Here is a 60,618-nt window from a genome sequence, read left to right on the forward strand (position 1 = left end):
ATAATTTATGCTACTATGTAGCTGCACTTGTGTAACCTGAATCTGTTTAGTGTTAAGCTGACCTCAGACTGCAAAGGAAATTAGATCAAACTGTCCTCAGAGACAGACAGCCCAGATCCGCATGGAAGAAACCACACATAAATGTCCAACTTTGAAATTATTTGTGTAGCTTTCTGGTTGAAAGAATTCTGTATGAGTTGCAAGACTGAGAATATTAAAAAAAGATTTGTTTTTTCCTTTAAATTTATCAGTACTAACACCTTCCACAGAGGGCCTAAGATATAAAGCTATTACTGATAAATATTCACAGAGTCAGATCTGACCAGGGCCGATTCTAGGATCTGACCTTTAGGGGTGCTTAGCCCCTCGCAGGGCTAAGACCCATGAGAAGACATTCATTGGTGCGGTTTTCTAAATCTAACTGCTTATTTACATACATTCACAAACAAAATTAAGGGACATGTTGTTAGTAATTCATAGAATAAAAGAACAATGTTCATTTTACTCAAACATATAAAGAGTAAAATAAGAGAAACTTAAATTTTTTTCCAGAGCTGTATACCTCAGGTAATCTTTGCGTTCACACTGCAGCCTGAAGTGACTCAATTCCGATTTTTTTGACGTAATGCGACCTGTATCCAATCTTTTCATGGCAGTGTGAACAGCACAGGTCGGATTCTTTTTCGAATGTGACCCATATCCGATACGTATCCGATTCAAATGCGACCTAACATCCAGGTCGCATTCATCCGAACTGAACGTCACTGATACTCGACAAATCTCACTATTCTGCGTCCTGATAAGAGCAAGAGGGAAGAAAAACAACAACCATGATGGATTATATGAGGATTAAGTTGTTAATATCCTGCTCCAGCCGGACAACAACTTCAAATATGTAAGCTAAGCTCCATCGTTAGCCTCCATGTTTACTTCCGCAAACACTGAGCACTTCTTCTTTTTATGGCAGTTGACAGAACACTGGGAACGTTGACGCTATTGCGCCCTCTACTGCGCATGCGGGACACTTTCAGGTCGTTTGCCCGTTTACAATGCAGAACGCATACAGGTCGCATTTACTGGCAGTGTGAACGGCCCCGGCAGAAAAACCGGAATTGCTAAAAAATCGGAATTGAGTCACTTCAGGCTGCAGTGTGAACGCACCCTTTGGCAAGAGCAGAGACACCAAGATCCAAAGATTCAGAAGAGCTGAAGGTCGCTATTACAGAGATGCTGATGGGGTTCAGCATCAGCTGATCATGCCTTCATGCCTCATACTAATCAGAAAGTAAATATTTCTGCGACAAAACTGCTCTTTTACTGGTCTTATGTATTTTTTTTATTATTATTATTATCTGGGTTATTGGTTTTCAAGCTCTGTAAGTGAGTATAACTCTGAATAGTGCGTCTACTACACCATCTTCACTATTTAAACCTAATTGCCAAAATCAATTAATTTGCTCCAGTTGTTAAAAAACAGACTACATCGCTGCATGTCATCGCATCAACCTCGGTGTCACACAGCGACCCCTGCCGCAACTCTGTGGAATAGCCTTGGCTGAGGACGCCTCTCCCTCCTCAGTTCGCTGATTAGCAGCTGCTGAGGCGGCGTGCCCGTATGGTGGCTCGACGCCGTCCGCACGGCTCGGTGGTTCCCGTAATGGACGCGAGGACCCGGGGCGAAACAGCGCGCCGCATCCCCCCGGATGGCGGAGTGGAGTGAGTGAGGATGCGCTTCCCCAGCTCCATCTTTGTGTCGGTGTCTCTGTTCACGGCCGAGACCACGGCAGCGCTGTACCTCAGCACCACGTACCGGTCCGCCGGAGACCAGATCTGGCAGGGACTCACCCTCCTCTTCACGCTCGTCCCGTCCGTCCTGGTGCAGCTGACCCTCACCTTCATCCACCGGGACCTGAGCAGGGACAGACCCCTCATCCTGCTGCTGCACATCCTGCAGCTCGGTCCCATTGTCAGGTCAGAGCTGGCGTGTTTGTCTGTGGAGATGCAGTGGGTTCCTCCAGCTGTGCGCCGTGTCAGACGGGGACATGTCCCCGTCAGTGGTGTGTGTGTGTGTGTGTGTGTGTTTGAATCGTCTCTAACCTGCTTGTTGCTGAAAATGCTCTGCGCACATGTTGTTTGCATCCCCTCTCTGCTTTTGTCTGGTCGTCCTCATGTTGATGCAGTGTGATGCATGCGAGTGTCATTTAGATCGGAAGTAAACATCTGATCAATAGAGCCATCGATAAGTTCCACATTCCCCGTGACATTTGACAGCCAAGTCTTCACACCTTCATCAGAATCGCCCACTCAGTGTCTGATTCATGTCTGGAAATAGGTAAATTCAGCACCACGCAGCTCAGCAACGATGAAGGAGCCATTAAACAAAACCTGCATTTCTGCGGTCTGACTGGACCATCTGGTTACAGGAACATGAGACTAATCTTGCTTTTAGAAAAAAAAACCTCCCTGTTGTGCACACACACCCACACCAGCTCTGTGATCAATGTGCAAACAGCAGTAGATCTACTTTGGTGTAAAACCGACTCACCACTCTAATATCTAGGCTGCACTGTGACAGCTGACTTACTGGCTGATTTGCAAAGCCACTAAAAGTATTTTGCATCTGTTGTGGTTATCTGTGTTTAATCATCTTCAGTTGCTTTTAAAAGTAAGACCTTTTCACATCTTTAAACAAGATTGTAATTTTGTGGGATTTCATGTAGCATGCCGACACTAAACAGTCGTCAACTATAAAAGAAAAAGATATACAGCATGGCTTTTCATTTTGTTTTTACACTTAAAAATCGAAAAGTGTTGTATTTAGTCCCCAAATGAGTTCATACTGTGGAGAACCACCTTTTGTTCTACACACAACAAAAGTTTCACAGAACTTCACAGTGTTGAAAAGCTGCAATAAAACTATTATCAATTTGATAGATTGTGAAATGTTCAAATCTTGGGGGGGAAATATTACTAAAGCTACACAATACAGACCACAGGTTTGAGATCTTTATTTGCAAAACCATGCATAACTTTACTTCCCGATTGTGGGTTCCTTTATGTTGTCTACAGCTAGATAGTTGTAGATGTTTCACAGTCATGTTTTGTACAATAAACGTGTCTAGAACACCAATCATTCTTAAGGTACATGTTTGTTTTTGTTTTTAGTTTTTTATTTTTCAGTAATGGGGGGGGGGAAAGGCAGCTTTAGTGTAGAGGGTTGGTTATTGTGCCAACCCACTCTGACTTGTGATCTTTATCTATGTTGTGTTTCTTGCGGTGAACCATATGCAGCGAATGTGATGCAGTAAAGAAAACAACTTTGCAAAGTTATAAAACAGCAGGCTAAATGTAGCCATTGTTGCCACAAATTGTACACAAATGAAAATTGAATGTGCATAAAAATGTAACCTAAAAGAGGCGTACTTGATGGAGCAGAAGCTTTTTAAGTAAACGTTTAGTTTCTGCTTTTTTAATAAAAAAATATTCATTTTTGAAAAGAACATTCCGTAATAGAAAATCCTTTCCCATTTACCAGGAGTGCAGCCTCTTCTGAAAATGTTTGTTTTATGACATATCTGTGTTTGTACAGACGATGCCTTAAAGATTATAATGTTGGGCAGATATTGGAGAATGAGGAGAATTATTTGTTTTTCAGGTCTTCCTAATTATTGTGGTCTACTCTTAAAACTGCGTTATGAACATACGAGAGCTGCTGTAGAGCCCTAAATTACATTTCTACAGCAGCTCTGGAACGGACACTGTTTGCAGTCAAACCCCCTGAGCTATTTGTGGGGTTTATGACTCGACATATGGAGAAACTCTCCGTGTGATAACGCCTCAATCGAGACGGTTGCGTTGATGACTCGGTGACAACCTGCTTTGCTCTCTCGTTGTTTCCCTGTAGCAGTCTCTGTCCCCTCCAGAACTCATTGAATCATTACTCTTCAGACATTTACATCTTCCCTGCGTGAAGCACGGTTCTAAGAATAGCACGCGTCACTGCAGGCTGCTTATCACCGACAGCACAAGCAGAGAGGGGAATGTCTGTCTCTGCTGCAAACAGCCAAAGTTGCATTTGCTTGTCTTATCCAGACACAACAAGGCTGAAATTATCTTCACCATTTTAACTCCGTCACTGCAGCTGACACCGATAGTTGTTGGGCTGGACTCTTAAAACGGCCTTCTCTGCTCTGTGAATTATTTCTAACTAGTTTTCTTTCTTCACAAATGCCCATTTCCTCTTTTTAGATGCTTCATGCAAAAAATGAACTTAAGTTCCTCTTGATAGTGCAGAAGTCGGATAAAATCATTTCAGTGCAAGGTTCGCAGTATGTTTACAGTTTTTCCTCCTGGAGTTTTAATCTGTTTTTAAGCACAAAGTCCACATTTAAAGGAAGTTAGTAAGGAAAGTGAGCAGAGGGACAAAAGTTGCACCAGAAGATCACCTTCTCAACTATAGCTGTATTTATAGCATTTACAGCAAAGTGACTTTGAGTCGACTGTAATCTTGATCCTGACCAAAATACCTTTTTAAAGTCAGATACGGGTCATGAGAATATCTGAAGGACGGCGTCTATCTCCTCGTCGGTTCGGAGGCGTGACAGTGCAAGTTCCTCTTAGGCCGGTCAGAATAACAAGTTACGTGATAAATTGTCCCAGAAGTTATTGCGATAAACGATAATAATATTGTTGTTTTGAGACAGTTTTCAATAGAAAGGCAACGGCATGATAATGTACACATTCTTGAAGCTCAATAAGCTTTAATTCATTGGAACTGGAAGATATTTTAAATATCCAAAACAAATAAACAAAACAACAACAAAAAAAAACAATTAAAATGAATTATGAAGTCTCTGTAAACAAAACTGTTCCTTCAAAAAAAAAAAAGGGCTAGTTGAGACCAAAACACCAGACTGAAGAGTTTTGTCAGTCAGTTTTTGGTAGAAAGAGAAAAACAATAAATTATGAAAACGGCTTGCTTTAATTAATCATGCGATTAATTGATTTATTGTTTATTGTGGCATGCGTAGGTCCTTCCTTATTTCTCCCTCATGTACTTCCCTTTTTCTTTGTGTTCAATACCTTCCTGCTGTATAACTAACTTCCTTACAGTCTTGAGAAACTTGAACATTTTGTACTTCATAATGAATGTGAAGGACTTGGAGCTCCTTGTAATGTTGAATCTGAAAAAAATATAACATTTTTAAATGAATGTGTGGATCCCTTGTAGAACTACAACATGTTAAAAACCCCCTTCCACTCCGAATGCTTTAAGCACTCCAGTCGTGTGTCTGATTTTCACGGCGTGTTTTTGAGCAGATAAACATTTGGTCTCTCTGCAGACCTCTGGCTTCAATCCTGACGTCGTTTCTGTTTAACTGGCCGCTGATCAGCGCCACTCCACCCTCAGCTCGTTTGCTCTGCTCCTCAGAGTCTTTAGTATTGGATTGGAAAATTACTGACTCTCCCTGACAGTGATGGCTCTTTTGACCTCCATAATGACAAACTAGTAGAAGCTGATGTAAATGACCCTGGCGGTAAAGTTACCTCGGGCTTATCGAGCTTCTGCAGCATCTCAGTGCTGCAGCGTTTCACTGTATGTGGTGAAACACTAATCAACGCTGTCGGTGTACGATGGTAGTAGACGCTGCAATGTATATATTCGTCATAAAAAAAACGTAAATGACTGGATTATTAAATGTAAGTAAAAATATTATCATCTCTGGCCAATGTTACAATTTGTGATTGATTAAAAAAAGTATTGATTGATCTCAAAACAGCTCAAAGTGTTCTGTAAACTCCTAAAAATACATTGTCAATTTGAAACCACGTGTAAATCGTAGGTGAATAATTTGACACTGAAACGTAAGATAAGGCAGAACAAAATTCAACATCAGTTTAAACAGTTTACGAATTATTATTGTTCAAGCTGTCAATACTTTTTAAAGCATCAATAAGTAGTCATCATTTTCAAACATGTTTACTTGGTTGCAGGATCATTAATTGGTCACTTACAGCTTCTGTTTCACCTTTTAAATGCAAACGCTATGCAGAAATGCCCAGGTAAAGGTGAAAATCTGTAACCGGCTGCCAAAGACGTCCTTCCTTCACCTTTCTTGTGCACGAGATGCTGTAAATAATCTGAAACCAAGTCGGAGAAGAAAATGTTGTAGAAATAAGAATACACGTGAGCTGAAAATGAAATGTAATTGATCCAGGATAAATTCTCAGAAGTGAAAGTGAGGGGGAAAAAAATAATATCTAGCAGTTATGAAGCAGCCAACGTTTTCTCCAAAAACAAACCTTTACTATCTGAACTCAAACTTGCCTGAATATTTGGCTTCCGATGAATCACTGAACTAATATTTGGTCATATAACCACAGTTTCTCAAAACTGCTTCACATCTGTGCTGCAAAAAGTCAAATCGCTTCTGTTAGGGAGTGATTTCAACCCAGGACCTCACAGCTTTTCTAAGAGATTTGATGGACTGCTCTGTAACATAAATCTTACTGGTGTGAAACCAGGATGCTGCTTGCTGACTGGTGTGTTTAGGGATATTCTCATTGAAACACATATTTCAAGGGAATTTCCTCCTCAGCATAAGGAACATAATTCCAGTCTATTAATGGTTTATCAAGTGTTTACAGCTTCAATAACCGAACAATCTCCCTTCTCTTCATCTGAAGGGAAGCTACATACCTGAGGAACATCTTTTTTTTTTTTCTATAAAAGGTTTCACAGATGACAGTACATACAGCAGAAGCCAAGTAATTTTTATAGTCAGGAATGATATGCAACAGACTGAGTAATTCAGCATTAGTTTGTCGTTGCCTCTGCTCTCTGCTGCTCCAGGTGTCTGGAGGCGTTCTGCATCTACGGCAGCGTGGGCCAGGTGGAGGAGCCCTATGTCAGCATCACCAGGAAGAAGCAGATGCCCCGCGAGGGTCAGTCAGAGGAAGTGGAGCGGCAGGTGGGTCAGGCCGAGGGGAAGCTGTTCACACACCGAGCTGCGTTCTCCCGCACCTCTGTGATCCAGGCCTTCCTGGGATCGGCTCCGCAGCTCACCCTGCAGCTCTACATCTGCGTGCTGCAGCAGGAGGTGTCCATCGGAAGAGGTGAGGAAGAGGAGGAGGAGGAGGAGATGCGTGGGGGAGGGATTAGTGCAAGTCTGTCACAAGCGCGCTACAGTGTGGGCTGAGCTGGATGTTGAGTCCAAGTGGAGTTATGCAACAACCCCACTGGTACAGATGATGAAAATGCTGCTTTTCTCTCTTAAATCCCTCTCAGGTGAAGAGCTTAGAGAGTCGGACTGTAACTCACAGTGTTCAGACGAAAACTGTACATGGTGCTTTGTCCCTTGTGCTGTTGCATTTTATGTTTCTGACGTTGAGTCCTACACTTTTAACAGATTTTACCTCCTTCTTCTTTTTCTCCCGCTCTCCGTCAGGCACACTGATGGTGATTTCCCTTCTGTCCATCGTGTACGGAGCGCTGCGCTGCAACATCCTGGCCATCAAGCTCAAATACGATGACTACGAGGTGGACATCCGGCCCATGGCTTACCTCTGCATCTTCCTGTGGAGAGGCTTCGAGATCGCCACGCGCGTGGTGGTCCTGGTCCTGTTCAGCTCCGTCCTGCAGCTCTGGGTCCTGCCTGTGGTTTTCCTGAACTTCTCGGTGTTCTTCTTCTACCCCTGGATCCTCTTCTGGCATAGTCACTCACCGTTCCCCGAGAACATAGAGAAGACCCTCACCAGGGTGGGGACCACCATTGTGCTGTGCCTGCTGACGTTTCTCTACGCGGGCATCAACATGTTCTGCTGGTCGGCCGTGCAGGTGAAGCTGAACGACCCGGACCTCATCAACAAGTCCCAGAACTGGTATCGCATGGCCGTGTACTACATGGTGCGATTCGTGGAGAACGCCTCGCTGCTCCTGCTGTGGTACATGTACAAAACGGACTTCTACGAGTTCATCTTCGCGCCTCTGCTGGTGCTGCAGCTGCTGCTGGCCTACGCCATGGCCGTCTTCTTCATGCTGGTCTTCTACCAGTTCTGCCATCCGTGCCGGAGGCTCTTCTCCTCCAGCATGACGCAGGGCCTCTGGGATTGCTCGTCCTTCCTCTGCGTCTTGTGCACCTCTGCTTCCCCTCACAGCAGGCCGACGGGGAGGGCGGCACTGGAGACATCCGTCCACCAAGAACCGTCCAACCGTCCCAACACATCCAGCGACAGCGCAGACGACGTGCCAAACGACACCACGTACGATGTTCTCAATGACACGATCTACGACGTTCCTAATGTGGAAAACAGCGTCAGAGGTGGAGTCAACGGGGATGTAAGCCACAGTATGTCCTGCAACGTCTGAAGCATCACAGCAGTCCCAATGTGCCACTCAGCAGACTTTTCGTAACCTTTAAAGTGCCACACGTGTCCCTCTGTTGGTCTTACAGTCCTCTGATCTCATATTTCAATGTCTGCTTTTAACAAAAACAAGACAATTATAGATTCATTGTGGCTACAAACAGATATGATGATCACTCATATTTCCAGCCAGCACCTTCCTCCCTGCAGCCTTTAGGCCATGCTGTGTAGGGATAACCTAGAGCCAATGCATTTAATCTGATTGTATTAGTGTCCCGTTTTGGCATGGATGCATGCAGATGTCCGACCTCAGATGAGGTGCAACAGCTTTTAAGAAGAAAACTCGCCAGTTTTATGGCTGCAAGCAATCAGCTTTTTTTTTTACTCCTCCAATAATAGCTTTACGGTTACCACACTCTGCTTCTGTGATGCGCTCATGCTTGACGACGAGATGTTTGATCCACTTCACATACTACTGTAAAGCACAGGCATTTCCAAGAAGCATCAATATGTATTTTGCACGTTTACATAAGAAAATGTCTTTTTACTCAACAGTCGAGCAGCCATAGTGACGTGAAATGCTTTCTGTCTCATCACTTTGGATATTCAGAGTGCACAAAATAGATGTAACCGTGAAAAGAAAAACCACTAAAAAGTTGCTTGTTTTCAATCTTAAATGTAACTTTACATTTGAGAGAATCAGTGTCTTTGCACCGTGTCTGCAGAGGAATTGCCAGAATGCTTCTGTTTGTACAAATACGCAGCCTTTAATGCCAAAAAATAAAACATTCTGAGACACTTAAAGTGTTATAAAAGATAAATATCTAGTTAAAAATAAATCTAGATTTATATGTGAAGACTGCGCCCGTTTTGTTTTCATGTTGTGCTGTGTTGACATCTAGTGGCCAATTACTCAAACTGCAAATATATAATTTTTTTTTTTTTGCTTCAAGTAAAAGAAACGACGTACACACACTAGTAAAATATGGACAATCACATTTATTTACTGAACATCAATAGTTTTGAAGCTGCATTCAAGGAACTTAACCCAGAAAATGAGAAAAGACCTCTGAACTACATGCACAGAACAAATAACCTCAATATAAACTAATAGAAAACACTTTATAGTAAATTAACATTTACAAAAACGAGGCTTTTTTCTTCTACGCCTTTCTGCGTTGTGCAAAATCAGGAAATGTAGTCTAACCTTTTAATCTTCAATGAGGTATCATGACGTTTAGCATTTTCTAAATATAAATAAGAAAGTACAACTATTGCAAAGAGGATTGAGACCAATTAGCGTTGCAGACTGTCATTTATTTTTGACTGACGATAGGTTCTACCAGTCCGGTTTTCTGAAAATAACCTTCATCCACACGGACACCAGTTCACATACGCAGAGCTGCCCGAGGGGAGAAATCGAGTCCCGGGAGGACTTCGTCTCTGGACCTGGCGTCGCTTTGATCTCGGCTTCGGAGCTGACGGCGCTTGGAGGGAGAGCGTCTGCAGCTCGGCGCCGCTGTCACATCGCCACAGCAAACACACTGACCACACAGTAGATGGTGCGGTTCTCCCACCGGACCGTGCAGCTTCCTGGAAATGTAAGAAAACCAGCTGCTTCATGGAATATATTGCAATTTAACTCCAAAAATGTAGCCTTCAGACAGAATCAACAGCTTAGATGGCTACAGAAATTAGCAACATTATCCAAGCAGTCAAACTGCAATCAGCGCAAGAGGTTTGTGAAACAATGTGTTTCTTTGATGTAGCTTGTTTCAAATTATACAGTTTGAGATGAAATCATCAAAGAAAAGAGAGAAAAGAGCAGCTTGTTTGAACATGACTGGTTTACTTCCATCCTTAAGAACTTGTTACTGATCATGAACCGTACAAATTTAGCATTCTCTCTTAATTCTCATGGCACACCTTTCAATTGAAATAAATGTTGGCTTAATACTTTGGAATGACTTTCCAAAGCATTGGTTTTAGTCTGTGATTTTAAAGATATTCAAATAAAACCAATCAGCAGATGCTTTTAGCACTCAGTGCCACACAACCCAGCTCTACTGCCTCCTACCGTCTGTAGTGGTGTCCCAGTAGCAGGAGTTGGCTGTGTGGAGACCTGCACCGCTCTTCTGCATGATGGTACAATTCACTGAATCGCAACAAACAGCGTTACACATATGCAGATTACACTTTATGTGTTTCATCAAGTGCAAGCTTTCTACGTCATCACATGTGGATGATGCAAACGGCGGCTCACCGATGTATTTGAAGGGGCGACCCTGCTTCACCAGGTGAGTCAGCGAATGCTCAACGATGTTGGCGGTCCACTGGTTCACTTTGTTGTGGTTATAGTCCGTTCCGCCGATCACTCCTTCGATACACTGAGGCAAAGCGACAACCAGGGGGATTTTCACCTGCACTGCATTCGAATGAAGTTTGCTACTCATAATTTTAAGGTGTAAAATCTTACCTCCTTCACCAAGACGCTGGTCTCGTCAGTGTTGAAGTTGCCCTGCAGGATTGTTTTGAAAGAAATGCAATGGAAGGAAACATGAAGTTGGTTTTACAGAACAGCAAACCACTCTTTTTTATATATATATATTTAGTAGTATAGGTTGAATGTCATATCAACTATAATGACTACCACTGCAACAAAGTCAAAAAGCAGCAATATACAGAACAGTTAATTCAGTTTATATGGAATTTATTTTCTCTTTGCTACATTAACAGTTTTTAGACTTTGTAGAAGAGAAAGAGCAGACTGATGACAATCTTTAAATAACTTGACCCATAGAAATCATCTACAAGGTTTAGTAACAGCTTTACATGTTAAAATGATCTAAAATGAAACAAAAATTAATAAAAAAATATTTCCAGATTAATTCACTACTATGATTTTGACAACACAAAGGTTAATTTTGCTTTAAATTTGGCAAAACATTGGTCAGCTCAGTTTAAAAACCCATGTTGTAATCTGAATCTTATCCTACTAGTAAATGACTAGTAGGATAAGATAGTAAATCTTATCCTACTAGTAAATGATATTTAATGAGACATTTTAATTCATAACTTATTTTCTAATGATTCAAGCACAGATCAACCATAAACCCTGATTTGACAACGTTAAGAGGCCAAAAAGGCACAGAAATAACTGTCTTACATTTGTCTTGTTCTGAGTATAAGTGCAACATCAAGTGATTGATTTTTTTTTTTTAGTTTAGTTATACATTACCCTCTGCTTTATTAAATTAAATCATGTTGCAGTATATATATTGTCCCTCAGTTAGTACACCTGTCTGTGTCTTTTTTTTAATATCATAGATGGTAAACAAAGAGAAAATGATGCTGAGAGCAACCACACCCATCAGCGAACTGACTGAGCTAACGGCTAACTGCTTTGACAAACGGACACGTTGACCGTAGAGCTTTTTATAAATGTATAAGAATAAAAAAATAACTTCACATCATCCCCAGAGGTGTACTCCTCCATCCCTGTCAGCATACAAAACACCGCCCGTCTCTTTGTGATGATCCCTGATGACTGCTGTTTTTCCTGTTGAAACGCTTCTTCTTCTTCTCTATGAGAGGTCTACGCCGAGTGTTGGCGCCGCCTACTGGGATGAATTATTAGTGCGCCGTTCTTTATTTAGGTTTCAGGGATTCGTAAACTCCGTTATGTCTTTTTTTTCAGTGGAATGAGACTCTGGTAGGGGGGAAAAAGTTTCTAATATATCAGTTAGTTTAATTTGCACTTCTGGATTCTTACTTTTGAGTCTGAACAAATGACCATCTTCTTAAGGGAAGTTTCAAAATCTATATCGCATGCAATAATTTTATAATTGCTCAGATACCTTAGGATCCTTTGGATACACACATTTTAATAGCTGATATTGGAAATGAACCATCAAGATCTGTTTCAATGTCTTTCATTTAAATTTTCTCCTTCTGTTTTTTTCTTCTTCCTTAAACAAACGTTTCATTTAAAGTGTCTCAGTTTGTTCTGAAATATCTCTTTTAGGACAACCATTTAGCTAGAAATAGAATAGAATAGAATAGAATAGAATAGAATAGAATAGAATAGAATAGAATAGAATAATCCTTTGTTGAGCACATATACAAGATGAGAGAAATGATGCTTCTCCACTATCACAGTGCTTGCATAGTGTTAGATATTGCTGCAAAGGTATTATTGACTGAATGGGTTCAATAGGCTTTCTTTCACAATTTTCTACCACTATAAACACAAACCGAGTGTCTTTTCTGTCTGTCTGTCTGTCTGTCTGTCTGTCTGTCTGTCTGTCTGTCTGTCTGTCTATCTATCTATCTATCTATCACACAATAAAAGTAAATTTAGGCCAATAACAGTGGCCAGAAGCCAATTTTTCATCAGCTGTCCCTCTATATGTGAGTGTAATTCAATAAGAGCAGCTTTGAGAGAAGTGCATTAGATCACGGAGCTCTCAAACAAGGTTATTCCTTATGTACCACAACAGCAAACGAGATCAATATCTGTTGATCTCATCTGTGTCTCACAGCGCTGTTTATCTAAACTGACCAGTGTTTCATCCGGACCTCCAGTCCCCACGGTCACTGTGCGGCTGGCAGCTCCACTAAAACAGACCCAGACTCCCAGCGGATGGCAGCAGGGAAATCCACGGTACATAATGTGGGCTGTGACAATGGGGAGATTCCCACAGCTCTGCAGCGATCTGCTGCTCTGAGCGAAATTATCTACGGATTCATTCATAAAGTCCGCAAACATGGGAATAAAACTCGTATTGACAGAAGAAGAAGAAGGAAAGGAAAAAGGGAAAATAATAATAATAATAATAAAAACACATCTGTGAGGTTGCGTGCGTGCCCCCCACACGCACGCACACACACTGACACGCACACCACGCCCCCTCCTGTCGGGAACACCCTGGCGGTGGATCTCAGCCTTCAGACGGCGCTGAGACCCACCGACAGGCGGACACGCTCGGCGCGATTCCCGGACTGATTTCCTCAGCACTGCCCCGCTCCTCTGCTGGAGAATCCCCGCAGCCGCCAGGTAAGGCTCCCCTCTGCCGGTCAGCCCAGTGCAATTTTTATTACTGTTATCAGGCTTCATGTGGCCAGCCGCTGTCGCCGGTTTGCAGTTCCTGGTTTATTCTTTCTTTCTGTTCGGTTTTTTTTTTAATTATTATTATTATTTTTTGAGTGATTTCTTGTTTTGGATAGAGGAGGAAAGGATGGGAGGGGGTGCTGTTCCGTCCATCATCACGACCTCGGTGGACCGGGAACACATTACTGGGAGCAGACAGCCCACTTCCCCTGCAAAGTTAGGCGCGTTTAGGCAGGTGCAATGCAGCAGGAAAGCTCCTTTTCCTGCTTTCAGCCGCCTCCACTGGCTCCGACAACAGATGAACCAATGCATTAGTAAAACACTGATCCGTAGCACTTTAACTTCTTCCATGCAGGGAGGTGGAGGTGATTAGATCAAATGATAAAAGTGGGTTTAAATGCCAGGACAAGAAGAAGGGAGCACTTTAGCAGGTGTGTGTGTGTCTGTGCTTGTTTGATGCTGACCCTGCTCACGGGTTCCCCAGGATGTCCCCTCAGGGGTGAATGGTGTTTCTGGAAAAGGTTACATGCTGCTGCTGCTGCAGGGTTAGATGACACAATGCACTGAGGAAGACACAGGCTGACCTCATTCCACTTCGCAGGTTTTTTGGTTCAGATCGGCAGATATGATGATGTGAGATGGGAGGAGATGCAGATGTTTGTATTGTCGGACTAATTGTTCATAATTGAAGCCCCCTGCAAATGATCAGAAAGATGAGGATTTTACGTTGAGTTAAGCTGAATGTTTAGTTAACATATTTTGTGTGCAACAAAACATGAGTGTTTTGTTGCACACAAAATATGTTGTGTGCAACAAATCGCCTCGTCCAGATAAAAAGACGAGGCGATTTGTTACGTTCAGAGCCAGAATGAATCCAGATTAACTGAGAAAGGATGCAGAGCTGTTGAGGGTTTTATTTTTATCTTTTTTTTTTGAGTATATCTTTTTTTACTTTCACCTCTGATCTTGTCACTAAAATTAAAATATTGTTTCTCCACTTGTGGTTTAAGGAGTTGTGAATTACTCTAGATGTTTTTTTTTGTTTTTTGTATATACACACAGCCTTTTGGCATCAAGCATTGATCTGTATCCAGTCTGAGCTGCCATGGCGAAGTAAAAATATTACAAAGATATATTCAGCTTTTCCAAGTAGCTATTTCGCTTGTCAGATGCATTTGGCTGCTGGCCTAAATGGGTACTTACACTGAGTGAGTAGCTACAGAAAACATGTTATTGCAGTAAGCAAAGTGTGTGTGTGCTTATAGCTCACGCTCCGTCAGAGCTTGTGTGAACAGTGTTCAGGTGCTGCCACATATTCTCACTTGGATTTGGTTCTTTACTTTGACTGGGCCATTATTACACTTGAAGATGCTTTAATCTAAACCCTCCCATCGTAGCTGAACCTCTCTCATCGTCTTGAGTGTTTTGCAGCCTTTAACAGACCACTCATGTTCACATCATTGCTGACTGTTGCGTCCTTGTTTGTAAAATAAACCCACAGCATGATGCTGCTCTGGCTGGATATGTTTTATAATGGCCTAACTTTGTTCTGTTGCTTTTCTAGATGAAATTTGCTTAAAAAAATTCAAAATTTCATTATAAGACATTTGATGCTGACAAGAAGCTACAAATAATCCGTTATTTAGGTGAAAATTGGTTTCACTTGATTTTATTAGGGGCATCAGATTGAATACATTATGCACACCATGCTTTTTTCTATTATTGTTGATGAATAAACATTTAAAAATCATGTTACACTTTATAGTTTTGCACTACTTTCCTTAGCTGTATCACAATGACGAAAAGCTCTTTAGAAAAACTAAAAACCTTTCACTTGCAATGCAACAAAGCATGGAGAAGTTTAAGGATATGAATATTTTTTATGCCACTAGACTTAAAGTGCTGTCATAATATTGTGTGGCATTACTGTGACAACGATAAAAGTGACTATCTACTACCCCTTCTCACATAAAGAAGCATGATTTGTATCACTAAACTGCGCACAGTAACAGCATTTAATCATATTTTCAAATGTATTGACATGTAATGATATTGCCATTGAACAAACAGTGGAGAAAATACCAAAGCCAACAATTCCCACAGACAGTCTCGGTGGTTTTAAACATCATCATGACAACAATAAATCAAAAATATGACGTAATAAATGATAAACGATGCGATAAATATCCACTCTTATTGTCTCTAGGCATGTGTTTCTGGTTCAAATGATCTCTGCTAAGAATGTATGCTGCAGTGAATTTCACAAGCAAGAAGCCAGGGTTCAGTTTAAGATATCCTATTATACTATAATTTGTCACAGTGGCACTCCTCCAAATTGGTTCATTTGGCTTCCATAAGCAAAAAAGATGCCGTATCTGCCGAGGCTGTTTTTATCATTGTCACAGGAATACCTCCCTAATGATAACTGAGCCTTTGCACAGCACTCAGGCTGGAGGGAGAGGGAGATGAGGATGGGGAGGGGGAACAAATGGATGAATAAAGCAGCAGAGAAAGCTGGCGAATGCAGGGATTCCCTAATTTTTCTCCGTGCAGGCACCGAGGCTCAGGCAGCAGAGCGAAAAGAAACCCCTGGGGAGAGCAGTCACACAGCATTAGAGGGCTGCATCTCCACGATGAGGCAACTGAGAACGGAGCCCCTTCAGCACCACGACGTGAGCGTACGCTGACAGATATAGACGCAGTATTATAGCAGAGGTTTCACCCTGTCTGACTGTGACTGTGTCACAGGTATTCCAGGCTACGGAGCTGTCCGTTAGGTCATAAGTCGCTTTTACTTTCTGTTATTTGAGCAGCCATAAAAAATAAAAATAAAAAAAAAACTTTTGTTTACATACAAAGAACATATTAAGGTGTAGATATGAAGGAAATCTGAGACGCACCACCCTGCATTCATGACTCAACATAAATTTAAGGTTAACTTCTATTTATTTTGCAGTAGCAACATTTTCCCAGAAAATAAAAAATAAACTCCCCCAGCAGCTGAAGCATTTCTTATAAATGTTTATAATTTTCTAATAACAGCATTTTGAAACTTTTATATATAAGGCGCTCGATTGGCGTCACGCAAAAACATGAAGCTTAGGTTTTCTTTGTACGTTACTCACTAATTGCTATTTTAAATCTGTTTTTGTTTCTTATTGGACAAGAGAAGCCTTTGTTTTTTATAAACACAACAATCACACATTTTTTAACAACACTCGGACAATATGATTGAGACCAGAAATGTGAACACGGGTTGTATTCAAGAAAACGGTGGCGTCGCCTTGTTGTTGGAGATTAAAAATAAAAACAAATTCTGCAACTTACATTGAGGAGTGACTTGTTATCCATCCATATTCTATTTCCTTTATCCAATATAAGGAAACATGTGTTTCCTTATATTGGATAAGAGATGGATTAAACCCTGGACAGGTCACCAGTCCATCACAGTGACTTATCATCTCAGCAGAATGTTGATTTAATACTAAAAGGTAAATTGCCATAAGATACTTGTTTTAAAACAACAAAATGAAGTTGTCTTTGTTTCTAAGCAGGTAGTTGTTGAAGGACACATAAAATGTCCTCAAATTGCATCTCTTAACTGAAATCTTTTCTTCATTTTTCAGTCAAGCGTCGTCTGTAGTTGGTATTTAGGTCCAAACAAAGTATTCAGCAGAAACTATTAGCATGTATGTTAGTTTCTTTTTTTTTGAAAAAGTATAAACTGTTTGTTTTTGAGATGAACTGAATTAGCTGGTAGTCCAGTTTAACCTCTAGCAGTATCTTAGTTCAATATCTAAAGTTGAATTGAACACGTTTTAGGCGTTGGATTGTGATTTTTGCTTCATTTCGTGCTCCATTGATGCCGAACTGGTAAATAGTTTGTGTTTTAAGCGTGCATCTGTTTTCATGTCTGAGATGCATGCGTAGCAGTCTCTGACACATGAGAATGATCTGCTAAGAGACAGATTAGATCCAGATTAAATCTGCTGATAGCCTGAGCTTCTGTATCTGCGCTAATCAGAGCTGCTGTGCTGAATGAGATCTGCTCCCTGGAGTGCAGTGTTTTGTGGGGTTTCCCTCCCTTCCTCCCACTCGCTCTGAAGCCGTTCCCGTCCATCGCTTCACAAAGTGTGCTGCTGCTGCTGCTGCATGGCGATTTTACATGCAGCCTAAAGCTCCATTTGGGCTCTGAAATACATCACACCTCTCTTCAGCCTGGGCCGCAGCTAGGCAATCAGTGGGAAACCTATAAACACGACATCCATACTCATGCTGCTGCTAGAAGAAGAAAAAAGAAACTAAAAGCAGAAATGCAATTTGGAGGAAGAAATGGTTTGGCTGAGTAATAGATTGCAGTGATGTCAGAGGGCGCTGCTTTCCTTTTGCCCTCCTTAAACCTGGAATATGAGGACCCTTACCTCAGTAAGTGCTTTGAGCAGCAGATATTAAACGGCAGATAGTAAAATCCTAAGTGTAAATATATATCACATGAGAAATATTTTTAAATGTTGTAACTTTTGGTATTTTATTGCCGTTGGATGCCTACCAGGATGTGCTGAGTGGAAAAGTCAACACAGCTCTGGTGCTCTTCAAACAGACATTAATTTGGTTTTCTGGGGATTTGAGATGCAATAATGTCACGTTTAGTCAAGAACTATTTTTGGAAAAGTGAAAATGTCCAGTAATGGCAACAATAAATGTGAGAAATAGTTTTTAAAATACACCACATGCAAAACATTATAAAGAATGAAGCCGTGCCTACAATAAATACAATTATGTTACATGAGATTAAAGGAATATTTTCTTCAAAGGCAAAACATATATTAAACATTAAATAATACAAAAACACTGTTTCAAAAAGCCGTATTACAAAAAATATATATATTTGGAAAAATTATAATGTTATGCAATTTAAATAACAATTAATGCACATTTTCACATGCAAGATGTCTTTTTGAGCTTCAGGATCTCATCACTCACAGATGCTGGCACCAAAAGCAAAGAAAGTTCTTCCAACTGGCCAAACATATTATTGGAAAGCAGAGTTTAAATGCACCTGGTACATAATTAAAGGGAAAAGAGTCTGTAAAGTCATATTCAAGTGGAGATTATGCTAGAAAGCAACCCTTACAGAAATATAAAATAAGCATTCAAGACGATTATGGTGACACACAGGAAATAGGTGAGTAATAAAAAAAAAATCTCTAGAACATTTCTGGTAGTTGTAGCTAAATAAAATATCAACTAGACTAAATAAATCATTGTGACATTAAGCGGTAGACGACGCTGAGGTTGGAGCCACAGGGCAGGGAGGCCAAGAGGAAAACCAAAACAGAGATTTATGGACGATGTGAAAGAAGACGTGAAGTTAGTTTTTGTGAGGGAGCGGAGGACGAGGCTAAATGGAGACAGATGATTCGCTGCGGTGACCCCTGAAGGGGAGAAATCTGACAGAGAAGAAGAAAGAAGATCAACCAAGAAAAAAAATTGATTGTGAAAATACTGGACTACTAAGAGGCCTTGCTCATAGAAAGCAGCAACCGCAGCACTGCATTCTGCTCCATCTTCCCTTTAGATTCATCACCAGGTCTTTTTTTTTTTATTGGTCAACAAGTCTATCATTAACTTAAATTTCAACTTTTAAAACCTTCTTTCAAATTTGCAGCAAACAACTCCCCTAAACCTATAGGGGCAGTTTGGAGTTGTGTGTGCTTCTTTATGTCACTGACCCTTTATTCCAGTGACAAGCAACAAACCAGTTTCTGTGTCTTAAACACATTCCATAAACATACAATGTATGAATAGTTTCAAGAGATCAGACTGAATTTTGTCAGTTTTTCTCTTCCATATATGATGAACAATTATTGATGCGGTTTTAAATAACGACTCTGTGAGCATTTTAGTCTTACAATCTTGGAAAATGATCTTTATTTTCAGTCAGCCTCACCTATGTTTGTTCTAAAGAGCAAAGATTGTTCTCTGTGTGGGTTTATTTACCAGCCTTCAACTTCATCAGACTTTAAACTGAACCTTATTTTCCATTTGCCCATATGACTCATGTCATAACTTTGTTTTTATTGCTGTGTATATTAAGACTACGCAGACATTTCATCTGTTTCAGTAGCTGCAATTAGCCTGTTTGATGTTGTATAATTTAAGGATTGATTCTTTATTATTTCTTATTGCTCATTGTGTAATATTGTTCAGAAAAATGTAATATTTGTTCCTGAAACGTTTTCGTCTGGTTACCACCCAAACAAGCTGAATCAATTAATAGTTGTAAAAGGTTCATTTCTAAGGCCGGACTTAGGATTCAACACTAAATTATCAAATGTTTTATTCATAAAAAGAGTTTAAAAACATAGAAATTTGCAGATTTATAGTTGCTCGGACCGTGACTTTGGGGGAAACAACGCAAGAAGGCGATGGTTATTCTATGAGAGCAGTGAAAGGAAATTTAATTTTTAGATGATAGCACACCTCAATATGGAGATCGTTAATCTTCGCTCTGTTCTGTGAACTGTCTGAAAGAGTTTATAGAAGCAATAATCTGACAGATAAAAGGTTTCTTCATTCGCTTTCTGCTGAGCTTCAGGTCTGTCTGCAGAACAGCAACGATAAACGTTGTGATGTGAACATAATTTAGTTTTGACAGCAAGTAAAGAAATGGAAACTACTCGGATCTCCTACACGTAAGATGACAAATAAAATATCTCCCTAAATTTTCCTCTACTTATCTTAAAAGGACAAAAAGACAAATGTCCATTTTATCCAGATTATTCAGGATTCAATGGTTCTAGTTCCCTCTAATAACATTTGATGTTATTTAAGTAAGTGATTACGTTAAAATACTCACTTAGATCATGAGGAAATGGTTTTGCTTGGATTGGCTGAGGGATTATAGCTCAGATTAATTATTCTTGTTCATTTAGAACCATTCATTAAATACTCTAATATCATTTTGTGACTGATATGCAGAAAAACATTAGGTGTTGACCTTAAAAGTTGTGAACAGGACATGTGCCCTGGTGGCAGTGTTTACGCTGCGGTCATTTGCTGTGCATGAAAAACACGAATCATCTCCAGGAAATCTTTGTTATTTATTTTATTTGCCGTTTGCCACGGTTGACATGTTTCACCCACTGTTTTTTCTTTCCAAATATTTGTTATTCTCCAGAATCGTTAGTGCATTTCAAATCAAACAAGCAGAGTCAATTTATCTGACTCTTTCTACTTCCGCGGCCAGAGTTTCCTCATTTTTTGGAAGGGAACAGGGATTTTCCAAACTAATGGGAGCGTGGTGCTCATAGTTACAAATGTGCTAAATACATAAATAAAAGAACTACCATTAAACTTTGGTAGACACCAACAACAAATCAAAATGTTGGGAGCGTAGCGTTTAAAACTGCTGTTAGCTTTGGATTTAATTTGTCTATTTTAACCCTAAAATTTAAAACCTCGACGTTCATAAAAGTGAGGATGCCATGAGCTCACGTATCACTCACAGGCTGTTTGTTTGCCACTGAGTTATTTATGAGTCAGTGTGCTGTATTGAACAACTTGTTTCTAAATCTGTTCATAAAATCAATGTCGGTATGTTAATATCACCGGGGATTTTTTATTTATTTATTTATTTTTAATAAATCCTCTTGCAGCACCGAGTCTGATTCCAGTTTGCAGCGCTGCAGGTAGACACTGATCTGAGGTCAGCTGGTCAAGACTGTAGGGGATGTTCACAAGCACTGCATGTTGATTAAAACAACATTTCTGAATTAGCCCTGTGTTGTTTGGACGTCCTTTTGCACAGATACCGAAAAAAATGATGTGACGTTTACAGAGGAGGCATTTAAAACACACAGGTTAGGCTTTGCATCAGAATCAATCAAACCCATATATAATACATAGTTCAGCCTCTATACAACCAAATGAGGGGCGCACAATATCAAAAATGTATGTGATATAGTTGGTAAATTTATCGGCTCTTCTTTTATTTATTGATATTGCGTATACTAACATTGTGATAATAAAATTGTGATATATTGTGCATCAATCAGTTTTTTTTTGTCTCTGAGACGTCATAGTAGGCATTAGTTTACATAACAAAGTACTGCTAACAATGCTAATGAGCTCAAAGTACAATTGGCTAAGTTTTTATTAGTTGTTATGATGGATATTTGTTCTTTAGCTGCTATTCTTTACATTAACATGAAAATCCTAAAAACATTGCATCTGTTTCTTGGTTATTTTTCAGCATGGAGATGAATTTGAAGATGATCAGGGCGAATTAAAATGATCGGATTTAAACTTTTCAAGCCCCAGCTTTGTATCCTTCAGGGATCTGCAAAACTCTTTCATTTCTCCATCTATTTACTGTCAAGGAGACAGACTGATAAGGGGTCCAGTCAAAGCCTCGTCACAGCTCCACCACTTCGCTCGCCAACGTTTCAGTCAGTCGAAAGCTGAAGCTATACGTTTTTATTTCCAACAGAAAGAACAAATTAAATTGTAACGACTGGATAAGGGAAATCTAGAATTGAGCACCTGATTCAGTCACACACACATACAAGCCACAAATTTAATTTAGTTTTACTTTGTAGAGTGCCTAATGTTTACTACATTTGGTCTGTATATGACTGCTGCTTGGAGATGTCAAATATTTAGCTATGTAGCAAACACGCATGGAAATTAATTAAATAATAAACTTTAAAAAGGAAAACAGATTCAAACCAGTGAAATATGTGAAGAGCGTCATTGGCCTTATACTGTTTGCTTCGGCCTCAGCATCCATGTTAGTATCCATCATGTTTTAGTCATTAACTGGCTCAGTTATGTAAGATCTCTCGTTTTGACTGTTTGTATCTCCATCAGACTCGACTGAAAATAATTAATCCGTCATAGTGCTTCATAGAACCACCAAATGACCCTAAAAGTTGCTTCTTTGTGTCAATCCCAGTTGATTTTTTTTTTACTATTCTCACCATCTGTTGTCAGTCCTTGTGAATTCCCAACATTATATGAAAATAATGTGAGAGTTTTAGCTTGATTTGAAAAGCCTTTTTGTAAACTCCTGCAATGGAAATGGAAATCCGTTCCTGTATAATTAGTATGATTGTGAAGTTTTTGAAAATGAGATTTGTTTTGTGGCAGCATGTTGGCTTCTTTCACAGAAAAAAGCTGAATGTGGCTCAGCCTGGTTCAACATTGGAACCACTTTAAAAACCCAAATAGAAATCAGGCCCTGAGATCAGGTTTTAGCTGCAGTCGCTTCCTCTCCGCAGCCCCGCTCTTTTGTTCTCACTTCTTGTAGCTTGCATGCTTTAATAACAGGATATTTCACAACCCGACAACTTTTAAGTCCTTTTTCAGAACATCAGCATCTACAAATAACGAAATCACGAGCTGAGCGAAGGCTCGGTAACTTTTCATACGTATCTTTGTGACAAATGTACCAAGAGCTAATTAGAAATCCTGGAGCAGCTCTGAACTTTAGATTTTTTTTTCTTTCCTTTCTTACATGAGGATTCAGTAATTGTGTCTGGTTTTGATGAAACACAAATCACGATGCCCTTTCTGTCAAAACAGTCAAGCCTCTAAATGTTGCTCACCGCCTTTTGATTATTTCATAGCTGCAGTTGTTTGACCTCATATTCAGGCTGTTATGGAATAGTTTACTCTGAAGGTAACCACACAGAACCGAGACTCTAAAATTAAAATTAAACAAACCTAAAAAATAAAAAAAAAAGAGTCTAGTTGGGAAGTAAAATGATTAAAACAGGAAACATGTGCTCTCAGTTTGATTTCACTTAATAATCTTCATTCGGAGGCTTCAGTGTGTCCTCCATGTTTCTGCATGCTGCTGAATAAAATAAAATAAAAATTTCACACACCGTTCAGTCAGTCCTCTGTGATTAATGCCAGCATTTCTGACTTTACTCCGTTAGCCTGCTGTTGTTTCAGGAGAGCCGCTCATTGTGGCGGAGCTGGAGTTATGAAATATTCAGTCGTGTTAGTGAAAGAAGAGGGAGCTGAATGCAACCCGAAGGTCTTCTTCTCTGGCAGTGAAGCCTCAGCAGCTGCAGTCGAGGCTACGACTAAATCTAGGTTAATAACATCCCGCCTCGATATCTGAAGCTCTTATCTGTTGTTGTTTTTTTTGTTTTTTTAAAAGCAGCAAAAAAGAACAAAAAATATCCGACTGGATGATACTAGGCATTTTATTAAAAATGCTTGCGATGAAACACATTTCGAAAATCCCAAATTTCTAAAAAAGCTGCGTTTGTAGAGTTGAGTTGGCTGAAGATACTTGTTTCCCTACAAAACAGATTTCCGACGCTTGATCCATCTGACAGTTTACGCTCAGATCCCGGCGTGTGGAGCCAGCAGCAGACTGCGGCTTCCAGGCTGGACTCTGTTTTGGCAGAACAAATTGGCCGGTTTCAGACTCGGGAAGCGCTGATTACTGGAGACTGGAGGTGGAAAGGTCAACACTCGTCCTCGGCGTCTCTGCCTCGGCCAGAAGGAGACCTCCCCCTCTTCTTAATTAATTAAATAAACACAAACAAGCAGATTTATCAAGGCGGCTGCACACCAGAATTGAAATAAGATAGTCATCGTGTTGTACGCTGACGAGCACTGGCTGTACCCAGCCTTCATTTTGAAGTTAGAAATCATTCTTTTGTTTAGTTCTGAAGTAATTACCGTTGGCAAATAACCTTCCTCACTGGTTCTTATAAAAGTAGTTTAGTGTGTTGCCCGTTGTAAAAGATCTTGTTAATAAATTGTCTGCTGGAAACTGAAGCTACAGGTTTTTTTTTTTGTTTGTTTTGTTTTTTTTTTCATAAAAAGTCATTATTACCAGATGATAATGTTAAAATGTCAGGCCGTGTTTACAAACATAATCGCAAGCTGCATTCAGGAAGTCAGCTTGAAGCGGCAGATGTGTGTGTGTGTGTGTGTGAGTGTGTGTGCGTGCGTGCGTGTGTGTGTGTGTGAGTGTGTGTGCGTGCGTGCGTGTGTGTTGATCCACTTCTCCAATGGAAACTCTATAAAACTAAATAATCTTGGTGAAATACGGTTAACATGGTTTCTACAGCTTGACCCACAACTCACATGGTGGATTAAGATGAAAAGCAGAATCGATGAAAGAAAAAACACAACGAACAAAAACCTTTATTTTGTTGTTGAAATGTGAAAAGCTTCTTAGAATATTACACCTTAAATATATTTTTTTTCTATTTTAGATTTCTTTTATATGCTTCAATGTGCCATAAATAATAAATAAAAAACAAAAAAGATTGATTAAGGCTAAAGCTTCAGCTCCAATAAGGGGCTTTGGATATTTGTTAACATGATTCTGTTTCATAATGCCGAAGCAATTTCATTTCAAAGCACCCATTAACATTTCAAGTGTATTCAGGAAAGCGTTAGCTTCATGCAACAGCGATCCGGGGCAGAAAGAAAGACCAAAAATACTGCTTTGTCTTTGTTTAGCATTGCTTTCACATACTGCTTTGTTTTAAGGTAAATAATTTAAACTGAGGCTTTTACAGCGCAGCTCTTTGTTCTGGTTATTACTGAGTACCTTTCCAAATGTCGTCCTGGAGTTCAGGTGGGCTTTCTCTTGTTGCTGGTCCTTTATTCTTTCACTCGTACGCAATGAAATAAACACGCATTTATTTCGTATCACTGCACTCTCTTGTTTGCTTGGATGAAGAGAAGCACTTTGTTTTTTTGTAATTTTCCCCTTAATTAGAGGCTGAAATCCCACCAGCAGATGCAGCAAGCAGAACTCAGCAAAGTAAAGGTTAAAGAAGAAAAGAGGAGAGAGAGAGAAAGAGAGAGGACAGCTGAAAGGTCATGTTTGGATACGTTATTTAGAGCTTCTGAAAATGTCGGTTTGCTTTTCTTATTTTCTGCTCCATTTGGCCCGACAGAAGAGAGCAGAGGCCCGGAGGCTGGATAGGTCGTTACTGACGAGCGCTCCGGCGAGAGTTGTAATGCTGCAGCGACGGTGACACACGGGTTCAATAGCTGTGAGGACAGCGTTTTAATTGTTAGTCGTTGCCCGTCACGAACATGCCATTAACAAAAGAGGCCTGGGAGCTGGGAAAATAATAATCTGAAAGGAACTCCATTCTCTTACAGCAGGGCTGCTGTTGATGCAATCCACTGAAATTAGAACTGGCCCTTATTGCTCCACGTAGTCGATAGCCAACGTGTTTGCTGTTTTTGTACTCGGCATGTATGTTTGACCGTGCATGCTCTCAGTCCAGCAGGCAGGATGGATGGATGGATGGTTGGATGGATGGATGGATGGATGGATGGATGGATGGATAAATAGATAGATAATCATTTTAAAATCAAACACATTTACTCCCATCACTTGAAACAATAGTCGTCACTTTGACTATTTAATCTAATTGCTGATTTAGTCAGAAAAATACTTGTTTTCTAAGTTGAATTAAGTTGAATTGAATTGTTAGATAAAAATCCACTGTTAGCTGTCAGAGGACCATTTTACTTCTTGTTTTAAGACATGTGTCTGCATTCGAGTCACTACTTTATGTCAGAGCCATAATCCCCAGATGCACAGCAGAGCACGAGTTCGACTTTTTTCTGCTTCAGCACACCTAAATAAAAAAATATATATAGTTTGAACCTTTTCTTTCTGTGCTCTCAACTTTTCCCAGGTGGCCACGCGTTTTAGAAACACTCTGCTGGCTCTGATGATTTCTGGTACATAAAGCAGCGCTTACTGCCTTTTATGGGGTGTGGAGATGACACCGTAAACCTCCATCTCTGGACTTGAAGCTCTACCTGGGTTCTGTTTTGCACCTCCTTTAATTCTTCCTGCTGCAATGTGGCGTCTTCGCCCTCCTCCTCCTCCTCTTCCTCCTCCTCACAGTCTTGTAATTAGAGACAAAAGGCCAAATCTGGCAGGGAGAGAATGCCAATCACCGCTATGCCAAGTATCGGCCTCGGCGCAGGTGAGTTACTCATATTAACGTCTAACGCCGCTTCATTACCTGTAAGACAGGCGAGTAATTAAGGTTTCTAATTGGATTCTGATTGACAGTGCAGTGTGTGTACAGAGTCATTGACATGCAGGGGAGTTCAGAGGATGAGGAAGAGCGACGATTGGCAGCGACATGAACAGTGTGTGCCTGACAGGTCAGCGGCGCAGATATGCTATCTGCCGCGAGGTGAAGCGCTTGTGCGCTTGTGTGAATCTGTCAAGTCCAGACAAAGCAGGAGAGCGAAGCAGTGAGATACGGTTAAATGAAAGGCAGGAATACTTTTTCTCAGCTGGACAAACACGTCGCATCCAGTAAGACGGAAAATGGAGGAAGGAGGTCTTCCGGTGAATTTCAGCGCCCGCCGGTGTGAGACGTCTCGTCGTCTTCAGCTTTCTGCAGAGATGGTGCTTTGCCGATTGACTTCACCTAGCTGGAACTATACGGCTCCAGTTCCAGTCACAGGAAGTGAACAACATGCAGAGAGACAGAGAGAGAAGGAGAGAGAGAGAGAGAGAGAGAGAGAGACGCTGCAGAGATAGCAGGATAAATCTTATTGGTCTTGTTTCCTTTAAATCGAGATAAGCAGCCAGAAAGCATTTCTGAACGTGATCTCTTTCAGGCTCCTCACAGCATGAGGCTTGTTTTTCTTCTCACTGCCTTTGAGAGAACACTTGTCTTCTCGAGGCTCCGCTGGCAAATTAGACGAGCCTGACTCTGCATTTTATGTCCAGAAGTCAGTCTGAAGAGCTCGGTGCTTCTTTGCATCCCCCCACAAAGCAGAATGCATTGTGGGGGGAGGGGACATGAAAATCTGACATTATTACCAAAGAAGTTTATTCATTGCAGCAGAAATGGATCTGTTTTCAGTTCTGTTTGTTTTTTTTTTTCTTTGCGGGTCACTGCTCCCATTAATATTTAACTGGATGCTGCAGACAGCTGTTATGAACAGGCCAGGACGTGCCAGTGAATAAACAGAAGCATTTAAAATTGGGAAGCGAGATGAAGTCATGTTTTAAGATGCCTAGATTCCCTTGAAACGTTCACATTCTCAGACAGACCTGAATCTGTGCACGTTTGTCTCAAGCAATTCTTCCAAATGTGTTGAAATGGAAACAATTTAAACTCTTTTTCCTCTCTTTGCTGCTTAGTTTGGGGACTAGATACATATTTGGAGTTATCTTATAGTTTATTGATGTTGGAAAAAAAAATATTGTGATAACGGTTGTGGTTTTTCATGAAAATAATATCTCAAACTTATAATGTTTGCAAACTTCAAATATTGACAGCATGTCTGAGGTCGTTATTTTGGTCCTTTATTGCTGATTTAATATCAGCTTGTTAGAAAATATGACTAAATGCAGCTATTATGCACTGCTTTATGCAGCCCGTAAAATAGTTAATGTTTGTTCTTGGAGAGTTTATGCTTAAGCTTTCCACCCATTTGTTGTCTGGTGAGTCATTGCTACGAAAGATTGCTGCTTCAATAATTTTTATTGATAATGTTAGTGCTTATATTTGGCTTGAATGATAAATACACATTTTAATGTATGTATTTTTTTGTTTTTAATGTAACGATGTTGCCTGTCTCTCCCTTGTAAAACAGAAATCTGATCTCAGCAGGACAAACCTGGTTAAATAAATGCTAAATGAAAAACAATAAAATAAAGTCAGTGCTAATCCAATCAAAAGTGCGTTGAACAGCAACGATAGATGTTTTATTGCTGGTGATTAAAGGCATAGTTGTTAAAGCAGGATGTAAAGATCTGTGATGTATTCTCCAGTGTTTGGCTTGATATGCGTGTAAGTAGCTGTGAAGTGTGTTGATATTGACCTGTGGATGAATAATTAACGTTTCCTACCCTAAGAGCCAGTCCATTGTCTGTATGTGTGGAAAACCTTGTGCTCTGACTAAAGAAAGCTGAAAATGCTCGCTGTTTAATGGTCTTAAGAGACGCGTTCTGCCGCTCGCGATCACACTTATCTGTATGTTGCATTAATGATTCAGCATCCAGTGAATCACACTGTAAATTAGGGGCCATCCTTTGAAATGTAACATTGCTAACGATCACTTTCAGACAGTGCAGCTGTAGGAAATAGTGAAACTGTGTAATGTTTGCCAGCCTTGTTTCCCCTGTTTTTCAGATGCATTTCTGTGTGAACTGTGATCTATTTAATCTAGTTGAAACCTGTTGTGGCTGGAGACATTTAGGAGAAAATCTTTAACCTCTCACAGAGAAAAGCAACCCTCTAATTCACAGCCATTGAGCCACGGTTTGATTCATGTGCATTGTCTCTAAGGCTAAACAACCTGGAATCATTTTTGCAGCAACAACAAGGCCGGAGCTGAAGGAGGAATAAAAATTTCAGCACAAGGATTCAGCATGACCTACATTTTCTCATAAAACTACTTACGCAGCATCTAATGTCTCAATCTTGCAAGTGTGCTGTAAACAGTGACCACAAATGAAAAATCTACTTGTTTTCTTGACACATTTGCAGAGAAAAATGTTTTTTTTGTTTGTTTTTTTTACCTATTCAGACCAAATAAAACTTCACTATACACATAGTTTAATAATGAATCTGGGCTGAAGGCGTGTGGTTAATGAGATAGACTTTCTGATTCCTGCTTGTTATTTGTAGCATTAGAGGGGTTTTTAATTTAGCATGTTTTCATGGTAAAAGTAAAATAAACTTTGTTTGTGTATAACTCTCAAGGACAATTACAGTTTCTGGCTTTAAACATAAAATATTTATATATATCTAAATCTACCTTGCAGACCTGGAAATGCATTTTATTTTCAAGAATTGCTGGAGCAGAATACAAGAAGAAGGAAGGCTAAGAGGAAACCAGTTATTTACATACACCGTCTAAAAGAAACATAACCTTTTTACCTCACTCTCACGTTACATATCAAACTAAGCTTTTCTGTTTTAGTGTAGCTAATAAGATCTCCAGAACAGCTGTGAAATGTGTTGGAGATTGCATTTGTTAATAGATCCTTTGAGTTCTTGATGATTATTCTCATGTAATTTACCACAAAGTCGACTTCATGGTGTTTTGTTGTTCACATTCAGTGAATTGGAAATTCACACGCCGCCGTAACGTCTGTTTAATATTTTCTCTCCCCTGCCTCATTTTCAGCTTGCCTCGATGCATCGGCACATGGCGAGTAAAATAGTGTCATGTTTACATTTTGTGCTTAATTGCCTCCATAATGTCCTGCCAATGTTGACAAAACTTCCAGCTTGTGGCAAACTTTATCCCCGAGAGCCGCACACATTTGCTGGGGAAAAAAAAAAAGGATAAAACAACAAACACCTTGAGAGAACAGATGTTTGTTGTTTTTTTTTATCACGGCAGCAGGGACAAGCAAACCAACGTGGCCCGGGGGGGAAAACACATATTGCACAGAAAAAAGATGAAAACAACTACAATTTTCAAATTTAATGATCTGTGTTAAAATATTTCTCAAACAGATTAATCTGAACATTTCTGGGCTCTTATTTATTTATTTTTTTACTGCATTGCTGATATTCATCATCGTGAATAAAACAATCGTGATGCTAAAGGTGGAGAGATAAGTTACAGGAAGGCCGGATTTGGCTACAAAGGCAACACATGTTGGGAGGATCAGTTCGTTGTTGTTTTTGGTCTTTGGGGAGGATTTGGCAACAATGAAAAATGTATTAAAAATCAACAGGCTTATCCCTCAGAGAACATGAGAGCGTTTTCAGTTCAGAGCCAAAACGCTCTGGTGGGCGAATCACGAACAATGAGGAGGGGAAACAAACCCATCGTCTCGGCTCAGGGTGGCTGAGCAGTTTGGGGATAATGTTGACAAAATGTTCAGGGAGCATCGCGTCACCTTGAGGTTCAACTGCAAGGTTACATTTTTTTCCTCTCTCTCTCTTCAGCCGTTGCAGACTGTTTTCGACGTACCTCTTGCTCATTTTTCACTCATTCCTGCTTTGCTTTACTGCCGAGCAAAGACCAGCTGTCTGCGGCTCACCTGTGGTCCTTGCTTGGCAGATTGATTCTGCTGCCTGTGAGCTCGGCCACCTGCAGAAAACGCCACACTGACAGCTGGCAAAAGTTACAAAACACCAACAAGTCGGCTTTCTGGCCCCACGGACAGATGCTACAAACACAGATCAGCAGCAATTTAACCAATACATCCCAAAACAGCGTAGATTATGATTAACAGGTGGAAACCAGGATGTTTAAAAAGCTGAGAGTCCGCGTCGTTTGGTGCAGAGCTAAGGAGAAAGTGTGTTTCCTCGTCTGGGAGGTTTTGCAGCAAACTCGTGTTTACTCAGGGCAGAGCAAGCAGCACCAGGGGATGTGTGTCGTGTTCTTAGGGAGGGCACCATCAGGACAACACCCCTGTGCACAGACACACACACACCTACACACACAGAGACACAGCTCCTCTGTAATATGAGAAAAGCTCAGATAAATATTAGTTTCTCTTTATTGGCAGAGTTTACGGAGCGTTTGTCATGTATCGGGAGAATCGTCTGGCTCAGCAGGCTGAGGTGACGTGTGTTTGTCTAGGTATTTGTTTTTGCTTCCTGCTTTAAATATTCATAACAAACTTTATTAGCTGTGGTGCTTTGGATTACCTGCCAAGATATAAACGAACAAACAAACAAAAAAGCTTTAAAACTCACAGAGATACATTTCTAAAAACATCTACAGACAACCTAACAATAATACAAAGTATGACATGGAAATGGTTCAATATGTTAGAAAACTTTTTATTTAAAACAAAAAGGCTAAAATCAATACTGCTAATAAAATAATATATTATTACAGTTCTAATAAAAATATCTATAATACTTTCGAAACGTTTAGACAGCTATGAAAGTAACCACTACTCTGCTCTCTTCATATACAAAGTACTTTATCCAAGTTTATGTTACAAAATCAACTTTATAAAATACAAAAGATGCACCGTTGACTGTATTTGTCCCTTGCAAATGACCAAATATAAACCCCATTTATTTCTGTAGAATATGACACATTTTGTCATTCTGCTCTTTAAAGTGTAACATAAGCATTGATGCGATTTCTGATTGACTATTTTTGTTATTCTTTTATTTTCTGAAAACAGGCATTGTTGATTTTGGTTCCTCCTTAAGAACAAGAAGATCGTATGATATAAACAGAAGTTTTCTGACATCCTGTTGTGATCTGTTAACATCAACATAACGAGAGAGCTTCCTTTCGTATCCTATTTTAGTGATTAATGTGGTTAGCAAAACTAACATAGCAGGGAATGTTAACCTTTACTTTAACTTTGAGATTTATAAAAACCTGCCAACATTTCCAAAATTAGCATGGTCCATGTAGACAGATGTTTAAAACTCAGCAGGAGGAAACAGAGCAACTCTGCTCAGCCTCTCGTCACCAACGTTAAGTCTTGCTCTCTCTTGCTCTCTTGAAGCCTAAATCAACAGCTGAAATGTCCCAGTAGTTCAAACAAACTATGATAAGTTTATACTTCCTCTCTGTGGTTTCTCTCACGTCATATTAAAATGCACCACATTTTAAATAGTAAAAACAGCTTTGAATCCTCATAGTAACACAGGAAGAGCTGTTGCTAGCCCACAATGTTAGCGCTACTTCAGGGCATTCGATCTTCCTGTGACAGGTCAAGGCAGATTAGGCTGAAAATAATCTTGAGTCTAATTTATAAACCGATTTCTCAGTGTGTGTTTTGGAGCAAGCTGATATTATCTTGGTTTGAAGTCAGACTATCTGCTCCTGTAGCCAGCCTGCTATTTGAAGCTTGCAGAATCACCTGGTCACTTCGTCTATTTGTTTTGAGATTTTATAAATAAGATTTTAAACCCAGTGGACAATTTTACATGTTCTAAAACTCTTTAAAACATTGGTACACCTTTATTCTAACAACTGAACCGTGCCTACTATAAAAAAAAATATCTTAAGACTCTTTAGTTTATCGTAATAAATCAAGTGTTTTGTTTTATAATACAAAAACTATTTCCCTATTTTTTTTTCCCAAAATGCTACAAAAATGTGAATTTGTAATTTAACTCTTGGTGATTCAGAAAACTGGTACAATCACATCCTAAATTATATCCTAATGCATCCATCCTGAGCCCCGGTGCAAATGACAGAAAATGCAGTCAGGCGTACATTTGTTGTTTGTGATGTTCTGACAGGAAATGACATCAACCTGGTGGTAAAGCATTCATCAGTGCACCTGTGGGTACTGATGCAAGGCCTGATGGCTGCAGGGTTATGAGGGCCTGGGCCGTCTTTCACACAGTTTTTCTGAAAAACATCAAGTCAGAATGGTCAACCAGTCCACCTAAATTGAGCTTCTGGTGTGGAGTTGTTATTTTATGGAGAGAGTTTTCACTTACGTTTAGGTTTGGGTGAGACTGGGAGGAAACCAGTTTACTTACCTTGAGTCAAACTATTGCAGGTTTATGGTTTTATTTACAAAATAATCTTTACATTATCAACTTTTATGCTCTTTTTTGTATTGCTTGCTCACTTTTCATTGAATTCATCCATGCACTGGTGACAACATTCATGCTAAGATAAGAAACAATCTGATAGCAACTCTATCATTGCTTTTGCAGCCATGCAGCTCTTTGTTCCCCTCAATAAGTTTTTACATTAAAAATGGCTTAAATTACTCTTCTATTAGAAAAAGAGTAGTTTCTCTGAAAGTTTTCCCCTCTCACCCCTCCTAAACACTTTGCTCTGCACTCAGTCATTGACTCCTTTTGGTTTCTGGCATAACTTTTAATATTCAAAGTCTTGGAGAGCTGCTTTGGATGAGCACACAGCTGCTGATTGCTGGTAAAAAGGTTTGAAGAGTCTGAATAATGATATTTAATTTACCTGACCTTTTCTAGGCTGGAAACCGCTAACAAGATAATTAAAGACCAAAGGGGGTAAAAGGTATCTGAAAGCTCAGACTTTCTCTTTTTATTTGTCCAAACATTTTCAACTTTTGTGGCTTTTTAATAAAATGTCTGATTATTCCCCCATTTCTCCTAGATATAATCATGTTTGCTTGCTCAAGTAATCCATTTATGACTTGCTACATGCAGTTCAGCTGAGTGCGGTCTATCAATAGTCTGAATTTGGAGCTGTAATGAAATTCAGATCTGCAGGATTCTCAAACCCCTCTTGTTTTCTTTATTCGCCGAGCACCGCGAGCTTCAAAAGAAAGATGTCTTCATTGGGCGCAGAGCAGCTTAAAATGCTCATAATCACTGATTTCACGATGTGCCTTTGGCTGCAAATGAAGTTTTGATGATGCAGGTTCATTAGTGCTAATTCATGTAAAGTGAAGGGAAGAGGCGAGAGAAGAAAGAGGATGAATGAGGAGTGGAGGAGGCTGGTGTGAGCTTATGCTGATACTTGTTCTCCTTTGAATTTTTATTCCTCAACTTCAATTACCCAGGCTCAGGCAGGATTCCCCCCCCCGCTCCCCCCATAAATGTTCTGCTGCTCACTTTACTCTGTTGGTTTCAAGAGCTATTGATGGTTGGAGAAGGCGATTTAGTTATTTTTTTTCCTTTGCAAAATTTTTCCCATCTGTTCATTTAATCAGGATCTGCTGCTCCAGAAACAATATTGTTGATTTGTTTTCTGATTTAAGACACATTATTTCTCAGAGATGAGACATCAGCAGTAATCAAAGCCACTCACCATTCCCGCTCTACATGAAGGAGGGACATTTTTACTGCTTTTTATCGCTCTCAGCGGACCGTCTGTGATCATGATTGCTGGCTGAGACAGTGAAAACATCCATCATAGGGTTAATTGTTCAGCTACGCTGCTTCCCCAAATGTTATTGCATTGAAACAAATGTGCTGTGCAACCGACTCTTTGATTCTTAGCTTTAATCCCTGAATAAAAGATGCAACATCAAGGTGACTGTTAGCTTTTCCATGCAGAAAAAATGTGTTGGACGGTGTTTCCATTATCTGGATGAATGTTTCAGAGGGTGGAAAGCAGACATGCAGTTTTTACGGCATTTAGAAGAGTCGGTCTTCCAAGCAAAAACGTGTTAGGGAAGTGACCATAACACCTGATATCAATGACTTGGAAGGATGAGAGAATACTTTTGTTGAATTGAAAAACAAGACTGGAGGCCTCTCCGTTGCCTCGGATACACTTTGACGTAAATTCACACCAGAGTGCTTGGCGGCGGTTCACTTAGAGAGACATCTCTAGCCTTGCTGTGGCCTCCAGTCGGTAAAAAAGCCCAGCTGCTGTAACGACCGGCATGCAGGTGTACAGATAACACGTAGAAGTCTGGTCATGGCTTTTAGAGGAAAATGCTGTCGAGGTTTTGCTAATGGAAGCAGAGAAACATGGCCGCTGTACTCCAGGTCTAATTGGTTGGTGGTTGAGGCGCTGTGGAGCTGTCAGATATCTACCAGTTACTATCAGTTCCTCTTTTGTTCTTGTTTTTAGAACTGGACAAAAGACGGATTTATTAATTATTGTTAACAGAGATTTTTACCTCCAATCCATAGATAGTTGTTGATGATGTATGTCTTTGTTTCTCTGATCTTTTCAGGATTTCATTCGTGTCTTAGAGGTTTCCTTCTGGACTTCAAGAGCAAACGCTGGTGCGGCGCCCGGACCTTTGTAAATCGGAAGTTGGACAATGCCAACAGCAGAGGAGCCACTCGATTGTTTGCAGGGCATCATAGAGCCCAAGAGTATAATGTAGTCCCCACTGAGTCTTTCTTCAAAACAAAGTCACTGGGCTGATTTGGGCTATGGAAGAAATGGAGAAAGCTGTCGAGGATTTAAATTTGTCCTTTCTGCTGGAGCATGAAAGGGAAATGATCCTGAAGGTGCTGCAGAAAGACGAGAAGCTGCGGAAACGTGAGGAGAAAAGGATACGGTAAGGATTTTAACGCCCAAAGCCTACTTTACTTCTCTCTTCTGTCTGCTTATTTCCTTCTCTTCTCTGTCTGCTTTGCAGAAAGTTAAAAAACGACCTGCTGGAGATCAAGCGGAAAGGTTCCCGCCGGCCTCAGGACTCTGAGGAGCGGCAGTGCGCTCGCTGCCTCAAAACTCTGGGGCTGATCTTTGACCGTGGCGAACTCTGCGATGAATGCCGGCTGCGCGTTTGCAGCGACTGTCGCGGAACGATCGCCGGCTCACGCAAGTGGAGATGCAACGTCTGCGCCAAGATTTCGTAAGTGTGTCAGCCGCAGAGAGGCAGAACAGAAACTGAGAGGAGGGATGGACTCTACGTGTGTGTTTTTTTTGATTAATGATCCTACATCTGCATCAATTTGTCAATCGGGGCCTCGGGGGATTATGGTGCTGTGTTTAATTCTGAAAAAAAGAAGAAAAAAAATCCTTACAAACCAAAAAACAACCATTGATCAGATGTTGACAGTTTCTAAACTTTTATAGACATCAATCGCTAGTTGTTTTATAGTTGTTGTGCCAAATGCATGTGTACCTTAAAGTACTAATTAGCTGGACAAAAATGTAGGTTTTCAATTGAGAATAAGTGAAACGTGTTGTGTTTTTATGAACAGTTCATAAGTACAATAACTTGTACAATGCCAAATGAGACATTTAGATCTTTCCTGATGATGTATTTAATTTGATCTATTTACAGTATGTCAGTGCATTATATATTGGAGGCATCTTTTTTATATTCAATAAAACACTTTAACAAACCTATATTTATAAGTTTCTGCAGATCTAATGTTGAGTAAATATTTACAGAGAGCTTCACCAGGTATGGAAGGTCAAAAACACAAGACTTTTCACATGTCTGACGTGTTGTTGACATGCTGGCACAAGCAACTGTTCAAAAATATGTGTAACATATAAAAAATAAAAAAAATCATAGTCTTATTTTTTGCCTCCAATAGCCCTCAGCTTTGTGATAGAGAAACATTTAAATGTTGAGTGTTGGCGTTTGTAATTCCAAGGAAGCAGATCTGGATCAGAAATGCATCTCCTGCAACAAAAGCTACATTTTTAAAATCATTTTTGGAACCCAAAGTTAGAGATGCAACTTAAGAAAATCTAACAAATTTGAATGTTTTTTAAAATCCTTTACTAAGATGAAAAATATTTCTAACATTAATAATTGATTTATTTTCCAGCCCAAAGGTTTTTCAGTTTGCATCATTAAAACACGTCTTCACTCCTCTCAGCATGTTGCGGGTTACACCACACATCTCAGGCCTTGTTGGTTCCTGTGTTTTTAAATCTGTATTCCCCACGTTTTGCACAGTCACATTATAGCCGCTCAGCCTGAAGGGTTGCCAAAATGCAACAGCCCCCATTTATCTTCATTAAGTGCTGGTAATGTCACCTACTGCATCGCTGACGCATCTTCTGTGTCTGCTGGCCTCCGCTCTCTGTTTTAAATGATTGTTTGATTATCTGTTAATTTGTAATACCTCCATTTATGTCCTCTGTTGCTTTTCTCTGTGTTCCAGCTCTTTGCATATGAATTAAAAGACATTATGCAGCCTTGATCTGCAAATGCACCAATTCACGTTCATGTTAGATTATTCCTTCTGAATGCTGCAGTTTGTCAGGGAGTGTATTTAGTTTTTTTCAATATCCTAGAAAACACGTGTATCATTAGTGAAATCAGCAGAGCATGTATGTCCTACTCATGAGGGAGGGGATAAATCTCCACATTTCCCCTGATGCTAAATGGAGCTTGAAATAAAATGCAAACAGTTAATTTATGTTATTTAGTGCAAAGATATTTTTCTGTTCCTAATGACTAAAATCTCTGTATGCAGGACTCAACATCAATCATGATAGAATGTTTTATTTTTATTTTTATCAAGGACTCAGAAGACGAAAAGGACAAACGTCCTGTTCATTTTGGGTCTTTTGAAGTTACAGTTAGAGTCTCTTAAAGAAAACGAGGCTGTAAATATAAGATCTGGTATTTTCCAGATTCTAAAAGGATTCATCTGAAATAGACAAAGATGAAGCCAAAACGAATAATATTCTCCAAAAAAAAGAAAAGCAGAGTGAGCACAGCTACATTTTTTTTATTTATATCCATCTGGTCTGTTGTACTTTAAAAGTCTTTCCGCTTCATTTTGTTGCACTTTTTATTTCTGAAAGTGTGGGTCAGCTGACGTTTCACCACCGTCTCGTTCATCTTACTCCGGTTGTGTCAAACTTGGAGAGATTTATTGGTGCTTCAGTGAACTCTGTTCATGATGATAGATTTTTTCCATATCTGCCCTGGCAGCAGCTTTCTCTTAATGCTCTGCATGTGGACAGTGTGATACGTCACAGTGACAACCACCAACCGTGGGCCGCCGTGACCAGACTTCATTGTTGGAGCAGCCATTTTTTAACACCAGATAGGCAAATCAAATGGTTTTTAGGTTTAAAAAACAGCTGAGTATGATGCATTTTGCACAGGGATTTTAGCCAGATTATGTATTTCAGTAGAAACAGGATCAAGACATCAGTCTCAAAAATGTTTACTAGTTTTAACGACCTTAATTTCAGCTTCACCATAACATAGATTCTTATACTCAGTTTGTTTTAGACTTCTTTAGTTGTACATCATTTCAATAACTGAACTAATGTTTGCTAAATCGACATGTTAATAAAAACTGTCATGAAATTGACATAAAAATAAAGATTAAAGATTATAAATATCTTTTTTTCACCAATCCTTTTCTCTTTATTTTTGTTTTTAGATTTAATAATGCTATGTTTTAGTTTTTGAAGCAAAAAAATTCACACTCTGTCCAAATTTTGCATTTTATATTTTACATTTTTGTTCTTGGTCTCGGAACCATATACACTGCCCAAAAAAATAAAGGGAACACTCAAATAACACATCCTAGATCTGAATGAATGAAATATTCTCATTGAATACTTTGTTCTGTACAAAGTTGAATGTGCTGACAACAAAATCACACAAAAATCATCAATGGAAATCAAATTTATTAACCAATGGAGGCCTGGATTTGGAGCAACACACAAAATTAAAGTGAAATGTTCCCTTTATTTTTTTGAGCAGTATACTTAAAAACTAATAATTTGGCAGTGCCTGATTACACTGAGCCCATTCTGAAGGAGAAAACCCTTTGCTCGGCTCTCACCCGCTGGTCTTTGTGTCTTGGATTGTGTGTTTTTACAACAGGGAGCTGAAGGTGGTGACTGGAGAGTGGTTCCTGGAGGAACGGTCCAGGCGCTTTGAGCAGAAAGCGCTGAGCAGTGACGTCATCAAGCAGACCATCCTGAGCGCCCCACCAAGTCAGTCTGGTTGCTAACGTCTGAACGATAGCGCCATAAAACCATAACTATGACCAAAAAGACTTCTGTGTGCTGTACGATTGCTGGGCGTGTGCAGATTTTATTAATTAGTAATGTTTTTGGTCACAAGGTGCAGAAAAAAAGTCAACAGAAAACCTGTCAGCGTCCTCTGATCTAGAGAAACCAGACACTCCAAAATCCAACAGAAGTGCAGTGCGCAACATCATGGATGGTGCCAGAAAGAAAGGGTGAGAAAACGGCACAAAGAGTTGTGTGGAGGCTGGAGTTATGAGCAGTCAGTATTTTAAACTTGAAGAGTTGAGAAAAAAACAGCAAGTCTGAGCAAATTTCCTCAATTTATGAAAAAAGATTCAAGCTTAAACTTCCCTAGGAGTTCAAGCAATGTTGAGTATATTTACATCCTGTCATTTTTACGAGACAATGTTTTTCTTTTTCTATTTCAAACAGGGGTTTCAGTAGATAACGTTGAATAATACCAAACTGCTCTTCCAGGGATCTTGCTGCTGCCGCCTAGTTGCTTGCCATCTGCTAAATGGCTAAAATGAGGAACCTTTTCACACACTGGGGGCAACACGCTGCTTTGCATAATGTATTAAAGTCTACAATAAATTCAAACATCTGGTCTGAAAGTTCATTTTTAATTTAAAAAAAGACAGCAATCACGTATAGTAGATACAATTTTGATCAAAAATCAATATAAAGTGTATTTAAAATTGCAGCAAAACTGCATTTGTAATTAATTTTAAGCAAAATTCAGAATAAATACTCCTGCTTACTAAATGTTATAGATTAAAGTAAAACCAGTAAAGCAAGACATGAGCTGACCTTTGAAACCAGAAGATCTATTACACAGGTGAAGGTCCAAATAGGATCATTTTAGTTTGTCCAAGTTCTGACCACATCCAAATCGCACCATAACAAGTCTAGTCTAGTGTATCATAAAAGGGACTATAGCTGCAAGAATATCAACCAGGCTGTAATAAAACCTTTGAGCTCTGATGGTTCTCAATTCAACAAAAGAGAAGCAAATAAAACCAACAGCAGCCATTGTAATGACGAGGAAGCCGCCATGCATACGTCTTATTCACTGAAATTCACATCCAGAATAGAAAAGAGGAGGCAGCAGCTCAGCTCAAAATGGTCAGGTAATCTTTGATAATTAACTGGCTTCATTCTCCCATCAGCTTCTTTTTGCTGGTTCTTTAATCTGACATTGCTGACATCTGTCTACCACAAATAAGATACTGGAAAAATGAAAACCTTACATTTATTCTACGTGAATGAATTTATCTAGAATCTCCTTCTTGGAGGATTCAGATCAAGTAAAATGCCAATACACGGGTTACGATCGTATCCGAAGGGCTCACGACGCATTTTCACACGAAAAACAGCCGTGATGGAGTCCAGGCCTTCGCCGCATTGAAATTCTTTTCAATGTGTCTGAGAAGACTTCCTGCAGCCTCCCATCGTCGACATAAAAACATGGAGGAGAAAATCAATGTAGCTATGGCAGGAAATAAGTGTTGTGACAATGCGCAGTATTAGCCTATACCGATGACGTGGTCAATGTGAGTCACTATCAGCTACAGATGAACCAATAAATACAAAAGTCTCTGATTATTCTATTTCTGTTTCCCCCCCCCCTTTCCTTTTGCCACACATTGTAGGAAACATGCAGACAGGATAATATAACCTCAAATCTAATCAACTGCTCTTTGAGCTGAGTGCACGCTTTAATCTAAGATCCTTTGAAATGACCAAATGGACATTTATTTGATTTGTCAGAGACCTGGAATGTATTTTAAAATACATTTCCTGAAGCAAAGAAACATTAATTGGATTCTGCCAGCTGTGATCACTTCTCATCTCGACTGCAGTCTGGTGGTCTCTGAAGGCGCAAAACGGTACCAGCATGAAACAGATCTGCTTAATCATAAAAGTTTGGACGGCAAAGAACTTTGCACTGAGCTTTAGTTATTCTCAGAAACAAAGAGATTTTTTTTTTTTTTATCAGATATTTGCAGTTTAGAAGTAGCCCACTTTGACATATTTGTTTTTTGTTATAATGAACCTGCTTGTTGCCTGGAGCAGCTGTGTTTTCATTCGTACTCTAACGTGAACTTTTCCAGAAGTCAAAGAATTTCAGATAAACCGAGCCAAAGTTTGAATTTTATAAAGTGGAACATGATATAATAAATGTGTAACACAACACAATAAAAAAAAAAAAAAAAAAACGCGCTGATTGTTTTGCACATTTGTAGTTTCATATTCAACTTTTTCTCTCCTGAAATGAAACTGTCTGCCACAGGAAATGTTTTATACCTGCTTTGAGAGCTGACAACTTTAATGCATTTTTTTAATATTCCACTCTCAGTGCAACGTAAGGAACGGTGGTTTTCTGACTCCTGGTTATCTGCCAGGAGGAGATTGTTTAGGGTTATTTTTATTTGAGCATATTTCATGGGTGATAACTGGCTGAAACAGAGTTCAGAACCACAAACGATGATCATAGGATGTGATACAAAGTGTTTAGAAGACAAATTGCACTTGATGTAAGTTAAATATAAACAGCATGACATCCATCCTCTGTCTCTAGCAGTTTATCCTGACAGAGTCATGGAGCCCGGTGTCCCCAGTAGCCATTGGTCACTTTGAACAAGTCAAACAATCATGAAAACCAAAATAATTGCAGTTGAGGAAAAAATAGAGCACATCAATTAACCCAGAATATGCTTATTTTGAACATGCATGGATATGAAAACTCCCCAGGCTGGGATTTCAAAACTGGAACATAAAATAACGTTGTTTACCACAGAAAGCCATGAAATAATATCACATTGCATCACGTAGCATAGCACATCACTGTATAAAATAACATTACATGGAATGTCACAGCATGGCATCATGTAGAGCAGCGTAGCAACATTTCATAACATAACATAGCATGTCATGCAGAATAACAGATTCAGTAAATGTTTAACCCTCTAGCAACAAAACAGGCGCCATGACGAGAAAGAAAGAAAAATCTTCGTTTTTAAATCCATTTGGTATAAAATCTGATCTCTGTAGGACTGTTTGATTAGGGACAGCGTTGTGGGAGGCAAGAAAATATAAAAGAGTTTGCCACTGGCTGCTGCGGCACTGTTTCCAATCCCCCAGTTTAATAACTAAAAAAAAAATCTTCTCTCTGAGTCGGATCACAAGCGTCTTTAGATGAAAACAGCTCTCTGGATGCAACCAGATGAAAAGCAAATTGAGGCACAATATACATCTAAAAACGATCAACAACAGAGGGGGGGGAAAGTAGGCGAGAAGCAAACATGAAAATCATCTCTTTAAGTTTCAAAGACGAAAACGACACCAATAGAAAGAAACCAGTCGGCAAGACGAGCAAAGAAAAAACATGGAGATAAATCCTAACAAACCTGAAGATTTTTATGCTAAGACTTATTTTAATTCAAGTCCAACCAGCAGGTGAAGCTTCAGTGAGCCACGTTATGATGCTGAGAATTTCCATAGTTAGAAGAAATTATCTTCTGTATATTTGATGAGTTACTTGAATTTTATGGTTGTCATTTGTAGCTGATGAGTCTGATGGCTCTACGTCTGCCATGTCTGTAAAAGTCTTGCCAAATCCTTCTGAATGCTGATAAAACCACCTCATGTCTGTAAGTAGATGGAACAATAATTGTAATGTGATAGAAATGACACTTTATATACAATGTATTTCCTCTGGGGAATCCACAAATCAGTGTAATAAAGTGGAGACAGTAATGACAGTGAGGTAATGGACACTAGTTAGATCTGCTTCTTTCGCACAGCAGATAACAACCTCCATGTCTGTGTGTGTGTGTGTGTGTGTGTGTGTGTGTGTGTGTGTGTGTGTGTGTGTGTGTGTGTGTAGACGGATGAAGATGGGTAAGAAAGGCAGCCGCGCCACCCCGAAACCAGGGAACGGAGTCGACAGCGTCAGCACGAAGTCGTCTTCAGATGGAGATACTCAAAGCGTTCGTTCTGCTCAGAGTCAGCATTCAAACAGGTGACACACACAAGAAATACATAATTTACATAAACAAAACTAAACAAATATGTGATTCTGAAGCTCTATCAGCATTAAGTGTATATTTCTAAGTGATAACATCAGAGGCCTAGACGATGTGTGATTTTAGGAGAGATCGATTAAAGGTGGTTTCATGGGAATTTTACATTTTAAAAAAAGAGTTTCTTTATATCGTTGGTACCGGACACGTCAGTCTGATTGTACTTTAAAAGATGAGGCATCTTCAAAGAATAACTGGCATTGAGCTTTCTGTTTAATGGACTGAGGACTGCGGTTTGATCTTGAATATTTAAATCTTTCTTATAAAAATAGGATTTAAAAAGGCTGAAATCCTTCCTAACCGTTTTCTCATCGGTCCGTTTCGGTGCCCTGATCTGACCGAGGCCGCTGCTCTGCATCAGTCCTGATAAAATACAAACTGCAGGAGAGCAATTAGCAATCAGACGAGAAGATTATTTAAAAAAAAAAAAAAAGAAGACAGGAAAGCATGTTTCTGAGAGGTACCGACAAACATCACATTTAAATCCTCTTATACAAAAAATATTAACTTATAGTGTTAGAATTGAATAGAAATGTTTTTGTTTTGTGTTTGTGGAGCTCCATTTGTGACAGTGCAGGTCAGAAGTTTACATACGCCCATCGTAAACATGCACGTCTTATTGACTTTGGATCTAAAATGATTTACTTGAACCATTTGTTTGCTGGTTTGTTAGTTTTTATGAGTTTATTAGGAGGTGGAATGAAATACCCGACTTATGAAGTTAAATTATCTGCTAAGATTAATTTAGACATCCAGCTAGCATCACATGTCTTTAAAAAGGTTGTTGGACATAAATAATAGTTTAAAAGCCTATAAAATATTTACATTTTAGGATTATTTCACTTCCTTCTTGTGTGTAAATGCCAGACATTTCCTGTTTGCACTTACTACAGTTGATATTTGGATTAACTCTAGAATATTTTGTACGTTTTAAATATTTTTTTAATGCCGTTGTTTATAGAATAAACTTCACAGAAAACATTGATTTAAATCAAATGGTCTCCTGTCCCACTGAGTTTATTCCATAAATTTTCAGTAGGTTTTAGGCTGAAGTCATTCCAAGAGCTTAATGTTAGTCTGATTTATTTATTCGTTATTTGCATTGCAATGGGTCCAATGTTGCAATGTTTTGTAGGCTGTTATATCCACATGTATTGATGTTAGTGTGGGAGTCGCCATCATGATGCGAAAGAAGGAAACACAACTAAATAAATCAGGTTAAATGTCAGGTCAGTGCCTGAAATTCAGCCTTTTTACACAAACTTCAGTTCTGAGAAGTGTTTAAATATTCAGACATAATTAAAACTGAAGCTTGTTGATTGCTATAAAATGTGTGTGGTTTATTTGCAGCTAGCTCAAGAGGATATATTTAGTTGCTAATGGGAGCGTATTCAGATATTTAAGCATAAACAGCTTAAAGAAGGTCCAAGTTTAAAATCTGTGCATCTGACATCTCCACCAAATAAACTCAAAATTAAATTGCACTCATGCTCAGGATGACCAGAGCTGCATGTGAGCCCGTCACCATGTTAGATGTTTAACGGGTTCGTGTCTCCTTTTCAGGAGCGCTGCGGTGGCGTTGGAGTCCTCGGGTTTGCCCACGGTCCCCAACAATCTCCGTTCCCAAACTCCAGATAAATCGCCCAACCCCAGCAACAACAGGAGGGTCAGGGTCAGCGACAGTAGCACCCGAACAGACACTCGGCGCCAAATAAAGTGTCCAAGGTTGGCGTTTATTCCAGCAGCTTGTGCGTTTTGTTTTTTGAACGCAGCCCGACGGAGCGGAGAGCGTCGCCAGTGTGCGCTCCAGCGAGGGTCTGCCCGAGAAGGAAGGGACGGGACTTCACCTCGCAAACTCGGGCGCGCCGACCATCTCCGTTTCCTGCGCGTCTGTGTCGTCAGGTAGCAACACGGACCCGTCTTGTCTGCACCCCACCTCCAAGCAGCACGACTCCTGCTGCCGTCTCGCAGCTCCCACAAGCACAACTCGCACGCAAACATTTTGATAAGCGGCTCGCAGCCTCCTGAAGTGCTAGAAGCAGCAGATCACTTCAGAGGTGACGCTAGGCTGTCTAAGTTCACCTCAGAGAGAGAGAGAGAGAGAGAGAGACGACTCGGCGTGTTCAGTGTCTCAGGAAGGATAAAATTAGTCCCTCTGCTGAGAGCAGAAGTCACGTCTCCGCAAATTACACCATTAACTTCGGCTCCTTCATCTCTAGCTGCTGCTCTTGTGTTCTTTTAAGTATAATCTCTTCTTCTTTGTCTCTTTCGATGTCAGAGCCGTTGTCTCAGCTTCTTGCTGGAGCGTGTGAAGGCTTTAGGATGGCTTTGATTAGTGCCGTTAGTTTTTAACGAAGATCTCCAGTCGTGGCCACAGATGTCAGGCGGTTTATGCAGAACCGTCGGGGCGGAGGGTGTTCTCTCCTTTACTATTTTCAGATCACAGCTCCTTTGTTTGATTTAATTAGCAGGCTATGTGATTAGCAATGATTTTGGTCCCTCTGCAGGAGTCGTCTGATCCTCCGCTTTGTTTCAGCAGGAAGCGGCTTGGGTCAAAGTTTTTGATCTCTTATAATTTTAAATTCTAGTTTCCCTTTTCTGACATGTACAGAGGAATAATTCAGTAGTTTCAAGAGGAAGAAAACAACTAGACTGAGAGGAAATCAATTTTGATTTTGTTTTGTTTTTTTTTAAGTATTGAGTTAGTGCCTGAGGGCAATTAGCTTAGCAACTAAAAAAAACTACAAGGCAGGAAAACAGCAGCAGCTCCCTGCAAAGATCAGGAAATATCCCATGTGGCTCTGAAGCTCAATAATTAACATCAAGTCTATTTAATCTATTGTTTAAGCCTCATTGAAGCCAAAGACCGTAAAATCAAATGTAACTAAGCCTGTTACTCACATTAAGTGTCTGATTTAGTGAGGCATTTTACAGTTTGTTGGGATTTAATTATCAGCGTCATGCTTTAAGGTTTGAGGTAATAATCAACAACGACGACGACCTCAAAGGTGCTAAAAAGTGAAGAAACAACTGAAAGAGAGAAAGGGAAGATTTGCAGTCGAGAGATTATTGCTTTTACAAATCAATGAGCAATGTAATTTGGACAAAAAAATTGCAAAAAAAAGAAAACTCCTTGTATGTCAATGTGAAACTGATTTCTGCGAAAATAATGACAATTAAATAAAAATATTTATTTTTAAAAAGTGTTTACATAAGTATTTGCCCCCGTTAAGTTATATTTTTTAGGGGTTTTTTTATAAATTTTGGAACTCATGCTGCAGAGTTATTCTGTCACTCGTCTTCAAAAAGCCTTTTAGTTTGTTTTCAAATCTAAAAAGGTTTAAAAGGACCGTAGCATCTCTCCAAACCAGAGGAAATATGCTGCCAAAATTATGAGAATCGATAAGAAAAAAAAGTCCCACATCATCAGATTAAATGTTTGTTAGTTAAAGACCCTTACATTTGAAACACTTTTTAATTTTTGCTTGAATTATTATTATTTTTTATTTTTTTCATCTTTTGACCTACTAAACTTGGACTGCTGCCTCTTCATCCATCCCTCTGCCCTCCCTCCCTGCACCAGATCACAGCCGCTCAGAGATGGACCTGTCAGCTCCGGGCTCCGAGCACAGCGACGATGGCCTCAGCCTCAGAAGCCGCTCCGTCCCCGGGCTCAACGAAGCGGTGAGCGCGGTCGCTTCGTCTCATCCTTTCTGCTCAGTGATCACACTTTTCCCAACAAATTCACCCCAAACACTCTGATTCATCTGACTCTGAAGTTAACAGATAAGGAATATTCAGTCCTAACCTCCCTCAAATCCTCACCTGCGACGCACTTTATTGTGTAACCGCGTCAAACTTTGGGATGCGTGGGCCGATGAACTCACCGGGATCCGTCAGCTGTGGGCTTGAATGCTAATTTCACATCAGAGCTCACTTCAAAGAGCATCTAAACAGAATAGGTAGTTTGCAAATGGCGACTGACGACGAAGGCGGTCAGCGTGTGGCGCCGCTTTGTTTCGTCTTCGCCGATTTGCATTTGAAGCAGTTCGGAGAAACGCTCACTGATTACGCCTTCCTTTGCCCACTCTTCCGGTCATTCTCTCGAGTTTACTGTAAAAGCAGTGACGCCGTGGTTTTCAAGCACGTGAAAACCAGATTACTACGCCGAGTCCGGATTCGACTGATTGAATTTACTTAGGCCGGGCCCGGCTCCGTCCGCCCACTCAGCGATGTTCGGATCAGATCTTCCAGATGTCACGCTCATCCGATCGCCCTCTCTTGCAGGAGTTTTCCGACGAGGACGCAGAGGAAGACATCGACGCCCTGATGTCGGCACACAGCCTGAGCAGGGGCGGACGCCTTAGCAACGCCGCATCAACGGTAACACCGAGTTAAAGCAATCCCAAACAAAGACACACATCCTCTGGGAAGTCCTACATGCTGCCCTGCCACTCGGACGCGGCTCTGGTCCTTGTGCACACAAGCCCTCAGGGCAAGGCATTCATGCTTTCTCTGTGTTGACTGTGCTAACACGGGATGAGCCGTGTCAAGAAAACCTCCCATGCTCACAAACCTGCTGCGTTTAAGCAAACTAGCATGACGCAGTTGCAGTGTGAGATGCTGGAGAGTTCCTGCTTTGTGTCGTCAGAGGAACTTGCGCGGCAAAAACATGCTTTCGCGCGGGAAACCGAGAGACGTCTGCCGTCTTATTTGTGGAAAATGTAGAAATGTTAGGCCAAAAGGAATGTCCTGTTTCGACAGGATTTATTGGTCCAGATGCTCAGAGGTTCAAATATGTCAATTAATAGATGCATCATGTTCAGCTGATGCTTTTAATGTTTGGGGGGGTAACACTTTATTTGAAGGGGTGTACATAAGACTAATATTACACGGTCATAAACGTGACATAACACCTGTTATGAACATGAATAAGTCTTCATGGATGTTTACTGGTGTCATGAAGTGTCTTTTGGTAAATAATGACACTTTTAATGCAAAAACGCATTAAACGTTTTAAAAGTGTCAACTTAGCATTGTTTGGTAAATAACTACATTTGTATGCAGTTGCATTAAAACTTACATTAAAAGTCAATTAAAAGACTTAACTTTGCATTAAAGTGTCATTATTTACTGAAGGACATTTCATGACAACAGTCTTAAACATTCATAAAGACTTCTTTATGTTCATGACAGTGTCATGTCAGTCTTATGCACGCCCCTTCAAATAAAGTGTTACCATTTTTATTGTCTATTGGTTCTTTACATACATTGTCTTTAATATGGATTCACGCCTCTGGGACTTTAATACATCCTGAGGCTGATCACCTCAATGCGACACTGCCTCGACACAGTAAATCATGCAAAATCGGCCTTGATCAAGTGCTGAGTACATACAGTACTTCTCAGTGGGATGAGGTTTCTGTATTAAAAATGCAAATATGTTAAATTCTTAATGTTTTATCAGCCATAAAGCGGTGCAGCTACAGCCAGAATTACTTAAATAATTAACGTTTTCTATAATATTCTGATTCATTGACATGTATGTGCATACAATGTAAAAAAAAAAAAACAACCTACATTTTGCTCTGCACTTCTTATCCCTCTGACTTCTCTTTGGTTCAGTGAGAACAGAAACATTTCTCCACTTTTCTTATCTTGCTGCTTGTTTGCGCTGGCCATCTTTGCTGATTTCCAACCACTCTTAATCTCTGAGGTTTTATCTGATAATCACCACGGTAACGGTGTGTGCACAATGGGGGTTTTCTGGTGTCAGTCTTGCTGCATTTTCTGCCTATTCCTTCAACAACCTTCCCTCTGCCTCTCTTCCCCTCTCCTCCCTGCTCGTTCTGAATCCAGTCCTCCACTCCCGGCACAGAAAGAAGGTGGGGGTACCTAAACATCCCCGACTCGGACGCTGAGACCGTGAGTCTCCGTGTTTCACGGTTCTGCATGCTGCTGTTTTCCTGCTACATTAAAGATGCAGCAGTGCCGTAACATAAATATTGCTACCCATCGCTCAGTAATATATAAAAACCTGTCCTGCATACACCTGCCTGGCTCAGTGGACGTTTGTGCTAATATTTGTCTCTATTGTTTCCCTAACTCCCCACAATAGAAAAAAAAAAGAAAAAAAAAGTCGTCTTCATCACAGTCGGTAGCTGGAGGAAATGCGTGAAGCAAACTTCCCTTTTTTGTGAGAAGACAGCATGGATTAACTCCAGCTGGGTTCAGACGGGTTTATCTCCTCCTGTTTACCAGCAGTCAGTCTTACTCCAGAGTTAATTACCTGCTGTTGCCGTTGTGGTTGGGACTCTTTTCTTCATAGAGAAATGAAGTTTGCAGGTATGTATTGAGCAAGAGACACAATTAGGTTTGTTCCTTTGGTTTCAAATGGGTAAAACTCAGTCAGCACGGCTGAGCGCAAGCTTTCTATTAAAATGCCACACTGCTGCAGCTTTAACTGTTCACATTGCTTTTACGTAGCTCCATCATGGTTTGGTATTTTTGTTTCTGTCTGTTTTCTAATATCTGCATGCATCTGGTTAAATAGTGGTGTGGAAAAGAATCTGCTCCCCTTCAGATTGTTCTACTTTTTGCACTTAATTGTTTCAGATTGTCAAATGAATGCAACACATTACAACCATAGACAACAAATGGAAAAAACTGCAAAATGACAAAGAGGTGAAATGATCAATGAAACGTTTCGTAAATCCTGACATTATGAAAGAAAAATGTATCAAAAACGATTTTTCTTTTTTTTTTCTTTCAAAAGGTGATTTAACATTTGTGGCTCTGCGGGATTTTTATTTAGCTGAAATAAACCTCCGTTTTATTTGACCTTTTCTTACACATTTCTTCATCTTCCTATCAAAAAAAGATTTTGTTTACTACAGTTTATTACATTTTGTAGTTCTGATAAACACAGAGAACGTCTCATTTTTGCGCTATAATTCGCTATTAGCTGAGGTGACGAGTAATTACAAAAAAGCTGGGCCCGCGGCTCCTCCTCTCCCTCGTCTCATGTCTTCTCTGTCGTGTTGGCGTCACAGAGCAGCCTCAACAGCATGATGAGCATGTACAGCGAGACGGGCGACTACGGAAACGCCAGGGTGAGCGGCGAGATTCTCCTCAACATCAGCTACAGCTACAAAACAGGCGCCCTCAACGTTCTGGTGAAAAAGTGTTACAACCTGGCAACGGGAGACGACAGGAGGCAGCGCACAGACGCGTAAGAGCGCTCTGAGGTTTCCTGATGACAATTGATGATAATTTGGTCCCCATAGAGTCATGTCAGTGTGGTAAATGTGGAAAAAAAAAAAGACGAACGACTTTGTTTTGGCAGGTACGTGAAGACCTACCTGCTTCCTGACACGTCCCGCCAGAGCAAGAGGAAGACGAGCATCAGACCCAACACCATCAACCCCGTTTTCAATGAGAACCTGAGAGTCAGTCACAGAAAATCATCCCTGACGAGTCTGAACAACAGATCTCAACAAGCCGTTGTTCCCCTCTGTTTTTCAGTACGTGATCAGCCACTCGCAGCTGGAGACTCGAACCCTGCAGGTGTCTGTGTGGCACCACGACCGCTTTGGCTACAACAGCTTCCTGGGAGAAGTGGAGCTGACCTTTGACTCCTGGGAGTTCGACTCTCAGATAGAGGAATGGTACTCTCTGCAGCCCAGGGTAGGAGCCGGCGCCAGTACACCGTGTCGTATGCGATCTTCCTTCGAAGCAGCTTCAGATGCTTCAGGATTATTTTGCGCATGTGTGTTTGCAGGTAGAGAGCAGCACTGACTCCACCATGCACTACAAAGGAGAGCTGACTGTCGTGCTCAAGTACATTCCTGCAGAGAAAAACCTCACACTGCCTCTGGACCAGGTTCAAGGTATGTTTAACACCGAGCTGAACTCACAGGTGACAGGAAGTGTGTTTGGATGTTAAGAAACAAATTATTGTCAAAATCTGAACCCATCATAACCACAATTAGATGACTTTAAGGTCATCACAATGTAAAATTGTGCTCCAAAACTGGCGTCTCAAGATCAGCTGAAACGTACAGCTGCACATCTGGACACACTAAATTCCTTCTGAGAAAATATGTTGTGGTCAGACAAAACGATTTAACTGTTTGGCAGACTGGCGTTAAGCTTTTGGACAATTTGCTCTAAATCCAGGTCTGCACCAATAAACTCCATGCTCTCCCGAGATGACTGATCAAATCTAGTCAGGTTTACATCACAAACTTGTTAAATATTAATAAGAAACATGCGATGCCATTTGCAAAGTGACATCCTGCCATCCTGCTTTTAGTCAATGTTTATAGTTTTGATTGTGGATTGGAGCAAAATCTATAATAGTCGCTCAAACTTCTGCAGCTTTTCTCCTCGGACAAAAGTAGTAAAATAAATCGATAAGAAAGTAATATGACAATCACACCCATGACGAGTTCATGTGAACTTTTGACCAGAATTGCAAAACTTATAACAGGCTGGGATTTAAATTATTGTTAGTTTGAAACAGGTAGCCGCTTTCTAAAGTTAGTTTTTCTGGAAGTTATTATTAGTATTTCTTTTGCTGATCTATAAAAAGAAGCTCTGAGGGTGAGAACGCTGTTTGGCAGCGCAGCAGGAGCTTGTAATAATGAGTAATCCGCCAGCCAGCCGATCATTTTTAACAAGCATGAATGCAGTTTTCTCCTAACCCAGCTATAATTAAACACTCGGTTCCAACTGACCCAACAAGTCGCTATTAAAAAGTTGCCTTTTCTCGCTCTCATCTCATCACCAATTGCTGCAGAGCCGGGCAAAGACATTGGAGATTATTTTCTGTTCCTTATCTTCCAGCATCTTGATGGCTCTTTTAGCAAGTTGGATGTGAAAATGTTAATTATTTGTAAAACAGAAAGGACAAAACTCAACTCAAAAAAAGGTTTTCACACTTGCAGTCCAATGGGCTTTTTTTTTCTGATTAGCATCATTTTTGAACTGAATGTAAATGAGGCACTTAGGTATTTTCTGCGTTTTACCTGCAGCTGACTGCAATCAGCACCGTCTGAACAAGCATTAGCCTGGACAAACTCTAATCCATTTCAATAAACAGATGCTGAAGCCGGATACACACACACGCACACACACACACACACATGCAAACACTGATTTAAGCCTAAATATACGCTCCAACCATCACTTTACCCTTGCTTTTTATGGATTGCTCCCCTTCAAAGCCTCATGCAAAACTGTAATTTATCAGGATGGAACTAATAAATAAAGTTATACAGTAATACAACTTTGCAGCTGCAGCTAACCAGAAATTAATCTGAAAGGTGAAAGTGAGAAGCTGTAATTGTTTTAGGAAGGCTTTCAGACCGTGACCTTGTGGCACAGGGTTCTTTAAACCTTCCTGCAGTAAATTAAGACACAGCTGAATCCTCACCCGCCACCTGCTGCATTTAAAAATATAATTTTAGTGTAATCTTCAGCTGCCTGTGCTGATGAAAGTTTTTTTTTTTTTTTTTTTTTTTTTTTTTTTTACAGCTGGGGATTTGTTTGTTGGTTTCTTTCCCTGGGAAATGTCACCGCCCTGCTTCTAGATATGATTCAAAACGAAATGTAATGAAAACTGTGCAATGAATATCCTGCCTTGTTCAAATAGTTTAGGTTCAGGTTTGGCACATTTTATCCATTAACAGGAAGTCCTACATGACTGAAACTGACCATGAAAAGTTTACATCCAGGTGATGTCGTTTTGCGCGCATAAAGACATATTTGAGCGTTTCCTCTTCCAGGGCAGAAAGCTAACACACCAACTTTAATCATTTTCTAAACTATGGACTTTCTTTAGTTCACACTGGTCAAAATGACACATACTGGCTCAGAAAAAATAAATAAATTGCAGCGTGATTATTTGCTTTTAGTCAACATAAATGGGCTTCTGGCAAAATTCTTTATGGATATCTGACCACATTTCAGAAATTGTGGAGCTCAAAATAAAGCAAACTACTGAAAATACAATTCCAGTAGTTTGGAGGCTGGGGCTTTAGGAAGACATGCTTCATCTTGTCCAAACCAGCTTTGAGGTGTGTTTTTTTTTATATTATTGTCTTGTTGGAAGACCCGTTCTGTCAATTTTATGACAGACTTCAGCCTTGATGGTGTCTTGATTACTACAAACAGTTTTTTTTTGTTTGTTTGTTTGTTTTTTCATCTCAAGGGGGGGAAGTTTGGGTCAGATTGATCAAATTGTTCTGTTGAATCACACACGTTTCTCCTCCATCAATACAGAAATCTCTAACAGGATGGAACAGGCTGCCAGTAACCTTCTCAGTCCAAATCCCCGACCTCAGACCTTTTACAAATCGAAGATTCACACCAGGCATCTAAGCAATTTAAATTAAGCATGGAAGAGTTTTCAGATATCCACACAGAATTATTTTAGATCCTTATTGGTGGCTACAGAGCATTTATTTAAACTTTAGTGCATTGAGTTCGTATATGTATACATGTTGCTCTTTTTTTTTTTTATTTCAAACCATTTCTAGTTCTTAAAAGTTATTGAGTCATAAAAGAATAAATTCATGCTCATACTAGTACTGTACGTTCAACATAATCTCTTTATGTATTTTAAGATTCAGATACTAACTGAATGGTTTAGATCACAATCAGTGGGGGAAAATATTAGGTATAAATTGGTATCTGTCAACCTGAACAGAAGCACTTACAGTCAATTTTTTTTTCTTTCCCAGAGACAAATGACAACATTTCTACTTCTTAAACTCAATCAGGTTTATATTCAGACTTTTATGTCTGAAATGCTCGCTGGCAGCTTGCTGCCCAGTCCACTCTTAATAATGGGGGTATTGTTTTACCCCTCACACCTCTGGATGCCGTCTGCCGCACTCTTCCTTTGACTTATTCATCCAGACAGCCGTCACACTCACAGCTCTGATTAATATGGAAAGGTTCAAGGGTCATCGGTCACCCAGACGCCGACTTTCTTTATAAAGACTCTGAAATATTAGACCCCATTAAATGTCACATTTTCTGTTTACTGTAAAGTGCAGAACTCCTGAGTAATACTCTACACCGTTTTCATTTCTCCTGGGACCTGTAAAGCTTTTAATCCTTGCGTTTACAGACAGTTAAATTATCAGCCAGAGTGATCAATGTGTGTGAGTGTGTCTTTTAGTTTGTGTTCTTTGTTTTCAGGTGTAGAAATGTTGAGCCCTCCGAGAGTTGTCAAACACATTTCTTCTTGTAAGGTTTTTATTTATTTATGACTCATTTTTTTTTGAGTTGTCAGCAGCTAAAAACAGAACTCCCTCACATCTGAGATCAAATCCTTCAAACATGCAGCTTTTTTTATTCCCAGTAGTCTCTGAAGTACGGCGCTGAAGTCGTGTGTGCTGACAAATCTGTTTTCTTCCGCTTTTGTCTGCGTCTTCTCGTGGGTTTGCAGTGAAGAAGAGCTTCCTGAAAGGCAAGAAGACGAGCAGCTTCACGCTGCCTAAAGGGGGCATGGTCGAGCTGCTGGTCAAAGGGGCCAAAAATCTAACAGCGGTCAAGTCTGGAGGCACTTCGGATCCGTTTGTCAAAGGGTGAGATGAGATTCAGGACGCAGCTTGGGATGTTTGAGGGGACACATTACGATCAGACACATAAGGGTGTTGACATTTGTTCTGCATAATGGATGCATAATTATGAAATTTGTCAAGACAAAATCTTAATATATGCAGGATTCCTGTGGAAAAGTAGCTTGGAAAGTGTGGAATTGGATTTTATTACTAAAAATCTGGATAAGGATGGAAAAATCATTGAGTTTCCAGACTCTGTTCTTTACTTTATTATCTAACAGGAGAGATTCAGGTTTTCTGAAAAATAAGACTTTTACACTCTTTATATGAACAAGTATTTATTGTAAAAAAATAAATAAATAAATAAAAAAAAAAACACCATCCAGTAAAATTTTTACTAAATTGCCAACCTGGTAAATATGTTCAAGTTGCAAAAAAAAAAAAAAAATATGTTAAATGTACCTTTACTACTCTGATTAATCAGTAACCTCCATCAGTATTGTGTTGTAAATAACAACATTAAAAATGTATTTGCATTCTTTATGGGTGTTTTTCAATCAATGTATTTTGTAAAAATCTTTTTATAAAGCGTTTTTACTTCCCCTTGCTTCTTTTTTCTTTTTTCCTTTAATGTATTTGTGTGGCATATCTTATAATTTCACTACTGTTTTTATCTTTTTTGTTAAGAGTTTGTATTTCTTGTATTTAGTCCTTTTTCTTTTTTCTTCTATGGTTAATCGTCTGGGTCAATATGGTTTTTGTGGTTGCCTTGAGATTAGTTACTTATTGGGAATAATAAAAGACATTTAAAGAAACATTAAGGAGAAATCATTCTAAGTTTTTTGTGTTTTTTTGATATTCAATTATTCAATTAACTTTTTGTATGTTTTTCTTCAAACCATTTAATGTTTTAAGACTTTGTCACTTCATTTTTTTTCCCCATCTTTTGATTCTTGCTTTTTGCTTACTTGCTGCTACAGACAATATTTTTGCCTCAAGTAATCTTTTACTTTCTGTTCACTGACTCACTTTGTGATAGCAAATGTTAAGAATCGCATAACAGAGACGCTCCGGTCCGTGTTCAGCTGTGCGTGCAGCCCAGCAGAGTAACGAGAAGCTGTAAACTTTCTCCCACAGGTACCTCCTCCCAGACAACAACAAGTCAACCAAGCACAAGACGGCGGTGGAGCGGCGCACCGTGAACCCGCAGTGGAACCACACCTTCACCTACTGCGGCCTGCAGGACGGAGACCTCAACAACATCTGCCTGGAGCTGACCGTGTGGGACAAAGAGGCTTTGTCCAGCAATGTTTTCCTAGGAGGAGTCAGGCTGGGAGCGGGGACAGGTAGGAGAGGAAAATACCAGCTGATAATCTGCTTGTTAGCTTCTATTCTAAACTATTCATACTCCTTGAACTTTTGGGGATTTTTATGACGTTAAAAGCTGAAACGTCAGTGTATCTTATTGGGATTTGACTCAGTAGACCAGCATGAATTAACAACATTGTTATGTGGATGGAAAGTTTTAGATATTTTTCAGAAATGTGCCTTTCAACCCCTTGAGATATTCAGCTTTGTTATTGTGCAAGCTTTTGGTTATGTTTGAGAAACGGCCTCAGCTGCCAAACTGGATGGAAAGCAACTCTGAACATCAATTGCCACATACTATCAGTTGGATTTGGGCTTTGACTGGGCCACATAAATATGCTTTAATTTAAGCTATTCCTTGGGGTCAAAAGCCTGGTAAAAGTATTTTACCAGTTTCTTCCAGGATTTTCCGTTATATTCCAATCAAATCTGATGTAGAAAAGCATCACTGCTGTGTTTCAGTGCTAATTTTCCACCATAATCCATTTTGCATGTAATCAAAAAAGTTGCACTGACATGTTTTTTAACTCTTACTGGAGTAATTTCTTGGATACTTCTAACTTTTACTCAATTAAAAATAAGTTGACTTACATGTACTTGAGTACAATTTCTAAAAACTGCATGAAACCAAGTAAAATACATAAAGGTTTTTGATGGTAAAATGTAATGAAGTTATATTGAGAATTAGATGCGACATTTTAGATCAAAACTAGGAGCAGATTTTTAAACATGACTTTAAAACATGTGACATAGTTTGTTTTATACCTGCTGATGTAATTTAACCAAAACCATCAAAAACGTAAATATTGTTTTTCAGTTAATGGAACACATTAACATCTTCTGGGATCTCTAAATGCTCCAACAAGCTGAACCAAATATTTGTCTCGTTTTCCTGCAGGCAAAAGCTACGGCAACGCGGTGGACTGGATGGACTCGTACGGGGAAGAGCAGCAGGTCTGGCAGCGCATGATTGAAAACCCAGAGGTTCCTCAAGAGTGCACTCTGATGCTGCGGTCGACCATGCGCAAGTGCAGCACATGAACTTAGACCGCAGCACAACGGAGGAGCGAATTACAGGGAGGGAAAGAAGCGGAGGAAGCGGCCTGAAGTTGTGGAGAGAGAGCTGGAGAGGTCGATCGGTCAAGAAAAGAAGCAAGCAGTGACTCAACTGGAACCGCTCCTCTTTGTGCTTTCTTCCTTTCTTTCTTTCTTGCTCAGATCTCCTCTCCTGTCCACCACAACCAGTCATGCCTTACTCTCTCACCCACATGTGCCCCTCTTTCCTCCCAAAGCATCTGTCTTGACAAAGCACTGCTGCCGTTTGCTGCTGTTCTTAGGAAACCCGTGTTGTATTTAACTTTGTGTAACTTATAGATAAGCACATGGTTCCTCCTAATGCCTCCGTCCTCGTCTCGTCTGTGGGTCGTTCCTGCATGTAGTAACAGCTAATCGAAATGATTAAAGGTGTTTTAGATGAGGCATTGGTTAATACTATATATATTTATATATATAAACATTCCCTCTATGAGCAACAAAGTCTTGTTGCTTGTATATATCTCATTGCCGGTGATGCACACTGAGGGGGAAAGCAGCTAAATCTTTTACAAGAGGATATATGATACATATATTCATACACCCTCCTTTCTAAGGTTAATATCATTCTGGACAGTAGAAGAAACCAGAGAACTTACTGTAGAAAACCCCAGTAAGATTTGTGAAGAACATAAACATCTTGCATTGATGAAAACTGGAGCCAGAAAAACTCTTAAGCTACATTTTTGGAAAATATCTTGGAAGACATTTTTTATTTTTATTTTTTTTTTGTAGTTATTGTTGCATTTGATGATGTGAATTAACTTGACACAAATTTCTCCTGAAAGTAAAAATAAATTTTAAAAAATACCAGTGTAAAGAAAATGCTAAATATTAGTTCAAAATTTAGATGCTGGGAAAATTGCCAAGTGTAGAACAACAAGCAGCTCCAGCTACCCAGGAAACGGAATAAAACCAGTCAGTTCTCAAAGTGCTCAATGCAACTTTTCTGATTTACTCATTTCTTTTCACGTGTATCTTTTTTTTTTCTTCAAAATTTAAATTATCGTGTGCACAAAATCCTGGACACCTATGGTTGCCCTTTTGAATCCTGTCTTCTGTTTACTTTGACATGAGCTCTTAGATAAAGTTCAGGTATTATTTGAGATTTTGAGATGTTAACCAGCTGCTCCTGGTTGTAAGAGAGAAACAAAAATACAGAAGACTGTCATAAGTAAAGAGCAAAAATCTTGACAAGCTAGTTACCCCCCTAAAAGCAAAAGCTTAATCAAAAATGATTTTTCCCACTAATTCTTGAGAATTTGCAAGCTAAATCGCGAGAAGGAAACATCAGTTTTAAAAAGTAATTGCAGTAATTTTGATGTTTTCTTATGTCAGGACTTCAAACCATGTATACACTCTTTAATAATCAAAATGAGACCAATACAGTAAGTAATAATGTAAGCAGAATTAGCAATGGCGTAAATTGGTATTATGTCTCTTAAATAAATTGTATTGCAGCTGCTTGTTTATTAAACAGTGGGGTTATAAATGAGTTTATCTTCTTCCCCCCACCTCCCCCCTCTGGTTTTAAAGCAAATATATAAAATGTGGCACAAAGTCCTGTCTGATTAGGAAATCTAGACTAGCTTTTTTTTTTTTTTTTCTTGTAAAGTTACATAACACTGTATCAGTGTGTTCGTTAGGGTAGAGAGGAACAAGAAGGCTACACAAAGCACTGATGCTGACATCACTTTGCACCTAGAGGAGAAGGTGTGATCTGCAGCGTGTTCTCAGGAACCCTGAGCCGGGTCTGCGTGTCACACAGTGAGTCAGCACCGACGTGAGCTGCCATCATCTCAGGGAGGGGGTGGGGGCCGATCATGAGCCACTGATAGTCAGACGCTGACCTTGTCATTGCTGCCCGGGGCACTGTGATCATTCGTTCTGCGATGCGTTCTGCAGTTCACCGAAACATTTCCAGATATAAAAAACAAAAACAAAAAAACAAAAACCTTCATTTCATGTGGAATGCTCGTTATATTCCCCGGGTCTCTCTCTGTAAACGTCTGCTCTAAACTCCCAGACGCAAAGTAACAATAACTAAAATTCATGTGCTGACCGTTTAGCATGACAGAGAATCTCATGCAAAGTCTCAAAACAGAGGAAAATATTTATGTACTGCATGTACCATCCTCTCTTGTGTCTGGTTCTGATCATCAAACTCACTTCTCAAAAGCTTATTTTCTCCCAAATGTGCTTCGAGAATATTTTGAAATAAATGCATCTTTCCATAGTCTGTAAGATGGTTTGATTGCTTTCTGGAGAATATTACTGGTATTATAAAGAACAAAAAAATACCTGATTGATTTGTGCTTGTCGTGTTTTTAGGTGGTGGTTAAATGGAAACAGTTTTTCAGGCGTTAACCCAACAAGTCTGTTGTGACATTTATTTCCCTTATTTAGCTCCAGTTTTATCCCCAGATCACAGCACAAGATGAATGCATAAAAAGGTTACAATCATGCATTAGTCATGTAACCAAAAAAAAAAGAAAAGGTCTGATTCATTTCTCAGGACGTGAAGATAGCTGATGCCTTAGCTATAACCACCCTGGGCAGAAAAATGTCTATAACAGCATACCGACCTTTTTCTGAGCTTGAGGCAGGCAAAATAAAGAAAGCCCATCTGTGGTTACATCTGTTGTTACATCTGTGGCACGTTTGATATTTGATGCATTTAATATTTGCCATTTAAAAGCACAGGAACCTCTTCGCTGCCTTAATTAGCAGGAGCCATTTCTCGCTCTAAAGTCATTCTTTCATCTTGAAAGTATATTTGCCACAGTGTAAAGCTGAAGTACAAGGACACGTGAATTTTTACAAATATAAATATAAAATTAACATATTTATCTACCACCCAAAGCCCCAAAGCACCTACAAAATCCAGTGGAAAACTAATTGCGTTCAGAAGTCACCAGATCAACAGACTCCACCTGGGTAAAGTTTTAACACAATATAAATCCAGCTGGTCTGCAAAGGTCTGGGAGGTTTGTTCGACAAGAAACAGCATCATGAAGAACAGGGAACACAACAAATAGCGTTGGAGAAAAGTTTAAAGCAGAGTTAGGCTGCAAACCAACCATCCTAGGTCTAAGAATCTAATGACAAAAAGTTAAATATCTTAAAATAGTGCATGGCCACGGTCATTCACCCAAACTGGACCATTAATAGTAGTAGCATTTAGTGTGAAACTTAGAAAGTTGTCCAAAGCTCAGATGGCAGCATTTTCTTTTATGTGCACAGTGTGAATCTGGGCTTTAGGAGTGGAAAGAAGAGAGACGTTTTGGAAGAAAAAAACTCCAAAAATAAATATGTTGTGGAAACAGCCGGTACGTTGAAGAAAGTCTTCTGCTTCAATGAAGCCAAAACATCTTTTAGACGCAAAAAAGCCATCGGTGGTGTAATTCTACCACTGAACATCTTCTTTAATGTCATCTGCATAATAGAGCACAGTGGCAGCAGCGTCATGCTGTGGATGTGTGTTTTTTTTTTCAGCAGTGATGATGAAACTGTCATGTTAGAAGAAAACCAGCAGGAAGCTGCAAAAGACTTGGAGTTGGGAGAACTTGCCTGTACATAGATATAAATGTAAATGTTTCTTTTATCTTTTGTTTTATTTCCTCTGAAGTTTATATATTTATACACACTTCATTCTTTCATGCTGGGAATGTTGGAGGCAAAATTTAAATTCTTCTTT

General features: G+C 39.8%; 3 protein-coding genes across 5 annotated transcripts; 2 read left to right on the forward strand and 1 right to left on the reverse strand.

Annotated features, from left to right (window-relative positions):
* Nucleotides 1-1,166: 1,166 nt before the first annotated feature.
* On the forward strand, nucleotides 1,167-9,164 carry xk (X-linked Kx blood group (McLeod syndrome)). The gene is made up of 3 exons (XM_007555390.2): nucleotides 1,167-1,971; nucleotides 6,854-7,116; nucleotides 7,449-9,164. The coding sequence occupies exons 1-3, from the start codon at nucleotides 1,727-1,729 to the stop codon at nucleotides 8,366-8,368; spliced, it is 1,428 nt and encodes a 475-aa protein (XP_007555452.1). The 5' UTR covers nucleotides 1,167-1,726; the 3' UTR covers nucleotides 8,369-9,164.
* A 179-nt stretch (nucleotides 9,165-9,343) lies between these two features.
* LOC103140308 (dynein light chain Tctex-type 1) lies at nucleotides 9,344-11,984 on the reverse strand. The gene is made up of 5 exons (XM_007555392.2): nucleotides 11,834-11,984; nucleotides 10,841-10,882; nucleotides 10,628-10,751; nucleotides 10,442-10,519; nucleotides 9,344-9,957 (listed from the first exon to the last, which is right to left on the reverse strand). Exons 1-5 carry the CDS (start codon nucleotides 11,870-11,872, stop codon nucleotides 9,887-9,889), a joined length of 354 nt encoding a protein of 117 aa, XP_007555454.1. The 5' UTR covers nucleotides 11,873-11,984; the 3' UTR covers nucleotides 9,344-9,886.
* A 1,311-nt stretch (nucleotides 11,985-13,295) lies between these two features.
* On the forward strand, nucleotides 13,296-59,165 carry sytl5 (synaptotagmin-like 5). 3 transcript variants are annotated; one of them, XM_007555393.2, is made up of 18 exons: nucleotides 13,296-13,420; nucleotides 35,067-35,399; nucleotides 35,481-35,696; nucleotides 38,655-38,767; nucleotides 38,898-39,015; nucleotides 42,693-42,827; nucleotides 44,452-44,560; nucleotides 44,661-44,790; nucleotides 46,472-46,572; nucleotides 47,176-47,271; nucleotides 48,748-48,813; nucleotides 49,941-50,119; nucleotides 50,234-50,336; nucleotides 50,413-50,574; nucleotides 50,669-50,777; nucleotides 54,347-54,485; nucleotides 55,599-55,807; nucleotides 56,728-59,165. In XM_007555393.2, exons 2-18 carry the CDS (start codon nucleotides 35,272-35,274, stop codon nucleotides 56,868-56,870), a joined length of 2,256 nt encoding a protein of 751 aa, XP_007555455.1. In that variant the 5' UTR covers nucleotides 13,296-13,420; nucleotides 35,067-35,271; the 3' UTR covers nucleotides 56,871-59,165. The 3 variants fall into 3 exon arrangements, with proteins under 3 accessions (XP_007555455.1, XP_016528581.1, XP_007555456.1); XM_016673095.1 differs by having other exon boundaries at nucleotides 44,452-44,554; XM_007555394.2 differs by lacking the exon at nucleotides 48,748-48,813.
* The last annotated feature ends 1,453 nt before the right edge of the window (nucleotides 59,166-60,618 follow it).

This window comes from Poecilia formosa, unplaced genomic scaffold (assembly GCF_000485575.1).
Source record: "Poecilia formosa unplaced genomic scaffold, Poecilia_formosa-5.1.2 Scaffold70, whole genome shotgun sequence".
In the NCBI taxonomy this organism is placed as follows: Eukaryota; Metazoa; Chordata; class Actinopteri; order Cyprinodontiformes; family Poeciliidae; genus Poecilia; species Poecilia formosa.

Bases quoted from the DNA above. Each gene is read 5' to 3' on its own strand.
- xk (XM_007555390.2), top strand. From the start codon at position 1,727: ATGCGCTTCCCCAGCTCCATCTTTGTGTCGGTGTCTCTGTTCACGGCC. The intron at 1,972-6,853 runs GTCAGAGCTGGC...CTGCTGCTCCAG, and splicing joins CAGCTCGGTCCCATTGTCAG to GTGTCTGGAGGCGTTCTGCA. The intron at 7,117-7,448 runs GTGAGGAAGAGG...GCTCTCCGTCAG, and splicing joins GGAGGTGTCCATCGGAAGAG to GCACACTGATGGTGATTTCC.
- LOC103140308 (XM_007555392.2), bottom strand. From the start codon at position 11,872: ATGCTGACAGGGATGGAGGAGTACACCTCTGGGGATGAT. The intron at 10,752-10,840 runs GTAAGATTTTAC...GCTTTGCCTCAG, and splicing joins CCAGCGTCTTGGTGAAGGAG to TGTATCGAAGGAGTGATCGG. The intron at 9,958-10,441 runs GTAGGAGGCAGT...TTACATTTCCAG, and splicing joins CTGGGACACCACTACAGACG to GAAGCTGCACGGTCCGGTGG.
- sytl5 (XM_007555393.2), top strand. From the start codon at position 35,272: ATGGAAGAAATGGAGAAAGCTGTCGAGGATTTAAATTTGTCCTTTCTG. The intron at 39,016-42,692 runs GTGAGAAAACGG...GTGTGTGTGTAG, and splicing joins GATGGTGCCAGAAAGAAAGG to ACGGATGAAGATGGGTAAGA. The intron at 46,573-47,175 runs GTGAGCGCGGTC...CCTCTCTTGCAG, and splicing joins TCCCCGGGCTCAACGAAGCG to GAGTTTTCCGACGAGGACGC.